This window comes from Osmerus eperlanus, chromosome 23 (genome assembly GCF_963692335.1).
Source record: "Osmerus eperlanus chromosome 23, fOsmEpe2.1, whole genome shotgun sequence".
NCBI lineage: Eukaryota > Metazoa > Chordata > Actinopteri > Osmeriformes > Osmeridae > Osmerus > Osmerus eperlanus.
The window spans coordinates 6,025,208-6,091,723 of record NC_085040.1 but is presented as its reverse complement, the minus strand read 5'-3'; the positions used below and the strand labels follow the sequence as shown (position 1 = coordinate 6,091,723).

Below are 66,516 nucleotides of genomic sequence, written 5' to 3'. Positions count from 1 at the left end.
GATGAGCAAAAGGGCTGTTTTGAAATCGGCAGGATGTTTCGTTCTCCTTTAGATCCTTTATGGATCAAGCTATCCTCTTTCATTCTAGTATTAAAACAAGCTTCAAAGTTAGTTTGGGCTGGTTGGTGACCTTGGTGACAGTTTGCAGATCAGCAATTGAAGCCACATATTTTGCGCTGCATCAGCATGACTGCTTCGCGACACTGAGCCTGTCTGAAAATGGTTGTATAGTTGCAGCGTGTGCATGCATAGGTCATTGTCCGGTTGGAAAGGGCTGTAAATGACTTGAAGGGAATAATGGCTCATTGGTTTTCCATTGTCCAGTTTTGGATCATTGGCCTTTGCAGGACATGGCCAAGCCTATAAGCATGCGTGCCCTTACCGCAGTGTAAGAACTTTAGACCATTTGAGCTAGTCCTCGGTGGAGGTATTTGAGAATTTCAAGTTTGAGAATTGAGACTTTCAGTGATTCGACATTTTGAATATATACCTTACTTTTTTTGAAACTGGGCAACAGTTGTAATGTATATATTAATAGTAGTTGTTCCATTATAAAACTCGTAAAAGGCCCAGAAGTGTTAATAGAAGGCCTCTACAATATACAAGTTGTTGATTTATGAGGTCAAGTTGCTAAGCTTGTGTTCCTGCGTTTCTGGTATGACAACTCACTCCGCCCTGGCAGCCTTCAGTATAATCAGTACTAAAGTAGGTGAACACTTGGAAGGCTCACTGAAAACATGCATCCATCGTTATTAATGACACCTTTGCAGTGTAGAACAAGTATTACAGCAGACCAGTGTTTTTCTCAAACCAGGAAGGATAGACTTAGATTTATGTATGACTTTCAAGAGTTGTGCACTATGTGTATCGATTCAGTCAAAGTCGTTAAGTACCCAATACCCTCTGCAAACACTGCAAAGTGGAGCTTTAACGAATGGCAGACCAAATCGTTCTTGAACACAAATCTAACAGCATAGCCAACCAGTGATCCTCTGCCACGGCAGAGTTGTGAAGGACATTTTAATTAAAGATTAATTAGCTAGACTTTGCCAGCTCTGCAAGGAGACACTGCACACAGTAAACACCCCTCTGAGAATTGGTACCATTGGCCTGGGTTCTCACCTTGAGAGAAACCCTGGTGAACAGTCAACGCTTGCTGCTCAAACGTCAAACCCATGTTGCTTGGCGGCATTCCAATCCATTTTTCACAATTCCCACTAGTCTACAAAGTATATAGAAATACAGATAAAAATAAAAGCTGTAGTTTTGAATTATATAGGGTTAAAAGCAGGAACTCTGTCTCTGTGATTGTCACTTTTGTCTGAGTAATGAGTCATTCAGTTTAGTAATTTTTTTTTATTAACTTTTAATATAGAGGAATGATCAGTCAAATTGACCAACCACACTGCTGGCAGAAATCAGTTCATGTTTACATTAGACCGACAGCTTTGATTCGCTGGTGACCTTGATTGACTCACCAGACATCTAAATGTTTTTTCACCCTAAATGTAGAGTACCATTTGAAGGACAGCGGGATATTTTGAGCTTCGCTGTCTGGCTTTCCAATCCATATTCATTCTATTATTGGCAATGGTTGGAAATGGGGACAGACTCTGCTGCGATCCAGACACATCGCTGGGGCCAGCAGTCTTGCTGAAGGCTTGCCCATTGTGACATTCTGAGATAAAGTGCACTTAGGCCTGCATGGCAATCAGTGTACTATAAAGTGCCCTCTGACTCACTTTCATAAAATAACAGAATACTTGATTTCAAATGTTCAAATTACTGACAGTTCTGTATATTGACTTTTGCTTTCTTCCACCAAAAATTCAGGACACTTTATAGAAAAAGCAAACCTAAACCAATGCAGAAGCAAAATTAAACTTATTAGAATTTGGTACTGAGATATAAAGGGGAGTTTACAGTGTACATACATCAAGTGTTCATAAACCTATGATAACACACTGAGGTGACCTTAATGAGTGACTTCATTGTAAATGCAAATGTTGCAAATTAAACCTATTGTACTAACTGTGAGCAATATTCATGAGAACATCTTTGCATACATTGCCAAGAACACTTATGATCTCACCAAATTGTGCATGCATGTGTGTTTCCTGTGTACAAAACCGACTCTAGCCCCACCCTTCTCAAGTGACAATCCAGACATGTTGCCCTTTGTAAATCGTAATCACACACAAGCAGCAATGACATCGGCAGTAATGACAGGTCACTCTTTATTGGCAGTCTACCAACCAGTCTACCAACCAGTCTATCAACAGTCTAAAACAGAGCACCTGGTTGGAGCGTTTCTCTAAAACACTGTAGGTTCGGTTGTTATTGAGTTACCACTAATGAGCAGCTACATAGGATGTGAGTATCCCAGGGTTATGTAAGAGATTAGACACGCTGCATTGCCACAATACGGGCCATGGAAGGCCACAATAGAAGACAAGGGAGGTGCTTCTCAAATACAACTCCCAGCATTTGTTAACTAGGAATTATAATCCCCTAATCATGGTATGTCAGAAAAAATTTTCATGGGGTTTTTCCCCCTCTGAGAGACAAGAACACTTGAGACTAAAACATTGTGTACTCACCACAAACAAACATTGTGTACTATTACGTAACCACATACGAAACCAAGTGAACTAGTCGTGGTGGAATCTGTCGGTTGTGATGGAGAGGGTGTAAGATAAAAACAACTTTGTTTCACCGCGCGGTCGTACAGCTCCTATTCACCGTGACTTAGCATGAGGTCAGAGTGAAGTCACAGTGTGACATGATTTCACAACAAACCCTGACAGATTTGGAGGAATGAGTCACAACAAGCCCTGACAAAAGCAGGATTGTGCTGGACCGGTGGAGATGCCACTGTAATGTGGTGCTTCTGTGTCCTCGGACCCATTCATTGATCTGACGTGCTGTGTCTAAGTACGGAAAGTAGTGCGATCAAAGTAATCTGCCTGCCTTCTGAGCCACGAGCAGACGTGCGCTACCTCTCCTGCAGCAGAGAGAGCCGAAAAAGGTGATGACATAAGCATCGCTTTTTTGGCAATCGTCCATGTTACATTAACGTTGGCCCGCGGCCAAGGGGGCGATTGGGATGTATTTTGCTGCTGTGTTTGCCGTATCCGTGGTAGCCTCGGCAGGCACTCGCTGGTGGGAGCGATGCTATCATCCCGGCACTGTCCGTAACAGGAAGGAATGGTCTCTCAGCATCTGGGGGATAAGACACATTTATTGTTCTTTCCACTGCGACATCACAAAACGAGTGGGTGGTGGCGGTGTGTGTGTTGGTGGGGGGGGGGGGGGGGGGGGCTTGAGGAAGGGGGGGGATCCCTATCTCCTCATTCACCTCCCCCCAATGTTTCTTTCCAGATTGCTTTGTATGCCCGCAAGCGGGCCGGAGTCCCTCCTCTTTGTCACCCGTTGAACCGGGGAGAGGAGGCACTGTGTCGACCCCATGGGACGGTGGCCCTATGGATCTCTCGTAGTCTTCCCGGCTTATTTAACTCCAGAGCATGTCACGCCTTATGAGTTCACTAGCCCTGCACGATCACGGACCAGTGAGTAGAGGTTAATGGGTGGGAGGACCGTTCAGCTGGGAGGCCTGTGGATCTGCTCCCTGTGGTGGAGGTCAGAGACTGACTGTGGAAGTACACCAGTTTAATTGGTCTCTTGAGGACCCGGCTTTGCATGTAAACAGGAACTAGGGTACGTTGTATGGGAGTGTTTCGTCATCCTCGCTGTGTGCACTTATTCAAATCAAACCACCTGGGGCACCCCCGGGGGCTCACCGGTTAAATGCGCATGTCAAATAGACCGATGCCTTACCGCAGGAGCCTGGGTTTGAATCCGACTCCATTCTCTGCATGTCCTCCCCTCGCTAGCTCTCTCTCTCTCCCTACATCTCCTGTCATTCCTCACTGCCTGTCCAATTAAAGCAGCCCTAAAAACATATCTAAATTCAAACTGCCTGTCATTGGAGACCACTTCAGTGTCGTGTCTTTTGCTCGCGTCACATGAACACAGAGCTTGACATACGAGCTCAGTGTATTCTTCTGCTGAAATCCGCTCGAGTACAGTACAAACGAGGCAGTCGGAATGTGGCGGCAAGCCGGTAATTAGTAGTGATGGAGAGTGTGAGCCGTGGGGCATGTCACATGGCTGAGCTGTCTGTCGTAGACCGGGAGCAACAGTCACACCCTGGGACCTCCTCCTGATGAGCTCTGTTGAGGCCTGTGCTCAGCCTGACTGATTGAGAGGTTAAAGAGTCAAACTCAGAAACAGCCTTTCACAACGTTGGGCCTGGCGTGACCTTTCACCTCTACCGTCTCCTACCACCCCTGACTGTAACCCGACACCAACTCACAGACTCTTCCGACAAGTTTTTCTTCTCATGGGTGTGTTCCACTGGGCTGTCAGTGAGCTCATTCACCTGCTATGTTCCATTTAGTTATCGATCAGTTTTCCATTGACTCTGGTCTTTTGTCCGTGAGTGAAATGTAATGTGGGAGAAACTAACCTTCAGGTTGTTGACACCCCAACATCCATCCTACTGTTATAAATTATTTATGAACTCTCGTGGAGGTCAAATGTCACAAAACAGTGTCACTCAAGACCGTCGTTACAGTGACACGGGGCTCCAAGTTGACACATTTAAAGCCTGTTGCGCATATGCAGTTCGAAAACAGTGCCGCTTGCACTGTTTGCCCCCAGACAAACAGTATCCTGCATAATGACCTTCTGCAGAGGCACTTCCTCAAAGACACACGCTGATGAGCCCTTGTTGGCCTTCAGAACACCACCCTCTATCTGCTCCTCCAGGTGCCTACAGCTTGTCCTTCAAGGCAAAGCGTCAACAGGACCAGGGAAAAATGCCTGAGGGACACCCCAGAGGGGACATAAATAAGCCTGAGCGTGTTTTGTGGTCAACGTTTTGACGTGTCAGCTGGACATTGTCATTGCTGTGAGGGCAGTTTGAAACCCAGGAGGCTGTGGCGCACGGTCATGACTTGGAAATCAGCAACTCCAGCAGCCAATTAGTTGGCTGTGCGAGATGTCGTGTGGGCACTTTCCCAGACGGATCCTAGATCTGGAATGAAAATGGCAATGACTTTCCTAATTTCTCTTTGGAAATGGAATTTACCACTGGGCATGTCTTGTTCTAGATCTGTGCGGTCGGTCCGTACTGTGGAAGCTTAGAAACCCTACTGGCACCCTGCTGTTTTCACAGTATTCTGGATTAAACTGAATTAAGCACTTAGCTTTGGAAGAAACAAGGTGTTCATGATACTATACACAATCACAAAGCCTGCCTCATATCCCTGCATTGTTAACAGGACTTTATCACATGAAATAAAACAGCCTTGCCCTGCAACGCCCCATAAAATAAGAACAAAAGAAAAGGAAATGACATTGGTATGTTGTCCATGCACAATCTGAGATGTGTATCTGGTGTTTGTGTGGCTTTTCTCCAACACCATAGTTTGTTCAGGAGTTGCGGTACAGGACGTTTTGACCCTTCCTGAGACTTCCCTATGACACAACCCCGCGGCCTGCCAAGCGCCACGCAGGGCCCTCTCACGCTAAGACACACACCCAGGAGGGAACAGCAGGTGGAGATAAAAGACAGAACGACCAAAGTACCGCTCATCCACTCCACCAATAATATTTCCCCTTCCTGCTTTTTGATACCGGGCGCAAAACGAGTTCAAAGAGAGTTCAGGCAACGTTTGATAAACAGGACTGGATAGAACCAGAGACTTGGCAGCATCTTGGATGCAAGTGGTGTGGGGTGTGGGGGGGTGGGGGTGGTGCTGTATGGTCCACTACACGTCCAGGCTAATGGAGAGGAATTCAATAGTACAGCCAAGGGGAGGGGTTGCTGAGGCTGGCACACCACACGGCTAAGGAGCTATGAGCTGGACACGGTGAAGTGACCAACAGTAACCATGACAAGCATTTCCTGTCTCTTGAGGAGCACGAGAGGAATTGCGGCACATTTCTGGAATTCCGTGTATTATTTTAAGTAAAAAAAAAACGGCATAAAACCCAATTGACTAGTTTTGTGGATTTCCTAAATGAGCTGTTGATAGACAGGCTGCTAATTTAGCAGTTCTTTTTCCCGACATGTCTGTGTGGGTTTCTTTTCATGATGTGTAATAAGTACACAACAGGGAGGAGGAGCAGCCAGAGGAATCTGACACGTGAAGCTCTGTTCCACTCACTCACCCGCCAGCCAGTCCACATCAGCTGACCAGCAATCCTCAAGTCCAGTAAATCCAGCTCACGTCAAAGCCCCGTTGTATTTTACGCTTGGCATCGGACCTTCAACACTCCGCAAGCTGCTGTGGTGACTGACAGGTCAGGCAGAACTTCTTGTTCTCTTCATCTGGCCTTTGTGGTCGTATTTCTCGCGTGGGCAGACTCGCTCGCATGTTCATGCCCACTCGCGAAGTTATTTCACACTTTAAGCTGCAATTGTGCAATGTTTGTTACACACAGACAAGCAGGCTAGACTCACTTGATAGCCTGTTACTGACTCAACTCATATTATTCACTCCCCTCTCAGCAGTGTCCCGCGGATCTTCCGCAGTACCTTAAAACCAGGCTCCGTGGCAGAGCCACACAGACGCGCAACGCTCGAACTCTTCCGCGTGACATCCCGTAGACACGACGGTAGACACATCAGTCATGTGGCCGGTGTCAGTGAAGCGGATATGATTTGTCAGCCTGGGCGGCACAACCTTGAGGCGTGTCACGTGTGTGGGGCTCTCTGAAAGGGCCCAGGCAGTGATGGGTTCACGTACTGCGCCACGGTAAAACACAGGTGTGCTGCCCCTCAGCTCTCCGGGGGCAGACGGAGCAGGGACACTCTGAACGTCACGGCGCGTTCAGCCGGCGCTCAGTCATAGGGGAACATGTTAACCAGATTCATGCCGCCATCAATCATGGGAACCACTGTAGGCGGCGCGTCAAGGCCTTTCTTTGACGCACAATAGAACATCTATCCGCAGTCAGTCTCACTCTGAAAACTGAAGGAAGAGATTGGTGTTTTACACTGTTTTATTTAGCTTATAAATGATTAGTACAAACAAAGACGTTTAAGGCAAATATCATCCCTCCTATACGCAACTTTTTACAGGATACAGTGCTACTTTATACTGTATTTGTGAGTACATAGTGTTCGCTAGCTGGTGCATATGTTTTGACTGCAGTGGAAGATCTCAGAGTCTTCGACAGATAAGCGAGAAAACACTGTGCACAGTGGGCGTCTAACTAATATTCTCTCTCTTCTATCTCAGTCCATCACTGTCTCCCGCCCCCTTTATCTCTCTGTCCCTTTTTTCTCTTTTTCTCTGTCTCTCCCTCTCTCTGTCTCTTTCTCTTTCTCTGTGTCTCTCTCGATCTCACCCTGCACTTACACAAGGATCTCTGGCTCTAAAACCGGCAGCACGTGAATGCACACACAAGTTCAAAGGTCATCCGACTCTGGGATGAACATGGGGTCCAGGGCCGCCGTGGGGAACAGGAGGGGGGCTCCTGTCCCCGCCCAGCCCAGGGCCGTCCTGTTGAAGGTGGGCCGAAGGTGGGCGCTTCCCCCAGCGTCTCCCAGAAGCTCTGCGCACTCCGGGAAGGCTTCTGCAGGGCTGCTATCCACCTCAGGTGCCCTGACGGGGGCAGGTTTGGGGGTCTTGTTGAAGCCACCGAAGGGGGTAGCTACCCTGGAGGTATTGGATTGACAGAGCTAGCATTAGCCGCCAAGCATTCATGAACTCTGCTTTGTTGGAGAAAAAAATTGGATACTGACAAGCATTTTGACTTGGAGAAAAGAAAGTCCTTGCTGTGAGTGTGTGTGTGTGTGTGTGTATGTGTGTGTAGAAGTCTCTCTCTCGCTCTATTTTACCTATTAAAGCTCTTGTAGCCCGGAGCCTCTGGCTGGGGCTTAGGCTCTGGCATGCCTGTGATGAGGGTGTCTGCCAGGGCAGGGTCACTGATGATGGCTTGGTTCCAGGGGGAGTGGTAGGACTTGGGGACCGCCGTGCTGTTGAACTTCTCTGGGGCAACATCTTTCAGAGGACCCCCGTAGCCTGTTGGAGGGACCAATAAGGGAAGTCAGGGAAATGCCTGGACAGTTTTGGTGTGCGTCGCTGTCACCAAAAGCATCTGCTAACTGAAATTCAGACATTTCAACCCATAGACTTCCAGGAATCTAGAAGCACTGGTATTAGGACAGAGGGATATAGAAGTACAGAGAATGTTTTTATAATAATAAATAACACGTTTCCTGTGTAAAAGTGTTAGGGGGGAAGGAGGAGCGGGCGGGGGGGTTAGGGTGCCAACCAATGGACTAGCCTTCAAAACCAGCACGCTTTGCCTGTGGGAGGGGGGCTGGCCAACACACAGCATTATGTAACAGCCAGCGTGTCACATCTAAGCCTTTGACAATGAACAATCCTCCCGAGTCTGTGTTTTGCCTCACAGAGGACATGTGGAAAGAACAAAATGCTGGCCCCCGGGTGGAAACAGGGTGGGGGGGTGTTGTGTCATTATTTATTATAATTTGTTCCCCATGTACAAGATCATTGTAGAACATGGAATACTTCAAATCCAATTCAAATGCTCAAAATGCAGAGAATGTGTTGTGACAGCCACACAGTCAGAGTTTGATAAATAAAGGACAATTCTGGTGGCATGTGTGGTACCCCAGGCAGAAAAAGGATGAGTGAGAGAGAGTGAGAGAGAGAGAGAGAGAGAGAGAGAGAGAGAGAGAGAGAGAGAGAGAGAGGAGTGAGAGAGAGAGGAGTGAGAGAGAGAGAGAGAGAGAGAGAGAAACAGAGAGAGAGAGAAACAGAGAGAGAGAGAAACAGAGAGAGAGAGAAACAGAGAGAGAAACAGAGAGAAAGAGACAGACAGAGATCTGGGAGAGAGAGAGAGTCCCAATCCATTCTAGCTGAGACATTTTACAATTGGGTGTTTAGTTCAGATCAATCAGGTGGCTGAACTGCACAAACCCTCGCTTACAGGAAACCAAACTGTTGGGAAACAAAAGACTCACTCCAACCCTAACACCTGGGGGCCTTTCCTGAGCTATTCCAAGAGCCATTACACATTTGATACCCAATACCCCCTGCCCCAATTTTTTACTGCATCTTGCCGTCTCCACTGACTCCCTCTCAAGGTCTGGGGTAGTCCCAGGAATAGCAAGGCACGCTGCTTCCATGCGCTCATTGTGTAATAAGGGCTCCATGATTCTGCCGACTGGGCAGTATTGAGGCAGAGTGTGATCTGGGTTTCTAAGCTGGTCTCGATGGTATCAGAGACTGTAGGGCACACAGGAAATACTAGTCCTGCTTCCTGTGGGCACACCTCAGCATTTACAACATGATAAACTGTAGCTACCAAACAACAAACTTTAACTGGAGGAGAGAGACGGGGAGGGAGGGAGAGCGAGGAAGATTACGAGTGAGAAAGTGAGACAAATTCCTCCCAGGGCCAGGAGATTCCGCACAAGGATAACATGTTTCCCCACATGAAATGAATTTGCCCCTCTGTGCAGAACATGTGGGAGAATTTCAAAAATGTCAAAACAATGAAGACACAATCTCTCTGACTGAGCAAAAGCCTTCCCTTATTACATCCACCAGGACCAGGATCCAGGATCAAACCACCCATTCACTGGGTCCGTCATTAGACTGGCTGTAAATGGTTTCTTCTGGATTCCAGAGTTGTTGGGGTTTCAGTGAAAAATGGGCATCAGAAATATATTGGTTGACTTGGCTGATGCATTGATTCTTTATGTTACTGGCTAAATGGTTTATTGCCTGCCATTAATATGGAGTGTTTCTTCTGAGTTCGGACTAGATGTTTTTACTGCCGTTACTGTTTTGGGTATTTGTCCTTATCTGTCCGTATTTTTTACAAACTGGTAGTTTTATGCCTACCACGTGGCTCTAGCCCTGTCACCCACACACCCGGCCACACACCCTCCCACGCTACTCACCAGGGGCGATGCTGTCTGGGTTCGCCTGGGTTCTCTGGTCAGGCGTGTTTGGAGGTGTCGTCGGCAGCTTGACCTCCAGGTGATCTTCTCCACCTGTGTTTCCAGTCGCTTCCTGACTTTCGACCTGCAAAGTAACTCCATTCTGACGGTGAAACAGAAAACGAAGGGAGAGAAAGAAAGTGTGGTTATCTCCATCCATCTGCTCTCATATAATCTTTATGTTTGTGAAGCTCAAACAACAAATATCTATGGATATTGCGTTCATACAATGAAATCTGATAGGGTAGTCCAGAAATATCATGAACCATGGTGTTGGTTCAAAGGCCAAAATAATAATTGGGAAACCTTGAGAATTCTGTAAGAGCAGCCTCTCTTATCAGGAACTTCAACATGACTAGCCTGGCTTCTTCTGGCCTTCTGGCCCTGTGTTGAATCTGTCCACAATGGGAACCTTTCATCTCCCCAGTGATATTTGAAATGATTTACTCCTCGACTTCCTCAGGAAATGTTGTCAACTTGAAACGACATTCCCCATTTGCCCCGAAGGGTAAAGAAAGGGACCCGCTGTGCCGAGGGAAAGCGTTTCCCATCAACACAATAAGATTAAGGGTTGTAAATGAACCACATCAACGTATTGATTAGGCTTGAGAAAGCAGGGAGTTCATGACATCACTGCCACTAAGTCCTTTTCAATTAGAGCAAATCCCCTTCATGACAGGGCCCATGTGTGGCCATGCTCCCAGGCCTCCAGAGTCAAGTGGAATTACAAAAGAGTTCCCCACAGGAACGTTGTTCCACTGCCATAGGATGAGAGGCTTTTGCCCTCGTACGCAAGGCTTCTTGGAACTCATCATACAACATACCGCACCTGCCCAAGCCCCCTCCCCCCCCTTCCCCTTCACAGGAAACACTTTTAGTTTCCATTTAATCAGGAAGCGTTTTGTATAAATTGAGTGCCTTGCGGGAAATATTGTGTCAGATCTTCCACACGCAGTGGAACAACGCGCTAAGCTAGGTCTTAGGAGCATCGTGCTGCTGCAGGCTGTCTGGAGCAGGGCCCTCATTCGGAGGAACAGGTTATGAACTCTACAGACTCACATTGGCGAGCTGATTGATGATACTGGATGTCTGTGCACCAGATGCCAGAAACCAATGTAAAAAGTATCCATTTGTTCATGAGAGGATGTGTGTGTAGGTTGGCAAATGGCGGGTCTCCGGATTTAACCTGACTCGCCAGATGGTTTGTTACACATATCCATCTGGAAAGTCGTCCTTGGAAAACGGTTTTAAAAAGCGCAGGCACAAATGGATAACTTGGAAAAATAGATTCTCGCGTGGATCGTGATCTCGCGAATCCAGATGTCTCTTAAGGCTACATCGGATTCTCCTCAAAATGAAATACGAAATTGATTAACTCCAAGGGATCGATAAAGCCCTACTCTACTCCCCGCCCCATTCCTTTATATGCCACTCTGTGACTCTGTGGGGGGGGAAGAAAAGAAAAGGCTCGGTTCGATCAAAGGCCCTGAGTTTGAACAGCAGCCTGGTACGCTGAAAGCCGAGCTGTCTGCTCACATTGATGTGTGTGTTGGTCTGGTTCTGGACGCTCTCGAAGGTGTACTTCTCCGAGCGCCTCTGGCGCATCTTGAAGAGGCGAGAGCCCCGGTTGGAGGACAGCGACAGCTCCTCCAGCATGATTTCTTTGGGGGCGCTCACTTTCTTCCCGAGATCCATCTCTGCATCTGGGAAACACACACACACCAGCTGTGAGGACACTGTGTGTGTGTGTGTGTGTGTGTGTGTCTGTTGTTTGTGTGAGCTCACTTGTGCATGTTGCAGCACATATTGTCAATACCTATTTGTTGTGTTGACAGTTTTCTGAGCTATGAGCACATCATCTCCTGTAGTTACATATATATATATAATTATTATATAATATATAATTATATAATTTGATTACTCAAACAAAATATTCCCATTGTGTTGACAATGTTTGTACATACAGGCCTATGGCACACACAGGCTAATTACGTTTCACCAATAATCTATTGGTAAACCACAGGCCCGAATAGCTCCTGTCTTGCTGACTCCGTCTTGCTGTCAATATGATAAATGATAAGTAGTCTCTTCATGTCAACCTTTCATGTTGGGCCCCTGTCTGTGGTTAGCGCTGCATGCTAGCTAATGCATGCCGATTGTGGAGATTTCTTTACCACTATCAAAGAGAGAGAAGTGGGCCTGCCAGAGAATCCTACAGCTGTCGCTGGCCCTCAGACGTCCCTGACGGTGCCAGCCCTGCAGTTGTCTGCACGCCCCGAAATAGCGCGTTCAAAGGACAACGACAAAGGGATTAGTTACTGGCTACTGGGAAGCTGTTGGTGAGACGATAGCTTCTCTACAAAGTCATTTGTAATTGGTGTGTGTGTGCCGGTATGTGGACACCTGTTTCGGAATGTAGAAACTGATGATTAAGCATGTGTCTACATTTGTGCTGTAGTTCAGGATACTTCACGTGCCATACTCTACTGTAGTACACTGTAAGGTGTGTTCACATGAATGAGCATAGACTTTAACGTTAGAAATCAGACCAGATAGAGCAGCGAGAGAGAGTAGAGTGACAGAGCAGAGTGAGAGAGAGAGCAGTGAGAGAGAGAAGAGAGAGCGAGAGAGAGATCAGGAGGAGCGAGAGCCGAACTAGATAGAAAGAGAGACAGCAGAAAGAGTAAAGAGAAAGAGTGTATGGAGGAATATGAGGACTTAAGAGAAAAAGAGGAATGCAGATAGTGAGCTGATGTGCAGAAGATGCGATGAAGAGTCCGCCAGAGAGAGAGAGAGAGGGGAAGAGAGCGGGTTGGACAAGAGAGGAAACAAGGAAGTGAGAGGGTATCATGGGATACCTTCGGAGCCCTGGATCTCCCTGCAGATCGCCGCCGCCTGCATCTGCCTCTCTCTCGTCGTCATGGTAGAGAACTGGGACATGGCTGCCGCTGGGGAACAGAGCCACAGCATGCCAGAGTCACAGGTTACCGGTACAACAGCGCACCAATCAAACTCCACACCTACTGTGTCATGGCTGCCTCTGGGGATCAGAGAGTCACAGCACGATGAACGGTCGAGTCAGGGGCCACGACAGCACACCTATCAAACGCCATGCCACAGCAGACAACACGAGCTGTTTGTAGGGCCATCGATCGGTCCAACATTACACTAGCTTGCCACGCGCACAAGGGCAGTTCGAATTTATTAGGGCAGTGAAAAGGGCAAAGTTAGCACATCCCTTTAAATAACCCGGGGCCGTTAAACGCCAAGCGCGTGCTCTTCAGACATGGCATCTCGCTCGCCTGAGAGGACGCAGGGATCAATACCGCTGAAATGACCCTGGAGGTCTACTAGAACAGGAGTTCAGAACAGGTTACAGGATGTCACGAGGAGCAGGTGTGGCAGTTTCGAAGATGAGTTGAGCCGTAGTACACAACCATACAGTACTGTACATGCTGCCTGGCCAAAATGTACAGTACCCTCACATTTTCCTCTTTTAACATATAAATGAATAGATAGATGAGTAATAAGTAACACCAAAACACTTTAGCATTAGTAAGGTGGATGTGAGGTGGCTAAATCCATGAGGAATTCATCTTAGTTGTCTGACGAGCAGATCTAAGCTGTACTGTAAATAACTATTATTAGGTCTCACGTCTCCATAGATTGAAAATAGATGGAGGAAAGACCAAACAAGTCATCTGTCGTGGAAACACAAAGTTCTTAGGCGTTAACGTAATCGACAAGAAATACGTAAACACACATTTAGAAGGGTGCAACAACAGGCAAACTGTAGGACCGAGAGGAACACAGTGAGGAGCTGCTCCATCGCATTCACAGGAGCACTGACGACCTCCAGGACAGGTTACTTTGGGTTTCCCACCACGAAGGTGGAGTGGCCCCCTTACCTGTGTCAGGTCCCTCCAAGGGGGGGGGGGGTTCTCAGGTTGTTGTGTTTGGGTCCCCAACGGAAGCAAGGCCTGAGGCACGGAGAACGACCTGCACAGGTCAATGCACACTGCCCAGCTCTGGTGTTGGCAATGGGTGGGTGGGGCAAGGTGGTTGTGGTGGGTGGGTGGTGGTGAGGGGGGGGGACTTACTGTCTGGCTGGCTGGTTTGGAGAGAGAGGGACTGGATTGTTTGGTTGGGGGTGGGGTGGGAGGTTGGTGACTGGCTGGCTGGTTGGGAGAGAGAGGGACCGGATTGGTGGGGCGGTGTGGGTGTCTGTTTGTTGTCATTGGTTGGTGGTTCACAAGATTTGGGGGTAACTAAATATAGAGGTCAAGCCCGCCCCCCTGACCCCCCCTCCTCAGTTTCTCTCCTCTCTCTTTCTCTCTCCCTTCCTCTCGATATTTTTCCCTTCCCCTTCTCTCTCTCTCTCGTAAAGCCAACTGTGTTGAATAACCGAGGTTAGGCAAGGGCTCAGACAGGGCCGTGCTACAAGACTAGCACCTGCTTCCCAGATCCTTTACTCTACCAGCTGACACGGTTGCCAGAATTTTGATTTTAGTTTCCTGGTTCCCTCTCACATACTAATGGATGTCACACCGTGTTCTCTGTAGTATTGATGTTATCAGACAGCAGGGAAGTGGCCTGCCCTCTTGTTTTGCTACATCCTCCTCCCTGCAGCTAGCAACCCTGGGCCTATTGCAGTTGTGTAACTGTCTGCCATGCCATGGCAACAAGTCCCCACAAACCCCCTACCCTCAACTGGCAACAGAGCATGTGACCCTCGGGGGCGAGACAGCATGCGGGTCCATGGGATGAGAGTGGGAGGGAGGCCGACAGAGAGAGGAGGGTGTAGGGGGGTTGGAGGGGGCGGTGACACATACAGTGACACTCTAAGGACAGACGTACAGTACACCTTCATTCTTTAAAGGCTTTTATTGGATTCTGTTAGGAACGGTTCTAAAGTGTTAAGCAACAACCAACTCAAACGTAAAAATTCAAGTGTTAGTAAATACACATCAAATATCAAATGCTGAACAGTTGGTATGGAATGCAGGCATTTATGAAACTGGAAAAAACAAGCAGGGATAGTTAACTTCCACTACCATAGACTACTGTGTAAAAGTACAATTACAACAGTGTGAATAATTCTCATCAATTATTACAATAAATTGTGTCTTAATGACTGTAGATGATAACAAATCAACTGTTCATCCACAACTATATGCGTACACTTAAAAAAGTACTCTGAATAAAAGCTATAGGAGCCCTTCTCTATCACCTGACACAAGCAAAGACAAGACTCAAGTAATCTATCTAAGTCTACTTCAGTCAAAAACGTACATCCCTCACTCTCTAACATACATTGTGTCAACCGGGTTATGTAAGTGCAGGTCATTTTTCCCAGTGGCTGATATAGTGGCAGGAGACTGTATTTTATGTTGGAGGCCACTACCTTCTATCCGTTAATCTATCACACACCTCTCTCTCTCTGCCACACCTTCACGTGGTGAGTGAAAACACACGCAGGGAAAGAAGGAATCAATCTTTTAAAGTGAAGCTTACAAAACAGCCTGCCTGACCCAAATGAGTAATGGATATCGCCATTTAAGGTTCAGGTCTATTGTGGACCAGTTTGAAGTTTACTTTGGACTTTGGAATTCCTCATGTGCTATTGCCCATCCTCTAACACGATAGTGAGACTACTCACAGTAATGTGTTGGCTTCCAACGTATTATTTTAGTAAAGGAAAGCAATATGAGTCAGATTATTTTTGTTCCATTTTCAGATTTAGGAATTGAAAAAAAATGAAAAGAAAGTTCGGAAACACCAAACAGACAGCATGCTAAATACTTCCACCATGGAGATTGAAAGGAACTGTTAACCATACAAAAATGAATGTTGACCCTTTCACATTGAGCTTCACAATAAGGTGGATATCACCATCTTAATAACACATGCCATAGCCTTCTACATAATTACATAATCCACTTTAGAGTATCAAAGTAAACTGTATAAAGAACAGTAAACATCTTTCCATACACAGAACAAAAATGGACACAAACCCATTTGGACTTCCTTTCGCTAGATACAACCTTTCAGTATATGCACACAATCGACTTCTGTACCATCTTTCAATAACCACAAACACAATTTGCTTCCTATAAAGAAATATTCTCTACCTCACCAACGTTCAAACCTTCTTTTCGACCTTTGTTTCTCTCCGCTGAGTTCTCGGTGTGGGTGGTGGTGTCTTCAACTCCTCCAGGGGTGGCTGGTGGTGTTGTAAGTGGCTTTGTAGCTCACCTGCCCCAGGGGGCTCCTGTACTCCGGCCTGCTCCCTGACGCCCTGATGTTGGCCTCCGTCACTGACCTCTGTGGCAGCCACTGCCTGGGCAGGGATCGGAAGCCAGCAGGGACAGCGGGGGCCGACGCGGTGCTCTTTGTCGGGGACAGGAACGGACACAGCGGGGCTTTGCTCCGGCTCTGGTTCCAGGAGGACTGTGTTTTGGGAACGGCTTGAGAGGACACCCTGGCCTTCCACTCGGCAGGGGGCTCAGGCAGGAGTTTCCGTTGGGCGGCAGAGCGAACGTTGGAGGCTATGGCCTGCTGGAGGTTCTGGAAGGCGAAGGCTTCGTCCACCAGGCCCAGGGGGTGGCGTGAGGCGGCTTCCCATGGGGTGGGGGGCTTGTGGCCCATGGTTAGCCAGGACGTCTGCCTCCCCAGGGCAGCGAGAGGGGCCTGAGATTGGGGTTTGGGCGAGGGGGAGGCAGATCCTGACCGAAGGCCCAGCAGTGGGACTCTGGCGGGTGGCGAGAGAGAGTAGCTCCTGCCAAGACACTGGGGAAAAATAAATACATTTCAGACATGTTTACGTTTGCCTCAGTATCCTTCCAACAGAAGCAAATTACAGAGTGGAACTTGAGTGGATGATTAAAGTTGCTCAAAGCATAAGGAGTCAAATCCACAAGCACCACCAGAGCAAGTATGCTCTTCACCTTCTCCCAGCAACTGCGATTATGTTCAACTGCCGACTCAGTATTAGAAATTGTCCAATAGTGTTGTTTAGGCCTATGGTGTCTTAACAGTATTTTGCGCTGAACAAATCATGCATGCTGCCTTTTAAGAAACACAGCATAAAAGAATTGTGCAGCCTACATGTTTATCTAGAAAAGTTCAAAGCACAAGTGATAAAGAGCCGTGCTCAGAATGCAATATCAAGGGAGAAAGCTCGGCCGTAATCAAATTGCACGACTCGATACATAATGCCCACTCAAGACTACACTTCAACATATGTCCTGACACTGCACTAAACACTCAGCCTGGCCTTCAATTTCTGAGAACAATTGGCTTAGGAGAGTGACTTTCCAAAGTGAGCCACGTTCGGCTCGTTTAAATTGGATCTGGCCTGGCTTTGTGGATTACCAGCAACACTTTCAAGGTATCTCAATGAGTCTGCAAATCTCCCTCAAGAGCCTTTATCTCGTCTCCTCCATGAATCAAAGACCAGGCCATTTTAAGCTCCCATTAGGATGCCTGGAAAGGAGGATGAATCACGCGTGGAGAGGGCCATGTTGGCAGTGTCTCTCATGTCGTTACAGGTGGTTTCTTCAGACAGGAAGGAAGGAAGATGCTGCCATCATCTGTTGCAAAGGTGTAAGGACTACAAATAATGTCAACAAGCATGGAAAGGACAGGACACAAGCATGAAAGTATGAGAAAAGAAATAGGGTTCAATTGGGATGCATCTTTTGCAAACAGTTGTTATTTGTTGTTTGTTTAACTAGACTGGGTTGTTAAGGACATAAGTAGATTAGTGTCTCTATTTCCTTTCATGAGGGATGTTAAATCGGATTTGTCTGTGTGTTTTGATTGCATGCTGCCCTCAACTTCCCTGTTTTGGTCTGTTTGGTAATGGGGAAGCAAATGTATGATTGTCTGAGGGATTTGATTTTACCTTCCCTTAAAAAGGTCATCATTGAGTCCATATTATTGTCTATTATTCCAGATTATCATTTTTCTTTCATTTTTGTCTCTGAAGGATACATTCACAGCAATGCACCTTCAGGAACAGGTGTAAGTAAGATTATTGGAATACCTTGCTGGATTTAAATGTTTGAAGATCAGTTCTAAAAGTAATTGCAAGACCGTAGTGAGGTTTGAACACGGGGATGTGAAAAAGGCCCTAAACAGCCGTTGTATCCCACAAGGCTGTGTGACTGGCTGCTCCGGATGGCGTATATTTTAGGAGATTTTTCTTGGTGTGAGACAGATGTTTGAGCAAGTCCGCATACGGTGCATCAGTGTTACGGGTAGAGATTATCTAGATTTATACATTTCAATCCCGGAGCATCCTGCTTAAAATAGACCGTTTGGTTTAACAGGGAGGGCAGGAAGCCTAAAGTGTTTATGCCTCAACCATGACATCATAGACGTATGTCTGGAGTCAAAGGTCAAATTTAAATTGTGACCATATAATCTGGCTCGACTATATCACTGGTGCAGAATCATAGACACCACTGCCACCTAGCCTTTCCATAATGCCACGGCCAAATTTTTGGGGTGGAGAATTCCACAAATGGATTTGTATCTTGGACCTTGATCTCTGTGACAGCCTGGCTTGAAAGCACAACCCGCGTGTCACGTCTGCTGCTGCGATGGGCTCATGAAAAGTGGAGATAAGGGATGGCGTTGACATGACAACGGAACATGCGTGAGTTACAAATGTGGTCTTCCCTCTTCCATTTTTTCCAAATGTATCTTTAACCTTTCCAAGACTTTTTGGAATATAAATTAGCGCATCAATAAAACTCAATATTTTCGAAAATGTCAAAATCCTGTCAGTCTCGGCATTCATAATTCCAGTTCTGACAGCATTTTTGTCTCTGTCGCTCATGGAAAGAGATTTATGCGCATATAAATAAAGTAGCCTTAACATGCATCAACATATAAATAAATCTACATGAGATTATAGAGCAGGTGTGACCAACAGGACAGCGCCACTCTGGTCAGGTCATTGAACAGATCACATTTCTCCCAATATAGATTACTGCTCCTGCCCACTGTGGGCACCTAATGGTATCAAAAACTGCCAGACTCTATAAAAAGTCTCTCATGCCACATGGAACATTGATGGGTTGGGTCAGCCTTCAGTCACCCTCCCTACTTATCCAAGTTCCAATTCATTGTTGACTACTTTTAAGGTTTACTGTACAAGTTTGTCTATTATAGTATAATAAACTGTCCTCAGCTGTTTCGGGATGGGTGATACTCAAGCTAGATCAGTACTCTACAGTAAATATACAATTCTGCAAAGTAGTTATTTTTGGAAGTTGATGTCACCTGTAGATTAGAGTGTAAGTGTTGAAAACTCCATGTTCAAAGTGTGTTGTACTGTACTGTGAGGATACCGTGAACTAGAAAGAATGGATGAAGAAGAAGCAGTGAAAGCTCTAGAAATGTGCTGCCAGAAATGAAGGAAAAAATCAGGGAAGATAGAAAAGTAAAAGAGAGAAAATCCATTCAAAGAGCATGCGGAAGTGAACCAAGGAAGGCCAGAGATAAAATACATTTTAATGGCACTGAGGCGAAACATACTGAAAGTGCACTAGGAAGAGAAACACCCAAAAGAAAATGAAAAAAGGTAACATGAGAAGGAAAGCACGCCAATAACTATACACCTAAACAGAACAGCCGATTCCTCTTCATTAACTTCACTGAATCGTAGTACTGAATATTTTTGTTTGAAACTTATTTTTGTAACATGTAAAATTAAAGCAGAATGAAAGAAACCTAAAGATAGAGATGTGGAGATGAAACCAGGAAAGTGAGCAAAAGGATTATTCAGAGAAAAGAGAAATTGGCCTTTGCCAGTGAGCAGGAACATACAGCAGGCAGTACAAGCCTATGGATACTTGCACTACTCTAGCGCTCTCTAACACGCATACAATCTGTGACATCGGAAGGTTTATATTTAGGGACTGAACATGATGCAACAGCTGGTAAAAAGTTTTAAAATAAACCAAACCATTCAAGTAGGGTCATTGGAAGACACTGACGGAAATCGGACAGGATCTACAGTCTAAAAGATTACATGTGTCCAAGTACATTCCCATCTCTAAGATATAGGACCCTAACAAAACATATACTCATTATGTGCACTTACATAAAAAAAATACATTACAAATATTTATTTATGCTGTAATGTCTAAATATCATAATGATGTGATTCATGATTCCTCAATATTTATCAGTGTATCATCTGCCATTATAGGCAATTTCCATCCAATTTCAATATACATAAAAACATAAATATATCAAAACATAAATAATAAAATAATATTGACTGGCAGAGTTGTAAAACCTGCCCTTTAATGTACAGTTTTTCAACTGAATTCCTCTAGCAATCATACAAACTGCTAATCTTTTTAAAATGTTGTCTTTTCTCTTTACTTGTTGCACACTAATATTCAAGATCTGACATATTAGTGTTTCCTTTTAATCTCTTCCTATCACATATATTCACTTTCTCTTCCTTGCTTTGATTTCTACCTGGCTTTTCTCTGCCCCACATTCTGATGTTCTTTCACTGATGCACACTGATGTACAAGTCCATGTCATTTCAGAGTTGAACAAAAATATTGTCTGATATTTTGGCTCAGTTATAACTGGTATTTAAAAAAATATAGATCATATATATTATTATTATTATTATTATATTTTAATAATATACGGTTTATTATGCCTTGATGGTATCAAGAGTAAGTGCACAGCAGATGGAATTTTTTTATAGAACTTGGATTTTCAACTCCTATACTCCTAGAGGTTTTTTTTAATGATTTCATAAATTTAAATATGTATACAATCTAAAAATTTGCAAGATTTCGAAAAGGTGAAGTTCAAAAATAAATAGTGCACGTCTTGTTTTACAAACATCTCGATTCATGTTGTTTCAAGCAGAGAGAAGGCACTCAGTGATACTGTGTCCAAATCATTCTGTCTGGACAGGCGCTCCAGGCTTCCACACTTGGGCGGAGCATTTTTTAGCAGTGAATCTGGGTTTTGGAGCCGCTGCAGAACTGCTCCCAGAGACAGAATCAGGCCTTGCAGCTACGGGGAAACTAGGAACCACATAGGTGCTGGGAGGAGGTCCCTTATAGGGTGCTGTGGGAGGTACCTGGTAAGTGGGGCTGTTAGCAGATTGGTAGGGAGGGTTTTGGGGAGATTGGTAGGGGGGGCTATGGGTAGGTTGGTAAGGAGCTTGTGGGAGCTGCTGGTAGGGGGAGTTTGGACCTTGGGCTTGGAAAGCGGCCGGAGGACCTTGCTGATAATGGGGGTTATAGGCTTGCTGGTATGGGTTACCGACTGCTTGCTGATAGGGATTATTAGAAACTGGTGGGTAGGCGTTAGGAAGGGCTTGGTGAAACTGGCCACCTAACATGGGAGGTTGAGGGGCCATGCCATAGGGCTGCTGAGGGGGCTGGGGCTGCTGGGGATAAGGGGCATTTATTGGTCCAGCCGGCTGGACAGGGACAGCTTGCTCATATCTGATTTGCTGGTTTTGGACTGGAGGAGCAGGAGCAGGGGGAGGTTTGGGCACAGGGGGCTTGGCCTCCACTGCTGGACCATAGGTAAACAGGGAGGAATCAAGCTGATAGGGCTTATGCTTCATGACATCTATGACAGCAAGAGGTTTGGGGGCAGGTTTATCCTTCCCCTTTCCCTTCTTGGCTTTGGCTGAGGGGCTTGCTGGAGGTGGTTGCTTCATTGCGCCTGGTGGATACGAAGGGGACTGGATGGGGTTGTACGACAATGGAGGAGGTGCTCGGATATTGGGGGAGTATTTCCATGAACTTGGTGTGGATGAAGCTGGAGAAGCTGGCCTTGCCTTGTTTGCTTGCACCGTCTCACTGTCCACGACAAACTTCTCCATACGAGACTGCCTCTTGGCGAACAATTCGGCTCCTTTTCCCTTGACGGCTGGCATCTCGAAAGACGAGCCTCCTCTTATCGGTGTTAAGACGCTGGCCATTGGGTTGATGGGCGAAGACGACCTTTCCGAGTTTGTTCGCAGTGGGGGAGGGGTAATTTGACGTGGAGCGCTCTGTGGCGAACTCCATGGTTTGGGAGATGGTTGAGCAACTCTTTGGTTAACCATTGGCACCTGGGTATTTACTGGTGGTTGTTGGGGTTGTGGGGTCCAGCCGGGTGTCTGAGGTTGTGCCTGAGCAGGGCCCCATGCATTCATAGGTGGCTGTTGAGGAGCCTGTTGCCAGATGGGCTGTGGTGGGGACTGAGTTTGAGTTGGTTGAGACCAAGATGGCTGAGGCTGGGCTTGATTCTGATTGGGGGCCCAGGCATTAACTGCGGCTTGTGGTTGTTCTGGTGGTTGCTGAACCCAGGGTGGCTGTGGCTGGGCCTGGGTTGGTGCTGGAGCCCATGCATTCATTGGGGAATGCTGAGTTGGAGGTTGGATTTGGGCTGGTTGAACCCAAGGAGGCTGTGGTTGGGCCGGGTTCTGTGGCTGTGTCCAGGCATTCATTTGAGGCTGAGGAGATGACACCCAAGGTGGCTGGGGTTGGGGCTGGGCCTGGGCCTGGTTCCAGGCCTGTGGTGGAGCCTGGTTTTGTGGTGGCTGAGCCCAGGGGGGTTGTGGCTGGGGCTCTGTTTGAGGTTGCTGAACCCAAGGTGGTTGGGGCTGGGGCTGTGCTTGTTCTTGTGGCTGGGCCCATGGTGGTTGGGGCTGGGGCTGTGCTTGTTCTTGTGGCTGGGCCCATGGTGGTTGGGGCTGGGGCTGTGCTTGTTCTTGTGGCTGTGCCCAGGGTGGTTGGGGTTGGGGCTGTGCTTGTTCTCGTGGCTGGGCCCAGGGTGGTTGGGGCTGGGGCTGTGCTTGATCTTGTGGCTGTGCCCAGGGTGGTTGGGGTTGGGGCTGTGCTTGTTCTTGTGGCTGTGCCCAGGGTGGTTGGGGTTGGGGCTGTGCTTGTTCTTGTGGCTGGGCCCAGGGTGGTTGGGGTTGGGGCTGTGCTTGTTCTTGTGGCTGGGCCCATGGTTGCTGTGGCAGGGGCTTTGGTTGTTCTTGAGGTTGGGCCCAAGATTGCTGAACTTGTTGCTGTGCTAGAGTTGTTGGAGCTGGAGGTACTGGGGCTGGTGTCCAAGCATTCATGGTTGACTGAGGCTGAGATTGTGGCTGCAGAGGTTGAGGTGTCACCCAGGGGAGCTGTGACAAGGACTGACTTGGAGCTGAGACCTGAGGCTTCACTTCAACAGGCTTCCATGAAGTCTCAGGTGGCTGACTCTGTACAAGCTGTGTTTGGGCCGGAGCCCAGGAACTCCCTTGAAGAGGCTCGGGCTGGGAAAGACGCTGAGCCTGAAAAGTGGAGCCGTTTCCTTCCCATGTTGATACCTGCTGGGGCTGCTGCTGGTCCTGAGGTTCAGGGGGACTTGCTGTGTGTTCTTCCTGGGAGGGGAGATCAGGAGGAACCTCCTGTGGGGCAGGAGGGGAGGAAGACTCTGGGGCAGGTGCTAGAACTGGTTTGAGATCCGAGGCAGGAGCAGGAGCTGCGATGAAGCCTACGACCGGTACGGGCATGGTATTTTCAGCATTCTGAGGAAAGACCTGGTTGGCTTCTTCGAGCTGTGGAGACCAAGGTGGTGAATTGGGGTTAATAACTGGCTTGGGAGCCACTGGCGGAGGAGTCTTGTGTTTGACTCTTGGGGACTGGAGGAAGTTGCATGCCTCTGCTCCCAAACTAAGGTAGTCCTCCTCAGGGCCTGACTCGAAACCCAACTTCTTATCACTCCTGTTCAGGAGGTTCAAGAGCTCAGGGTTTGGGGACATCTTGGGAGCGTCTTTGAACGAGAACATAGGCTTGACTGTATTCCTCCGCCTTGGTTCCTGCAGGATCCCAGTCTTAATGGCTGGCACTGAAATGCGCTCGTCACGCGAAGCAATCTGCTCTCCCTGGCCCTCTTGGTTTGTCATTGTGGGGGAATACTGAGCAGGTGCCAGATGTTGGGCCGAGAAGGGTTTGGCAGTGCGATTGCTGAGGGAGTTCAGCACATCGTTGGCCTGCTGGTGGCCCACACCGTTCGTGGTGGCCGAGTAGTGCTGCATTTGGTGCTGCTGCTGCTGCTGCTGCTGACACTCCAGCTGCTGTTGGTACATGTGAGTCTGCTGATATTGTTGCTGCTGCTGTTCGTACTGCAGTTGCTGCTGTTCGTACTGCTGCTGCTGTTCGTACTGCTGTTGCTGCTGTTCGTACTGCTGCTGCTGCTGCTGCTGTTGCTGCTGGTACTGTTGCTGCTGCTGGTACTGTTGCTGCTGCTGGTACTGTTGCTGCTGCTCGTAGTACTGCTGGTACTGCTGCTGGCTTTGCTGGTGCATGTTCACGTCCATGTAGGCCTGGCTTTCCGTGTTGGACTGCATGTAGGACCGTTCCTCCAGCTGCTGGTAGGAGGCCTGCTTCTGCACCTGGATGCCCTCCACAGGCATGCCCTGGCGTCTCATCTCCTCGTGCTCGGCGGTTATCTCGTCCATCCTCACGCGGCGCTGGGCGAACATCACGGCGCCCTTCCCCTTGGTCTCGGGCAGACGCTCCATCTCCTCCGGGTCGTTGAGCTTGCGCTCGATGCCGAGCAGTCCCTTGTCCCAGTCAAAGGTCAGCACCCTCCCGCCACTCTGGGCATCGGTGAAGAAGTCCTCGTCTAGTTCGGACTCGCTGGTGGCCACGAGGGTAAACTCGACGGTGTGGGTGTCCTCTTCGTCGTCTTCGTACTCGGGCTCGCTCTCGCCGGTGCCGTAACTGACCAGTGTGTATTTCTTGGCCCTCTGCCGATGCCTTTTGAACATCAACACCCCCTTGTTGTTGGGGTTGGGCGCGGCAGCATTCAGAAGAAGAGCAATGCGCTTACATTTAGACTTGGCTTCCTTTACCTGCTTGTCAGACAGGCTCTCACTGCGCCTAAACCCTGGAGAGAGAACAGACAGAGAGACAGATGCAAGTAGGCAAGTTAAGGAGTGGAACTAGAGGAGGGATATTTCAAATTGTTGCTTCTTGTGGCATACATCGCACTACATGTGAAGTTATGAGTATTAATAGCCTGAGGAGAACTGAGACCCCCACAAATCATCACATTTGGATGAACATGCATTGGAAAATAACATGGATTCTTGACATTTCGGATCTACAAAATACATATCTATTCATGTTGATATTTGCAGTTTGAATTATTTTGATTTATTACTTTGCTATGCTTATATAACCTTGGGGTTACTATGCTAAAGTACAGTTACAGTTACAATAACTTTTATTTACTGTATACTGCAGCCATATAATTGTATTGATACATTGTCTGATCAACAAAAAATATCAAGTTTGCATGCTTTACTGCAATGTAGGATTGATAAATAGATATTTGAAGGATTTAAAAATCAGCAAATGAGTACAACATAATGTAGCCTGACATCAATGTTATTTTACAATTGACTATAAAAAGTACTTAATATAAAATACTGTTTGGAAAGCTGACTAGAAAATGCCTATTAAACAAACACTCAAAAACTCTTTTTAAAATGATTGATCCATTCATTTGTTCATTCATTGTCCCATTCGTGACTATTAATCAGGATCCTTTTAACTCACTGACAAACCTATAACAGATTTATTTATTCAATTAAATATGCTGCGACAACAATCCATGAGGCAATTACCTAATTCCCTGACCCATGTCTAATATCCCTGACATTTGTTCACTTATAGTACATGAAATTACCACAGCTGTGGAAGCCTGTTCACATAGAGCCCCCACCAGTAAAGCCAATAGCTAATAGTTTAAAAATAGCCTCACATGCAGCACATTTACCAGAACTCAAAGCACCTCAACCAGTCCTTATCTGAATGTCCACAAGCTGTCCACTTAAAACCCATTTGTCCAATCGGATATGTCACATTCGCCAACACCTTAACCAAAGCTAACAACAGATACCACATAGCACTCTCTCCAGTGGCCTGGCCCAGCCCACACAGCACAACAAAGTCTCATTAAAAGACAACCATCCTTGCATTTCTATATTGCCGTATTACTAACCTCAAGGTGGCAGAGACAGGAGGAGTGAGCAGGGGGCTGGCTTTTTTAGCGCGGTTAAGATGCGCAGTTATAAAGGATCAGGTAACAGGCCAGCACATGCTGGTGTCTGTCAAAGGGCCACTTCTGCAGGCATCATCAGCGTGGCTTTATTTATGTCTCATGCAGCTCAGAGCAATGCCCCTACCAACCAGGAGTCTATTCTAATCTCTGCTCTACATTCAGACATATCAAACAGCCTGGTATAATTATTGAGCATGAATGACAGTTTATATTGAGCCCCTGAATAAACACGAATGATTCCATCTGTGCTTGCACACAGCAAGATTGTCTCTACTATGATTCATCTACAACTGGACATGTCTTCTCATTTCCAAACTAACAAATGAAGCCCCTCCCACAGCAGAAGATAGCTTCTACTATTTTAAGGTTGCATTTTAGTGCACACTACCCATGGCTGAGGAGTCACTTGGATGAGGAATGCCCCGCAGGCTGCTATTTGCTATTCCTTTTTAGCACTTAATAAGCGTATAACGCGCACACACACACACACAGAATTCTAGCAGTGTTGTGTCTGAAGAACAAACACGTAGGTACTTACGAGCGTGCTTGGCTCGATGCTTGCTGGGTTTGCTGAGCTCCGAGTCCGAGTCCCACTCCTCTGCCGGTGTTCCCCCCTCTGATGGGATTCCGAAGGAGACGCAGAAGGAGGCGGGAGCTTCCTCGCTGTGCCCTCCTCCTTCTTCCCCTTCCCCCCCAGATCCCACACTTCCCCCGGCCCCCAGGTCACCCGCTCCCCCCCGCGTTGCTGGGCAGCCCCTACCGGGTGCTGGGTGCTGCAGGATGACCTCCACCTGGCCCAGCAGGGCGGGGTGGCTGAGTACCACCCCATGCTGACCGAGGGGCTCCCTGGCTGGGCAGGGGATGTAGAGAGAGTGGGTTGCGGTGTGGAGGGCCTCGGACTCTCTGGTCTGAATGGCCCCTTCCACGCCGCGAGCGCTCCCCAGCGAGGAGCAGACCGGGTCCTCCAGGCTTTGCTCGGAAAGGGACAACTGGAGCTCCACCATTTCCCCTGGACAGAAGCCCCCCAAGGAGGCTGGTTGTCCCTTGCTCTCCAGGGACTCTAACCTGCTTCTCTCCCCTGAGGAAGGCAGGCATAGCTGGGAGCGGACCAGTGGGGTCCCCTCTGTGAGCTCTGTGTCACTCTCTGCCCCTCCATGGTAGGCCTCATCCTGGGACTCAGTTACGTAGAGCTCCCTGGGGGTGTGGACCCGTCCAGGTGACAGGATGTGGAGGGTGGTGCTTTCTGACGTGTCCCTGGAGGGGCCCGTCTCTCTGAAATACGTCTCCTCTGACTGTAACTCTTGGTTGGTGGGGGAGCAGCATCTGTGTCGAGGTGAGAGACGTGGAATTTAATTATTTGATTCCATTTTCGTCATTGTACATTTTTCTTATATGTATTCATAAATACCCTGCTCACGTTTTTTTAAATGTGTACAGGGTTCAATTTAAAAACGTAAAAACTTCAGAGACAGAAGTAAGGTATTTCAACCAAACCCAGCTCAACCTTCAGTTGTGGTCTGTCCAATCAAGCAAATGAATTCTCTGTCTCTTCCTCCTCATCTAATTACACAACGTAAATGATTACAGAGAAGCACTGAAGCAAAAAGCAATCGCATTTCAATGGGGGCCCACTTAATTACCTCACTGTATGTCATAGAGAAATTAAAACACAGTATGTCGTCTTTATTGAGTGATATTATTGACAGAGACTTAATTAGACCTTAATGGACTGTCCTTTTCTCCCAAGAGAAGATGATGAGAGCCTCTAGTTAATAACAGCAACATGGCGGAAGATCTCCACAAGGGCAGCCAGACAGCCTGCTGTCACATTGCATCGTGAGGCTCTATTTAATTCCTATTACCTATCAGTTCCAGCAACACCACAAACCAACTGACTGACATTGAACTGAAACCAACTAACTTACTATCGAACTGAAACCAACTAACTTACCATCTAACTAAAAACAACAAAAGGAGCTATTGGATTGTGCACGACGACAGTAAGGCGATCCTCCTCCTTAAAAAAAAGATGTGCCCCGATGCCCTAAATATCTCCCCTGGCGCTGGCATCAAGAGGTTATCTGCATCCGTATCTACCGAGGTGCCTCCTTCCTACGGGCCGTGATCTTTGATGCTGGCTGAGTAACGACTGAACAGCTGCATGCTGGTCAGACACACAAATCTGCACCAGATGGTTAGTCATGAGCCCAGCCCTCTCAAAGGTCAGTGTGATTGCCAATGAAGCCACTCGGCTTCATTTGAGAACAATTCTGCCGTGCTAAAGTGCAGACCACAGACCGAGATCTGTCGACATGCAAATGCAGCCCTGGGGATTGTGCACAGACCCTACTGGACAAAGGCCGGGGCAAGTGTAATAAGTCAGATGACAGCTTTAGACTGAGCAAGATTTGATTCAATCTGTCTGAATGTGAGTGAATGGTGATAAAAAAAAAGGAATCAAAGAAAACAAAATGTGCATTACGAACAAATAGATACCATTTCCAGCAGCCTGACATGCTCTGATGTTGCGTCAGAGCTGCTGGTTTGATTCTACCTTTTGACCAGGAGCTGCAGACAGTCAGTGGAGGCGTCGAGAAGAGCAGTGGCTTCTGGGAGTGTGAGGTCAGCGCAGGGCTCTCCATTTAGCGACACCACCTCATCCCCTTCGCTCACGCCAGCTAGGCATGCTCGCCCGCCCTCTTCTACCTAGAGACCAACAGCAAGGGAGAGGGAGGAGACACTGTTTCTGAAGAAGTGGGTCAATCTGTTGCTGGTCATTAGCATGCAGAAGCCCTGAGCTTCAGTTCAAATCTGCACAGTATGTCTCAGATAAGATTATTCATCAAGACAGCATAGCTCGGCCAACTTCCCCCTCCTTACTGTACAAGTTGGTAGTGAACTGACTGTGTTGACCTGAGAGCCCATAAGTCAAACTGTTCTTTTTATTAATTTTTGGATGAATATGACATTTTTATGCAAAACAAACAGCCAGATTTACACGCTGTCTCTGAGGATTCACAGCACTGTCCACTGTGACCTTCACAGAGGAGGTCAGTGCAGGCAGGTGGTATAAAAAGCTCAGAGCACAGACAACGTCACACCCACAGGGTCCTGTCCGACACAGCAACAGGCTTTCGGACATAGGTCAAACACAGTGCGCATGTACTGCCAAGTACTTTGGGTGAGCGTCGTTTTTAGCTTACTCACTAAATTGCAAACATTGTGACAATCCCAAACGTTTATCATGTGATATAATTAAAAGCACCTCGAGTATAACTTCTATATATTTCACTCAAGATTTTGGCATGCTGGGATAGGTATCCAAGTGCAGGATTCATCCCGGATGTTTGCTGGCAGTCCATCTCTGATGGTAAACCGGTGCAGGAAATAACACACAACATAATAAGTCAGCTCTGAAAGTTGGCCAGCTGCTAAAACAGGTCAGCGTATTGCGGTCAGGCACTTGACCCACGAGCAGAATAAACACAAGACAAACACATTCAAGAGGGGATTGATATCTTCCAAAAACAACACAGCAGCCAAAGTGTGATCCTGTTGTTACGAATGAGAAAACTGATAAACAGTCCTGTGAAATGAAAAGCATCACGCCAAGAACAAAAATCATTTAGATTTTCCATAACAGACTCCCCTCCCTTTTGGTTCTGTTTAGTAGTCTACAGTATGGTCAGCTCTACTTGGGTGGTCTGTGTGACCCAAGGGCATCTGACAGTAATGTGTGTGTATGTTTGTGTGTGTGTGTCAATGTTTTGGTGTGTACAGACATGACTCAGACTCTTTGTAAATGCGTGTGTGTGTGTACAAATACGACCATTTACATCAATGCCTGTGTACTTCACCATTCATTTCCAGTCTTCAATCTCACTCGATTTCAGTCTGAGGAAGTTCTTGCAAAGTATTACCATAGGCACTAAATAGTTTTCACATCGTATGTGTACTGGAATCCTTGCGTGGAATCACTGACAGTTCCCTCACAAGGAGCACGTGTCCACAGCAGGCCATGTTTGTGAGGGGCCCCTAGTTGAAGCAAGTCAGGGGGGCAGATTTTGATTATGACAGCGTTATCAAAAATAAAACTGCCACGCCAGCTTGTTGATTTGGTAGTATTTATACTGTGGCAGCCCAAGGTGACCCCCAGGGAGAGCGAGACACAAACATCATGTTCAGACCAGTTTCCATTCAAGGAAAAACATTCAAGTACAAATACACATGGAAATCACTGGGACAGTCCCACGAGTCCTCTTGAGGCTGTTTAGGCACAGCAGAACACAGCTGTTTGGGAAAAACTGTAAATAACACTTTCCCATACCTCCTCTCAAAACAGATTATCTTCTTACAACTGATTCAAACTATTGAAAACGATTGAAAATGCAATGCCACCAATTACAAATGTTTGATAAGATTGCTACAATATTTTTATGAACCTCTACATAGACACATGCAGAAGCATGTCCAGGTGTTGGCTTCACAAGCTAGTGATGGATTGCTACAGACTCACTACAAACTAGGATCACAGGATCAATTTCTGATTTGGAGATTGTCTCAGTGAATTACTTGACTGTGAACCTTTGAATATGAATAACAATCAGTCATGTACAAAAGCATATTGTATATGAGTAAACAGAACAAACCCCAAAATTGGTATGTTTAATTTCATGACCGTGTCAACAAAACAACAGAATCTTGAATAAACTCGATCGAAGCCAATCAATGATCAGTACAGTCCCAGTACTTCTTTTCTTTGTCCACTAGGTGTCAGTGTTGAGTCAGTGTTGAGTCAGTGTATGGGAACTAATATGCTAGGTCTATGGTGGGAACACAGCAAGGTTTATACAACAGGACTATGTTGCAAAGGAGGCCAAAGTCATTTTCTCATTATATATTATGGGGTTCAGCCTTGATCATAAACAGCCATCTGATAGCATCACTTTGTAATGTTTTATAGTAAATATTATGGGAAGTCATTGCTTGTCTGCAAAGCTCCACAGCATGTTATGTGTTTAGGAACAAGCCTTAGAAGTGGGTAGAATGTCTCTGAGGCATTATCTCGAGTACTCAAACAAGTTCTCTTTCATCTTTATACAAATACATGTTTTATAGGTTCACTTTATAAGCTGATGACAACCCTCAGATAAGTACATCTCTGGGCAAGGGGTGGTTTGGAGAAATGTTGTACCAAACAGACCATTTACAGTATGGAGCCTGGGACTGGGGCTGGGGCTGTGTCTAGACCTGAGACTGGGACTGCGACTGTTTTTAGACCTGGGGCTGGGACTGGGCCTGGGACTAGGCCTGGGCCTGGGACTAGGCCTGGGCCTGGGACTAGGCCTGGGCCTGGGATCTGGACCTGGGACTAGGCCTGGGATCTGGGACTGTGCCTGGGACTGTGCCTGGGACTAGGACTAGGCCTGGGACTGTGCCTGGGACTAGCCCTGGGACTGGGCCTGGGACTAGGCCTGGGACTGGGCCTGGGATCTGGGCCTGGGACTAGGCCTGGGACTGGGCCTGGGATCTGGACCTGGATCTAGGACGTGGACTGGGATCTGGAGACAGCTGTATTGGAGGAGCCGGGTTCTCTGTGCCACACCAGCCACCACTCCTCCCCCTTAAAACGGAGAGAGCACCCTTCCTTCCACCTCCCCCCTCTGAACCATAGATACAGCGATATACAGATACAGTGATGCATTGATGGATAAGTTCTTTAACTTTAGCATGAATAATGCCTCCTAAATGTGTATTATTGCCACGTTTGAAAAAATATTGACCCGTAACTTGTCAATATGCGCATAAGCATAACCACGTCTTGAGTAGGAAGGAAATAAACGTCAACTTTAGCCTCCTTTGGACAGAACAGTCATTTATGTGGTAATTAACACACTGACAGACTGTTAAGACTGAAAACTGTAAGACCCAAATGAGACCATTTATGTTCACGACATGCTTGACAGCCCATTCCCCAATTTTCCAACTTTTTATGGTCCTAAGCACAACATTGAACCTTAGGAAATGCAGGACTGTGCACAACCAGGGGCAGTTCCTACTACTTACAGCTTAAAGCAATTATGTTTTCAGATCTCAGAGAAACGTTTTCCAGCTGTCTCACAGGTAGTTAAGGATTCTGGTCCGATGGATGATGATTGTAGCTACCTCAACATCGCCCACCGTTAGTCAGCCTGGTTTTCACATAAAGACCACAATATGCTAGGGGGGACCATTCATGGTCTTGGCAGAGGCAAGGGGACATCCTATTATAGGTGCTGGATGTCATCCTCAGTCTAAGAGAGGCCTCCTGTCATTCTTGGCTGATGGGAAAAGCTGTTTTGCCACAAGGCGGTGCAGGCTTAAGCACGGCTGCTTTTTATTACCAACACAAGCAAAGGTTGATTTAGTGAAGTTAAATAGCTGTACAGATACACTGTCAACTACACTGCAGTATACTGTGCACTAGAGTAATATAAAAGACGGGTGGTCTTTTCACAGTCATGCGTTTGGCCTCCATTTTTACTCTTTGCTATAACACAGGACACCTGAGAAGTTTCTAGTTCTCTTCTAGTGGCCTTGTGGATAACACGTTAGTTCTGAAGCACTTGCAGCAAGAAGTCTCTCTACTTTGTAACCAGTTACGTGAAGGCAGCACTTTCCAAAATTGAATCATTCAATACCCCTTCATTTCTCATGATGGTGGACATAAGTGGCACAGACAGTGCAGAGGTGTCATTGTGTGTGTGTGTGTGTGTGTGTGTGTGTGTGTGTGTGTGTGTGTGTGTGTGTGTGTGTGTGTGTGTGTGTGTGCATGTGAGACCAAGACAGTGAGACATACAAAGAAACAAGAGAGAAAAAGAGCGAGAAAGAAACAGAGGAACTTTATTAAAGCTGCGTGAGGTGTGTTGATCTCTTCAAATGGTAAGCAATACAAAAGAAAGATATTACTTGGACATATTTCACAGGGACATCTACTTCATGTACAAAAAGAATGATTGCACTACCAACTTGGAATAGTCAGTCTACAGTTTTACATGGAATAAATAACCTCACTATTACTGAATCAGTAAAAACGTTTCTGCACCTTTAAAAAAGATGAAGTGGGTCATGACTTCACCATCTTTGTTCTCAAGCCAGGACTCCCAAAAAGTCGGAATAAGAAAACAACTTGCCATATATGGCAACCAGCTTGTGAGTGGAGACCCCTTTACTCTGTAGCAGCAACCTGTCAGTACACAGACACTTTCTCTCTGGAAAGGAAGGCCAGACCTCTACGTAATTCAACAGAAGCTTCAAATAACCACAGATTATCAGACGTGAGAGCACCTCTGACAGTCCAGAATTTCTCACAATCTCGGTATGTTCGCTTTTTCAACTTTTAACTGACAGTTCGACTTTTCTCCACCTCTCACAAAATACAGACTGGTTGAGGCAATGTTTTCCAGATGAGTGTATGTAGAGGGTCAGCATTCAGATCACCCAAACTGAAGGAACACACATTTGTCTATTTCACCTTGGCAGAGGCAAACATTTAAAAGGTAAACTAAAGACTATATTGACATGAGGCTTGCACACTATCAATGTGGACTAACTCAAGAGAGGAACCTTTTGAAACATGAAACACACTGTACAAAACCCCAAATGCATTCAATGAATCAATGTCTGACAAATGAATTATGTGTTCAGTAAGGACAACATGCACCGAGCTCTGGGGGAAATGGTAAGGAAATTAGATTTGTTGATAATTACATTTGACCCGTTCCCTTGAAAATATTGTTCACAGCTGCCCTGCCTTAAAATAGGCAAAGCTGATTTGGTATAGAAAATATACAACAAACAGCCATGTGTATATGGCTGACCTACTTGTCAACATATGTTTCCTAAATTGTTACAAGTTGCAGTCCAAGACCCAATCTGAGTGGAAAATGTTAGGCATCACTTTCGATTTATGTTATCGTACTTGTTGGTGACCTACATTATTTGTGCTGTTTATGTGTTGTTTATGACCCTGATCTTGAACTTTGTAACCATACAGTTAATATTACCAAAACAATTGATTCAATTACTTGTAATTAAATTAGTTAATTAATTCCTGAAGTATTTGAATTATTATAAAGTTTTGTCACTTATCAAAAGTTGACTGAGCTGAAAGCATATTCAGGCAGACCATAACCAAAGTTTTAAGAACAAAACTCGAACGTTAGAATAATAAAACACTTTTATCATAAGAGTCATTAGTTTCAGTAGTGTGGTAATATTGAATATTTTCCCAGAAAACCTGAGATATGCATTTGATCATGCTTAATGCCAAGCACTTAAACGTCAGTGATGAATTCCAAACTGACTTTTACGAGAACGTTGTGACTTTACTGCTTGTTTACTGAAATACTGTTTCCTTCAAAGACCACCAAAAATCAAGTGGAATAATATTAATAATTTATCTCAAGCGGTGGATGCTTGTAACTCTAAGAGGAATTGGGCCATCAAAATGTCACTTGGCCCAGTTTTAAAATTGAGTTTTTTGTCCTGTGAGTTTTTTCCTGACGCGAGCTTTGATGTCACAAGAATGCAGTGAGGGAGAAAAACGTTTATCCTCACCCTCTCCAGGGTGACAAGTTGATGACAGATCTGTTCACTCATCCCTAGTCCATTTTGTTGATCACATTTACATTTACATTTATGCATTTAGCAGACGCTTTTATCCAAAGCGACTTCCAAGCGACTTCCATGAGATCACCCAACACTTGCAGCCCTGAAACTACACCGTACCATGTTCTCAGGTGTAACTGTGTACACTCTTAAGCATTCGTACGGTCATTTATGCTCAAGGAAGCAGAGTATTCAAAGGCACAATTTGTTGAATATACTTAACAAACCTATTTAATGGTCTTTTTGTGTTTATTCTTTTCAAACAAATCAGGATGTTAAAAGGAAAAGGATTTGGAGGAACACCACAGTAAGCTCATTTAGGAAATAAACACATTAATGTTAATGTTACAGTGTAGGCATAGATCCTCAGAGAATAAACAGTGCCTTGTGTGCTGTGTCATCAATATGAGATGCACAAAATATGATACAGTGAGATGTATAGTGAGAGCTCAACATCTTTATATGTGTTGTATGTGGGCATGGTTTCAGAAATAACTGTTATCATCACTCAATATTATTAACCATATGACAAAGAACAGCAAAGGTCTCAACATGGCCACCCCAAAGTCAATACCTCCTCAACCCTGTGCTGGTGATGGAACATGCAATAATGACTGGAAATATGAGTTGTGACAATGACCTGCTGTGTGGACCATTCAAGTGTTACAAATATAAATAGGCCTACATGTCCTAAAATGTCACTGCGTGTATCTAAAAGTGGTTGGTCAATAGTCTAATAGCCATGTATGACATCCTTCTAATATGAGTGCATGTCAAATGTAATTAGAGAGAATGTGTCATGGGTCGTTTCCTTTCCAACAAAGTTGCCCCCATCCTCTTTGTTTCGTTTTTTTAATTGCTCTCGACCTCTGAAGGCACTCTCTGAGTGCATGGAATCGTTCCCTCCCGTCAGCAGCTCGCCTGTGTGTTTAGATTATTGCTGAAATCTTCACAAGTGATAACGGATCCCTCGCACTCTGGCTCAAACAAACTCTTCTTACCCTGACCATATAAGGGTCCTTTGGAATCCTCCGTACAAAACATCGCCGACGCGCAGAAAAATGGGGAACACTTGCCAGTAGCAAATAATATTTCTCATTCGTCTACTTATTTTCAATGTGTCCTTCCAAGCACCTCCTTCCCAACAATTCCATCAATATGTTTCCTTATCTGCCACAGAAATACATGACATGTTATACAGCTTCCCAAATGCACATACACTACCTTATTGAAAAATGCCCAGCACTTCTCAACAAAAAACAACACGATACCATTGGGAGACGCACCTTTTCTCCTCTGGCTACACTTCACTTATTTAATTTCTAACGTGCAGGGTCTGTCTGCAGCAAAGATTTCGAGTTTAGAAAGGTAGCCGATGCTTTTTCAGACGCGCATATTATTTCAAACTTCAGAGACCACGCTGGCAAAATCCTTCGGAACTCATACTTATTTTTAAAAGCGTATTTTAGACACTAAAGTATAAATGCACTTTTTGATTGGAAAGTCCACCATTAAACGAGGACAAACAAAATGGCATATAGGATGGAGTTGCATAGACTAGTTTCAGTACTAAAACTTGAATTTTAGTCTAAATAATGTGCCAATTAAAGGTTTTCCTTAAAAAGGAACCTACCTGAAAGACCTGCAGGTATCGGTAGCTATCCCCATCTCCGTCCCGTAGACTGAAGCCCCAGGGAGCCCCACCGCGCACGGTAATACAGATGTAATCCCCAGTGCCCATGCCAAACGCAGCTCCTCAGCGAGCTCTCACCAAAACAGCTCTCATCAAGTTGCCCGGAGTTGGACCAACAGGGTTCTAGAAAACCAAAAGCAGCACAGTGCAGTATGATTCCCATCATCTGAAAAGTATTTTGAGTCCAGCCCGCTTTGAAACGTCACTGCGCATGGACCCGCCTGCATGGATCAACTGGTGAAAAGTAGGCTGCAGTGCATGTCAATAATGGTACCGTCTTTATGGTTCTGTTTTGTGTCTATGTCTTTGATTTGAAACTAGGTAAATGCATTAAAACAAACTCGTGTTTATGTTTATAATCAATTAAATCATTTCAGTTGTCAGATTCCATAGCGTTTTTCTTTTTTACCTGATAAAAAAAAGTATAGTCATTAGCCTACTTGTGAATCTTTCCGTGTGGCCTGATGTTGTAACGTTATACTTTATACTAACCAACTGTGGACAAGCTCCTACCTATATAAACGCTCAGAATAATATTCACCCTCAGGCTAGATCTCTACAATAACTGTAGATCTAAATAAAGTAGGATGTAATTTGTTGTAGACTAGAAAGTATTCGACACCGTGAATGAATTAACATTTAATTGATATATGGTGGACGTAATTGGTATATGTTAATACGTACACCAAAAAATAAAATATAGACATGAACATTTTTATTTCTTTGCTACGCAGTAGGCTAAGCGTAGCCTGTGCTGACGTGTTGGGTTTCCCACCGTACTGCACATGCGTACAATCAGTGCGTCGCAAAGGCACCGGTGATGTGTTGGAGTTTGACGTGGCACTCTGCTTTTCCTATCTGTATTTCACAGTGAAGGGGACCTTTGAGATACTGCTCATAATTCAGGTAAATACATGAATTTCTCATAACAGTGTGCTGCTATTATCTGCGCGAAAATCCAGTGTTGCTATTGTAAATGGCGTGTTGACACGTAGCTTCTTTTGTTACCCGTATTTGCGTGTCGTTTGTGGAAAGTTTGTATTTTAATGCTGGCGATTTCCGTGTTAGTGAGTAGAATTGCATGCAACCTTAGAGTGTATATTCAAGCTTGATACATTTAAGGCACTCGCTTGTTGTATTAGTTTCATAGATGGAATGGCGTTGGACGTCAACAGTTCTTATTTTCATTCAGTAAATATTGGCGTCGGTCTTACGGAGTTCATGGAAGCCTACTTGGGATGATGATGCTGAAGGCTTCTATAACGGTCTTTGACGTGGCATTTCTGGGTAGTGGCTGAACCACATACTAACATGCATACATAGAGGTATTTGTAGACATAATTTGTCGAAGAGTGCTTTGACTTAATGCGTCAGTTATATAGTTGAAGCAAAACTCGTTTGTCATGGAGCTCATTTGGAATTTTAACTGATCAAGTTGTAACAGCTGTGTAGGTATTCACCAATAGGGTTGCGGAATCATTTAGGCCTTAACACTACTTTGTAATCATTCCATACTTGCGAAGAAAACACGACCATTGTAACCTAGGTCAAACTTTTAATTGCAAAAATGTGATAAGGATATAGAGGCCTTCTTTAACTGGGTCAATGATTTCCTTATTTAGATAAGTTAAAACTTTGTATACAAACATTTTGTAAGTAACTTCAGATGCGGCCAAAATGTAGCCGTAGCTTCTTATACGTTTTTATTCAGATATTGAGCAAACTCAGGCCTAGGCTACATAAGCAACAAGGATAGGCCTAGGTTGTGTCACTGAGATTATCAGTGATACACCTCTTATCTCTATAGTGCAATGTCAAAGGTTCTTCTTACACGTGAATATTTCATTTGTACACTACCTGTTGGTAGTTCTTTCTGGAGTCAAAAAGGGCAAGTCAACAGTGTGCATATTGTGAGATGTGAATCTGACAAAGGTACCCTCATTCGAGTCTGTGAAGCATCTGCCTTAATGAGACACTTTTTAGCATAAGATTCAAGTCGAGTGACCGTTGCATGCCCTCAGTGTAGTGTTACATGGCACAACATGAATGTATTTACGTTCAGTAGACAGCTCTATTACATGACATGACATTAACCTTTTATCTGTCTCAAACCTTACAGCGTCTAAATCCCTCCATTTTGGAATGAGAAGACCTTAACGGTGGATCCAGTGAGATGAGTCAACAGGGTTATGTTGCCACGCCCCAGTACTCTCAGGCCCAGCCGGGGATGCCCGGCTACCCAGCATCCTTTGGGAGCCCACCTGGCCAGCCCCTCTACGGACACTATGGGGGCCAACCTCAGGCCTTCTCCCCCCCACCAGCAGGTAGAGAGCCAGGACTCGCACTGTGTTTACTGTGAACTGTCTGACTGCACAGTCCAAAGCCTCCTCTAACATGCCTGGTCATGTTGACTTGCAACGGGTGCCATTTTTTGATGTGGTCGAAGGGGGTTTAGTTCATTACTGTACTGTTTGGAATGTGTGCGGCTGTTTACCTTAATGTCAACCCGATTAGAAATGGCAACACTCGGAAATGATCGGTTCCGTTTCTGGGTTAACGGTGGAAGGTCTATGACAGAGGCGAGGCTCTGCACTAGACCTGCATGTCATGATGATGGAGTATTGATGGTGAACATTTTGGCCTCCAGGTATGATGAAGTCTCCTGTGTCTGCTCCCACGGGCATGGCCCCTCCCCCAGCCTCAGCCCCATATGGCTCAGGCCAGCAGAATGGAGCCCACTCGCAAAGGTAACGTCATGCTCTATTATATACTGGATTGTTGATAAGTATAGTCGCCCATACAGGTTAGGGGGACAGGTTATTTAGTGTACGTTTAGATTTTTTTTGTTGATAGATTTCGATTGGCTGCTTGGGATTGTCAAGAGGAGCAGGACCAGAGAATTCCAATGTTCCTGTACTTTGCAAATGAGCTTGATGTCCACTGAGCAGCAATCTCTTAGTATTGTTAAGCATGGGTGGTGTTCTAAGGGAAATTCTGACCAGAAAGTACAGCTTATGAACGCCTGTGATCTCTGCATGTGGGTTTGAGATGTTTTCACCCAGATGGAAATGCGGAAGTTAGACATAGGCACACTCGCACGTCAAGAGTGACCTGTTGGCTTGGTGACAACTTTTTAAATTTTTAAATTTTTTTAATTTTTTTTTACTGTAAAAACTGTAGTTTTGTCTTCAGAACTCCCCTTTTGTTAACTCTCCAGGTACGCGGCTCCTCCCTCAGCCGTCTCTGGCCCGGCTTCCTACGGCCAGCCCCCCTACCACAGCATGGCCCCTCAAGCCCCGCCCCCGGCACAGCTGGCCAATCAGATGAGTGGCATGAACCTGGGTGGTTATGGTAAGAACCCCACATGGCTGTTGTTGCTGTTTTGACTGCTTGGTTCTGTAGTGAGGCGTGACCACCTTTTTAGCTGCGACCAGCAGCTCTGTAGCTCGGTCAGTCGGCTAGTTGGTCCACAGAAATTGCAGGCGCGTACATGGTCAAAGCTTTTGCAAGTTTGCGCCTGCTGAACAGTGAACTTGGCAAAAGTAAACATCATTATGCCAAATATAGACAGACAAATGTTGGTGTATGAGAGCTGCTGTCTTACTGCATTGCCAAATGATTTATTTTAATAACCTGCTAGTCCTTCTGTGCCATGAGATATGCTTTGATTGATAACATGGTTTACAAAAGAGTTGATCCTGGATTATAAGGGAAAAACACATATAATCCAACACACTTTAACGATCACAAATCATGTTGTCATTCCTGTTCTCCCTCATGGTGTGTAGGCCCAGGACCCATGCAGACCCCACAGCCTCACCCTAACTCCCTGGTCCAGCAGCCCTACCCCACCTCTCCTCCCCCAGCCATGGGCCAGCCACAGCTCCCCCCGGGCCCCCAGTCTCCCCAGATGTCCCCCACCCAGCCACTCCCTGGAGCCATGGCCATGGGAGGGCCCCCCATGGGAGGGCCCCCCATGGGAGGGCCCCCCATGGGAGGCATGGGCAGGCCCTTCCCTGGCCCCCCTCCTGGACCTGGTGGGTTCCAGCAACCTGGGGCTGGCCCGGCTGGACAACCAGGGTACCCTCAACAAGGTATGCGTATGGAACAAACAAAAAAAACAAAGCCTCCTTTTGTTGTTCAGTAAGTTTGAGGAAAAAAAACGCCTAGACGTTCAGATAGTTAAAACAATTGAGTGCCTTAGTATGTTTAAGTAGCAGACAATTTCGTTGTCATTTTATTTGATCAAAATGGAACATTTCTGGTACACACTATGGAGGGCCTCTGTGTGTGGGTGTGGCGTACACCATAACCAACACTCTGTAGACTGAGCCTCTGTCGCTGCTTTGCAGGTCAGTTTGGGGGCCAGATGCCGGGGCCACAGCCTGGCTTTCCAGGGGCCTTCCCCTCAGGTCCGGCTCCTATGGCCGCACCCCCCCAGAAGAAGCTGGACCCAGACTCAATCCCCAGCACAGTGAGTACAGACCTAATCCCCGTGGGAGCGCATACCAACACTGTGCATGTCATGTAAAGTACTTTCCACCTGACAGGAATTCTTTTATCCCCACTCCTCCACTTAGGGAAGTTCAGGGATTTCCAATTGATTCATACCCACATGTTTAGATTGATGAAACTGTTTGTTGTTGGTAGACAACCAATGAAATATAAAGGTAAGTCAAGACATAAGGCGATTTAAGGCAGGTTTTATTGTGTGACGAGTAACTAACATATTCCCCCTCTGTCCTTGTTGGGAGAACAGAGGAGGGAATGGTCATAGGAGGGGCCTAACTGAGCTAATTAAGACCAACTGATTGCAGCCGACCATGCGTCTACCTAGCAACATGAAGAACATGGCTGCCCACACTGTGGATGGCCTTAGTTCTAGTCATTTGTTGTTTTTGCGCACTGAATTGACTGCCTGTCCAACCTCTTGTTGAGAAGAGGGCAAAAGGTTAACTTTGCTCCCTACAAGGCAGTAAGTAATAAGAAAAATCAACCCCCCCCTCCCCTCATAAAAAAATGCTCAGCCTGAATTTATGTAGGAATTTACAGTCTACTTCTGCACCCCATTTTGGTTCATAAAAGTGGTATGTTTTTCCCAATTAATTAGTTGCTGTTGGTCTCATTTTTGGATATGGGAGAGTGCCTTTATTTTTGGAATATTCTCCCAATATAAACAATAACAAAAAGCAATCCCAATCAGCTGGCAGACTGAAGGCTGTCATCTAGCCTCAGTTCTCATACAGGAAAGTGACTGGAGAACACAGAGTTTAACGTGTGCTCTCCATGTCTGGCTCAGACCCAGGTCATAGAAGATGACCAGGCCAAACGAGGAGGCCAGCTGTACACCACCAACGTCAGGGGCCAGGTGCCACCTCTGGTCACCACCAACTTCACTGTGCAGGACCAAGGTAAGACACACACACACACACACACTCCCATAGCATTACTTGTATAAATACACACAATGCATTTTAAAATGTAATTCTGACATTGTCATAATAATGTCATAAAATGATAGAAGACATGACGACAATCCCTGTGCCATTTCACCACTCACTGTGTTACAATAACTGTAAACGTGTTGAGTTTTCACAGTGTATAGTCTGGGAAACCTCAAGCGTCGCCCTGCTTATGGACATACTCTACATTTGAGACCTCTCTCCTCCCCTCCCCAGGCAATGCCAGTCCCAGGTTCATGCGCTGCACCACCTACACCTTCCCCTCCACCGCAGACCTGGCCAAGCAGTGCCAAGTGCCCCTGGCCACCATCATCAAACCCTTCGCCACAGTGCCAAAGAATGAGGTATGTGATGCCTGTGTGTGTGTAGAGATTTCCTCTGCCATTTCCAATGCCCAGAGGTTGCCATCTTTTCCAAACTCCAAATAGTCTATCCCTCGTTGTGGAACCCAGGCTTTTAAACGCAGCGAGACAGACTTTGAAGTCCCGGTGGATGACTTTTGATACTGTACAGTTCAATACCAGAAATATGCATTGTGCATAAGAATACGAGATTGAAATACTGCCCATATCAGTTCTTATGGGCTAGCCTATAACTCAGCAGTTTCTTCACTTTCTCCCTCATAAAGTGTGTCCAACTGCTGCAGGCCAACAATAATATGTTCCAAATGGTCCCAGAGAGGACCTTTTATCTGGATCCTGTGTGGTCCAGAAATCTTGAGCCTTAGATGTTCTCCCCCTCGCCTCATGTCGGGCGCCAAGAGCCTTTTTAGGCAATGTTAGCTCCCTCTGTCTCACTTGAGGGCTAATTAGCAAAAGGCAGATTGGGATAAGACAACTGAAAATGTACGAGTTTATAGCAAGCAGTGGAGAACATTGTTTTCCCTGGTAAATGCTCTCCCATTAGGTAACCGAATAGATGCTAAGGCCTACATGCCTTGCATGCGACACATCATGCTAGCAACTATTAGCATAGCATGCCATCATTGTTTGGAGTGGATGATCTCAGTACCAAGACTCTCATTCCCAATAGCACTCAGTTTATTATAAACACTTTTACAGTTAAACTTCAGGTCCCATTTTGGGTGACCTGTTCTAACAATAAACTATTGGCCTCATTCGACATCTGTCTTTATGCAGAAGTTTATGGTCATACTGGCCAAATGAAACACATATCTTTCAAATTATACTGTCGTGTAAAAGTGTATTGAACAGAAGTTAGGCACCAAAGAGAGGCAAAACAAAAACAGTTGGTTAACCTGTCTAATTAGGATGATCAAATAACGTAATTCATTCTCTAATCAGTTTGAGTCTAGCATATCTAAATTGAGAGTGATGTTTCAGTTTTGTTTTGAGTTGCCATTAAAGTATCCTTTGGCCTTCTTATGCCCAACCAGGAAGCACATGTTCAACGGGTTAGTTAACCCTTGTGTTATCTTCGGGTCATTCGGACCCATCAGTCATTGTGACCCACCGTCGTATTGCGACAACTTTACCGCATACAAAAACACAGTGAAGCATTTTTTTTTAACCGTTGGGCTGTCTCAGACCCCCAACATTGCGAAGGTTAAAAGAAAAATATTTGTATTTGCTTTTGTATTGGGTAAAATTGGGTAAACACAACGATGGTTCGTTATGAACCTTTGGGTCATGTGACCCGAAGGCAGCACAAGGGTTAACCATTATTATTTGCTGCTGGGGCACATTGTCATCTATATAAATATAGTATATAACATAGCATACAGTTTGATTTAGCAAACGCAGCACAATCTCTTATAAGGCATGGCAAGAATAATGATCAGAAATGCAGACCATATTCAAGATGTGTGTCTGTAACTAGCCTACAGATATTCTTCCACCATCTGTGTTCCTGCAGCCTCACTCCACAGGCAAAATCTCTACATTAAACAGAGATCGCAGCCACGCACAAACACCCTGCCACAGACAGATGAACTGTGTATGAGCAGACCGGCCAAGTATTTACATGGGGTATGGACTTATTGATACACAGTGAGGGAAGACCAGTTCTGTTCTCTGGATGGTGACGAATGCTGAACTGCATTAAAATAATATACGCTTTGGAAGAATGAATGAATGCTTGGTTACCCACACAACATGGAAACTAAATATAGAAGTAACGGTATAGAACAGTTTAAAGTGTGTGGTAGACTGGGTTTGCATTGCAAAGCGTCTAGTATACCGCCCAATGTTTCATTAGCTCAACCCACATATCTTCATCCCATGAACACACAACACTACTTTTACAGAAACTATGCTTCTTTAATTATGATTTAAATTAAATTAAATATATGTCTGCATTGTTTCAGTAGGTTAGGCAGTCTCTTCTTTTAGCCCACAAAAGCAGCTGTTATGCATTTCAACACTTTTCACATTCACAATTCATGTTGTAAATATTTGTTATGCAGAATTGGGTCCACCAATCCAACAACTCAACACGTGTTTTAACCTTCAGTAGCCAACACACCTACGTCAACTGTAGTCATCAGTGATTAGCTGTAGGTTCGTCCATCAGGACTCCAAAACCCTTTTTAAAGATGGAGACCTCCCTCAGGACTTCCTGACAGCCCCGTGTGCTCTGCTGTGCTTCCCCCAGGCTCCTCTGTTGGTGGTGAACCATGGAGAGACCGGCCCCATCCGCTGCAACCGCTGCAAGGCCTACATGTGTCCCTACATGCAGTTCATCGACGGCGGCCGGCGCTTCCAGTGCGGCTTCTGCACCTGCGTCAACGAAGGTATTTATCCATGCCAGGTCACACGGGTAGAAGGTTGGCTTGAGGTCTTTGGTCCTACACCGGCCCTGAGGCCAGACCGAGATTTCACACAGATCAGTTGGTCTCCACATACTTTGACAGTTGTCTGCAATTTACAATTATTAAATGCAATATTTTTGTTGTTGAAATTCTTCATTAGTCATGCTGGTGTAAGTTCAAATACAAGTCCAGTACAGCTAAGCTACAACTAGCCAAAACCCTTCGAGTGACTGTGGGGATTCCCGTTTGAGGATTGACTGTTAGCAGAGACCCTAGTCACGTGACCCTGTCTGACTGGGTTTGTGTTGTGTTCCAGTGCCAGTGTTTTACTTCCAGCACCTGGACCACATGGGGCGCAGGGTGGACTTTTACGAGAAGCCCGAGCTGTCGCTGGGCTCCTACGAGTTCGCCGCCACCATGGACTACTGCAAGGTATCACACAGGCTCCTCCCACATCCACAGCACACACACACCTCAAGCAGGTATGCTCAGTCAAAATGATGATAGCACAACGTGGCAAACTACGAGGTGTTTGGGAACATTCACTTAATCAGATAGAAAAGATGTAAACACTGATATTTTTGACAGGAAGTTCGGTGCGTATCCGCTCTCTAGGGTTTGATTTGCCTACAGTACGAATCCTGCATTCCCTTACATACAAGATAGGCTTTTACACAATAAACAGCACAATGAAAATCTTAAACATGCGGGAATAATTCCAGTGTGAGCGATTAGCACAGTCTCCCAGTGCCTCTTTAGCTGGGGGTGTGAGGTGGTCCTATCAGGCTGGGTGTGCTCGAGGGGGGGGGGGGGGGGGGGGTTAACCTCCTGGCAGACAACATGCATTCTCTCCAGTACCAGATTAGATCTCAGTGCAGACAGAGCATGAGTAGAACCGCATTGGGCTGCAGCCCAGTCGAGCCCAGACCTCCGCCATGTTCTCCGGGATGTTCTCTTTGGCTTCTCCCCCGTGTGGGATGAGGCTATGAGCCTTCTCACAGACTGAAGCACCGTTACAAGGCCTGCTAGCCAGTGCTGCTGCTCAGGCCAAGTCGTGACTCTTGTCTGTTTATTAATATTTTAATAACCTGGGTCGCCGTCCAGAGTTTAAACAAAAGCCCCCTCTCCCTACCTCCTCCCCCCCCCCCCCTCCAGGTGATTCCTTCCCAACGGCCGTAACCGTGGAAACAAAACATGGCCCCCGCTCCAACTGGCTCTCGCTGCTGCCCTCCATTTGTCAGGAATGTGTGGCTGTCACTAACAGTCTTCCCTCCTAACTGCTCGGAGGTCCAGGCGAGTTAGGGTAGGAAAACCAGTGAGGACCTGAGACCAAGACATGGCTTAACTTTAGAGGGAGAGGAAAATTGATTTGACCCCAGAATGGGGCCCGTTGGCCGATTTTGTATTTGTATTCAAGGATACAGTTTCAAAGGACATGGGTGTAGTTACTTCAAACAGGAAGTCTTAGCATTTTGGCTTCGGGTTTGACCCCTTTACCTGATACTATAAGTCAGTTCTGCTTTGGGTTTCATTGGTAATTGTGTTCAGACCTTATGTTTATTTGTTTTGTTCTCCAGTGTGTTGAACAAGGTGAATGTGCAGCTAAGCATTTGTATCCTTTCTCTCTCTCAGAACAACAAACCCACTAGCCCTCCTGCCTACATCTTCATGATCGATGTGTCTTACGCCAACATCAAGAGCGGACTGGTCAGACTGGTGTGTGACGAGCTGAAGACACTCCTGGACAGACTCCCCAAGTACGTGTACACACACACACACACACAAACAAAACACATACACGTGACTTATCAAAACCAAGGAGGCTTGGAACTGGGAACTTCATTAGGGGAACTAGCGAAGTGTTTCGAGATGGTGACTGGGTTTATGATTTTCTGCATGCGCCCAAAGTGTCTTAAATGTCGACACCAACTCTGGGACACGGGTACCTCGGAGGCCCTAGCCTGTAGTGAAAGCTGTAGTGAAAGGACATGAGTGCACCGTCCGATATCCAAATGCTTCATCCAGCATCACACACTATGAACAGGAGTGAGGAATACAGTATGAATACTCAGTAAAGTTGTCAACTGAGCCTCTGAAGTGAACCATGGATTTATGGAGGGGTTACTTGTCAACACCCAGGTCCTGATGCAGTGTAGGGTCCCCCCCTCTCTGGGGGCCGGGCTGCTGGGTGGGTTTAACACCCCTGTAGAACAGCTCACCATCACTCCACACACCCTGTCCAGCTGTCAGCAGCCTTTCAGCTTGACCACATGTTCTCCCGACTAGTTATTGCGCCTGTAACGGCTGAATACCCCTGAAAAGCATCCATACCTTGCCAAATATGGCAGTGTGACAAGTATGAAATCAAATAAAACGAGGTATTCAAGTGTCGTCTTGGTCTTGCCTAGAGGTTGCTGAGGGTGGGTGGGTTGGTGAAAGTGGAGAATGTTCCGGTCAAACCCTGAGTGGAGTCCAAAACTACAAGAAGTCAACGGCACAGCTGGCTCGAATTTAGCTGTTTTATTCAGCGGACCCTTTCCCAGGGGCCGGCAGTTTGATTTACCATAGAGGAGTGGATGATATACTTCACCTGGATGCTCCTAAAATAACTTCTTTGGAAACTTTTTCTCCACCCCCCTTCTCCGCCTTCGCTCCCAGCCCGCGGCGCTAAATGTCCATATTTGTCCGAAGCATGACTTCATCCTCCAAACAGTTAGCTTGCGCCCTCCAAATAAACCCCCAGCATTCTAAATCACTTTTCTTCTTCTGTAGGCCTTTTGGTGTAGGTTAACTAATGAGAAACACGTTTTGACACTGTGGGTCAAGCTATGCTATGGAGAATATTTTCTCTGTAGCTTATTTTATTTACATTTACATTTAGTCATTTAGCAGACGCTCTTATCCAGAGCGACTTACAGTAAGTACAGGGACATTCCCCCTGAGGCAAGTAGGGAGAAGTGCCTTGCCCAAGGACACAACTTCATCTGGCACGGCCGGGAATCGAACTGGCAACCTTCTGATTACTAACCCGCTTCCCTAACCGCTCAGCCACCTGACTCCCCTTATTGACTCCTTATTTATATATTTGTACTTTTATGGAAAGCTAAGGTATCGAAGAAGCAAAAACAGGTGTAGGCTTTGACCCCTGTGGCACTGTGTGTATCATTGTACCAGTTTTTGAACGTTGCTGGCTGCCATGCAATAAAACAACCACTAGCTTAGCTTGTCTTCTCTTCATATCTGCTGTGCTGGTCAAGGCAGCGCTCTGAAAAGGCAGTATATTATATAACGGTTTACTGTAAGGAATAAATCTGAGGGAGCCGTTGGTGACAAAGCCCAGTTGCTGGTGTCAGTAGGGAATGCTTTTACATCGTCGTACAGTCGTAACGGTGAGCGCCTTTTAGTAGCAGGCCCTGCTGGAAGGTAGCTAGCGATCCCAGGGTCCAGCGCTCCTGGTGCTCTGGTGAATGTCAGTCGTTCTCCCAATCGCTCAGGAGACCAGCCACTACTGGAGACACTTACCCTGCCTGTCCTGTCAAAATGAGAGTATATTAAATGTTCTGGCCTCGTGTCTTATGAGTTCAGGGAAATCAAGGCAATAACCTACTGAGGCTGAAACTGAAGGTGTGTGCGAATGAGTCACAAGATAGTGGAGATTGCGGTTATTTAATTAAAAGCACATGGGCTTCCTTGATACACATCCCCCCCTTCTGCTCCTGCAGTGAACTCCTTAACCTCCCACCTTCCCTAAATCTCACTCCTTCCAAAGTGGGCTCCAAAGACATGCCGTGACCCTCTGAAGTTTATGCATCATGCCCCCCTTTACCTCCTCCCTACCAACAGTAGACAATCCCATATTCTGTTATTCCACTCTCCTGTGGATATCTGTGATAGTCAGCTTACGGGCCTTTTAAATGGGCCCAGTAGGGGTGTGGAAGAAGTGCCCATCCCAGCAGTAGACTCCCCTGCCCCCCCCCCCTCCCAACAAAACAGCCTTTTTGCCTCATTGAATGTTTTCAGAGCTACGGATGCTTACGCTACACTTCACATTGATTTATGGATATGGGAAGTTGTCCTGCGAGTGCAAATATACAAAAAGGTCCCCGGAGTGTGGGCGTGAGATGGGCTCTCTGCTTGGAGGTAGCTACCCCCAGATGGGCGTCGTTGTAAGGTGAAGGCCTTCAACCTAACCCAGTGACCAATATGAAGGAACCAAATATCAACCGTCTTATTGTCATATCGGTAAACACGTATGAAATGGTGAAAGGAAGAATGAAACCAAAGTGGGATGAAGCCCAAATGATGATTGACAGTTGGTTGAGGTGTGGGTCTCTCACGCTGTCTTCTCCCCCCCGACCCCCCCCTACCCCAGAGAGGAAGGGGACAACTCAGTGGTGAAGGTGGGCTTCGTCACCTACAACAAGATCCTGCACTTCTACAACGTGAAGAGCACGCTGGCTCAGCCCCAGATGATGGTGGTGTCCGACACGGCCGAGGTGTTCCTGCCTCTGCTCGACGGCTTCCTCGTCAACTTCCACGAGTCCAGAGCCGTCATCTGCAAGTAAGCACTTCTAAAACCCTTCAACCCACCTGGGAGGAGCGCTATCCGCCTTGATTTGTCGTACAGTAGGAATAGTTTGCTGACTATCTTCTGAAGGTCTTTAAGGTCTCTGGGAATTTATTTTTAACATCAATTTAACAGCATACATTATGATTATGTACTCCAAAAATTGAAAAATTCCCAGCTGTAGTAATATTAACTAATTAGATATAATTTAAATCAGGAGTCAGGAGTTGAAGTGATTTTTTATTTAAAAAAAACATGTATGATTAATGTACAACATGGTTTTATCAAGATGATTGCACATGGACGAGCACCAATTTGTTTGTGATGTATAGCCATGTGGGTCATGTGTATGGAGTGCTCCAGCGCATGGCACAAGTCCATGTCAAACATGGAGGTTTGGCCAAAACCTCTGACTCGAGGTTTGTTTTTACTTATGAACTCGGTGTAATGTTTATCGACTCGTTCCAATACAGTCGCGGAATTTGACTGGCCCTTAAACATATCTAAACAACTGCAGCAACTGCCGTATGCTCTCTAACAACTTGGGAGATGACTTAGCATGCTGGCCTCCCTGTGATCTCAGCGAGCTGCTTGTGTAGACAAGTGGCCATGCAGAGTCAACACTTCTGAGAGGTCCTGGCTCTCACACCCCTCAAGATTTCTCAGATGAGCTGTGGAGAGACGAGGGTTGAGAGTATTGGGACCACTGACCTACAGCAGGGTAATAATGTTCTCCTCTCCTCCTCCTCTCTCCTCCTCCTCTCTCATCCTCTCCTAGCCTCCTGGAGCAGATCCCTGACATGTTTGCCGACACCAACGAGAGCGAGACGGTCTTCGCCCCCGTCATCCAGGCTGGAGTAGAGGCCCTGAAGGTGAGAGGCTCCCCTCCATCATGGTGCTACCAGCCCCAGTCCCCACTCACACACAGGGAGACCCCAGTCCCCACTCACACACAGGGAGACCCCAGTCCCCACTCACACACAGGGAGACCCCAGTCCCCACTCACACACAGGGAGACCCCAGTCCCCACTCACACACAGGGAGACCCCAGTCCCCACTCACACACAGGGAGACCCCAGTCCCCACTCACACACAGGGAGACCCCAGTCCCCACTCACACACAGGGAGACCCCAGTCCCCACTCACACACAGGGAGACCCCAGTCCCCACTCACACACAGGGAGACCCCAGTCCCCACTCACACACAGGGAGACCCCAGTCCCCACTCACACACAGGGAGACCCCAGTCCCCACTCACACACAGGGAGACCCCAGTCCCCACTCACACACACGGAGACCCCAGTCCCCACTCACACACAGGGAGACCCCAGTCCCCACTCACACACAGGGAGACCCCAGTCCCCACTCACACACAGGGAGACCCCAGTCCCCACTCACACACAGGGAGACCCCAGTCCCCACTCACACACAGGGAGACCCCAGTCCCCACTCACACACAGGGAGACCCCAGTCCCCACTCACACACAGGGAGACCCCAGTCCCCACTCACACACAGGGAGACCCCAGTCCCCACTCACACACAGGGAGACCCCAGTCCCCACTCACACACAGGGAGACCCCAGTCCCCACTCACACACAGGGAGACCCCAGTCCCCACTCACACACAGGGAGACCCCAGTCCCCACTCACACACACGGAGACCCCAGTCCCCACTCACACACAGGGAGACCCCAGTCCCCACTCACACACAGGGAGACCCCAGTCCCCACTCACACACAGGGAGACCCCAGTCCCCACTCACACACACGGAGACCCCAGTCCCCACTCACACACAGGGAGACCCCAGTCCCCACTCACACACAGGGAGACCCCAGTCCCCACTCACACACAGGGAGACCCCAGTCCCCACTCACACACAGGGAGACCCCAGTCCCCACTCACACACACGGAGACCCCAGTCCCCACTCACACACACGGAGACCCCAGTCCCCACTCACACACAGGGAGACCCCAGTCCCCACTCACACACAGGGAGACCCCAGTCCCCACTCACACACAGGGAGACCCCAGTCCCCACTCACACACAGGGAGACCCCAGTCCCCACTCACACACAGGGAGACCCCAGTCCCCACTCACACACAGGGAGACCCCAGTCCCCACTCACACACAGGGAGACCCCAGTCCCCACTCACACACAGGGAGACCCCAGTCCCCACTCACACACAGGGAGACCCCAGTCCCCACTCACACACAGGGAGACCCCAGTCCCCACTCACACACACGGAGACCCCAGTCCCCACTCACACACAGGGAGACCCCAGTCCCCACTCACACACAGGGAGACCCCAGTCCCCACTCACACACAGGGAGACCCCAGTCCCCACTCACACACAGGGAGACCCCAGTCCCCACTCACACACAGGGAGACCCCAGTCCCCACTCACACACAGGGAGACCCCAGTCCCCACTCACACACAGGGAGACCCCAGTCCCCACTCACACACAGGGAGACCCCAGTCCCCACTCACACACAGGGAGACCCCAGTCCCCACTCACACACAGGGAGACCCCAGTCCCCACTCACACACAGGGAGACCCCAGTCCCCACTCACACACAGGGAGACCCCAGTCCCCACTCACACACAGGGAGACCCCAGTCCCCACTCACACACAGGGAGACCCCAGTCCCCACTCACACACAGGGAGACCCCAGTCCCCACTCACACACACACAGAGACCCCAGTCCCCACTCACACACACACAGAGACCCCAGTCCCCACTCACACACAGGGAGCCTACCGAAGGGTAAAGTCCAGGCATATTGATTACACCAGATAACGTGTATCAATCACTGTTTGGTTCTGCGTTGAGAAACCCTCCTGAAAGACCCTGCCAGAAACAGGAAGTAGACCAGCCCAAACAAACATTGCTAGCTGCAGGGAGACTAGATCTTTACTGGGGATTAACAGTTGTTTTTCATACATGAATGTACTGCCCCTTACGTCCCCATCCCCAAAAAAGGCATTGTTTTCCTTGGTCGACAGTGTCCCGACTTGGTGTTGCGCCCATAGCAGTCACTTCATCAGCTCAGTGACTCAGCAACTTTCCTTTATCCCTGCTGTTTCTAATGACACTGTTTACTTAATCAGCTCCAACTGAATCTGTCCCAACAATGTGAAGTCAGTGAGTGAATCTGGGTCAGTGTTTGCACGCAACTTTGTCGAGCGAATGAGCAGTGTTACTGAGCTATAGGGTACAGGATATGAGCTGAAGTAACTTACTGATTGTGCTTTAAAAACGTTAGGCACCAGCTAAATGCATCCGCTGCACTCGGATGACCAAACAAAATCCGCTCAGATTTTTCACATAAAAAATGTTTATTGTTTGGGAATACTTGACTTCTCAAACACAGATTAGCAAAGGATGGCATAGCTGTAATGGCAAAGGTTGTTGTGCCTGTGTGCTCCAGGCGACCTCTCTCTTCCTCATCCTCGTCTTTCTTCCTCATCCCCCTCTCCTCGTTCCTAGGCAGCAGAGTGCAGCGGTAAGCTCTTTATCTTCCACTCCTCCATCCCTACCGCTGAGGCTCCTGGGAAACTGAAGAACAGGGACGACAAGAAGCTGGTGGGCACAGACAAGGAGAAGGTACGCCTTGTGAACAGCTCTCAGGGAGGGTGCTGGGGGTCGGGTTCACGTGTATCAACAAGCAGAGCATCTGTTATTTGGCTTATTCCCAGCTCTGTGGTCTAAACCTTGTGGTTTAGGTACAGTTATATGGGCATATGTGCAGTCCTCTGTGACATTGCTTGTAAAAGGGGCTATACAAATACAATTTTATTTTAAATTACCGGTATATTAAAACACAAACTACTGTGTGTGCCACATTACGAGTGTGTGCAGTCCTCAAGTTACATGTAATGTGTGCGTGTGTGTGGTGTCCAGACTCTGTTCCAGCCCCAGAGAGGTGTGTTTGAGCAGCTGTCTAAGGACTGCGTGGCCAGCGGCTGCAGCGTGGACGTGTTCCTGTTCCCCAGCCAGTACGTGGACGTAGCCACCATGGGGGACGCGCCCTCGCACACCGGAGGCTCCGTCTACAAGTACAACAACTTCAGGGTATGTAGACACACACACACCATAGCAATAGTAGTATTACATTACTTTATATTATATTTACATAATATTCATACAGTATCTGAACTCAATAATTAGTGGGAGCGTATATATATATATATATATATATATATATATATAGTAGCCTTTATGGATCAACATCACTATCTAGGCTGGTGACACAACCTTAAGAACTGTGTGTCCTTTTGGGTATGATATAAAATATATACATAGATACATGGAATATTTAACATAGGGCAACACTATAGTATTATTATACACATTCGGCATGTTGTACGCATCCAGGTGCCACAAGGAACACTGTGCTTATGAGGTACAGACCCAGGCTGAGGTACAGACCCAGGCTGAAGTACAGACCCAGGCTGACCTTCTTTCTTCATTGAGCTTCACAGCAGAATGTTTTTTTTTTAATTCTTTTTTGCTAGAAAAAGCTGTAGACAATATCTTCAGAGTCAAGCCTGGCATAAAACCATACAATTTATCCACGTCAGTGCTTTCCAAGTACCACAAAGATAATTTCCCTTTATCCTGACCACCATTAGACTATATCAATCCCTCTGGCATTCAATGCCAAGATTAAATGACTTGCATCAAGGTAAATACAGCAGAGTCCAAATCTCATTCCCCCACTGGCTCCGCTCCTGCCTGGAGCCACACTGCCCCCCGGTGGTTGAAACAAGAACCCCCTCTGTGTGTGCCAGGTGGAAACGGATGCAGAACACTTCTTAAGCGACCTGAGGAAAGACGTGGAGAAACCGATCGGCTTCGACGCCATAATGCGAGTGCGCACCAGCACAGGTACTGAAGCCATCTGCTCATGTCTTCATAACATCTGTGCCCTTATCAACTACCACTTAGTACTTATGGTTCAATATTTTGTGAGTTTCTCAATGTAGTTGACCTAATAGTGTGCTAGTAATATATAAGGCCCTACTGGTTTGATTCCCAGATGCTAACGGTGTGTGTGTGTGTTCATTCAGGTTTCCGAGCGACAGACTTCTTCGGCGCCATCCACATGAACAACACCACTGACGTAGAGATGGCAGCCGTGGACTGTGACAAGGCCGTCACCGTGGAGTTCAAGCACGACGACACCCTCAGCGAGGAGAACGGAGCCCTCATGCAGGTAGAGAACACACACACACCTGACGCTGTCCAATCCTAACACCAGTCATGTTCATTTCAACCTGGTGTGGAGGACCAAGTCTAGTTAAAACCCCCTATTGTATGGCTTGTAGTCATGAACAGCATCTGTACTCCATTTCCCAGTGTGCCCTGCTGTACACGACTGTCGGGGGCCAGAGGCGTCTGAGGATCCACAACTTGAGTCTGAACTGCTCCGCTCAGCTGTCGGACCTCTACAAGAGCTGCGAGACCGACGCTCTCATCAACTTCTTTGCCAAGTCAGGTAAGAGGAACACCAAGCACTGACTGTATTTATTAGAACATGCAGAACAGTTACAATTGGTGAAGGTAGAAAGCTAAGGTTGCTTAATATTTAATATGATAAATTGGATGGCATTCACATTTTTATTTTTTAAGAAAAGCTTCAAAGGCTGACAGTCTATCACATATAGGTTACATTTAAGACAATGACAGAAGGATAAAGGTTTCCTATGAGTTAGTGAGTGGGAAATTCATCCTTAGGTTCTGATTTAAACCTTCTGTCTGACTACAGTCTACTTTTTCTTAGCTCAGACCGTTACTGGGGTATGTTACTCTGCATGTCAACCGATGGAGAGGGATCTTGTAGAAAATCAGGTCCATGTGTCTGCTATAAAGCGCTCGACACACAGCCTCATCAGTAACAGACGTCGACATCTTTAGTACGCCTTCAATTACAGCTGACCCTGACTTGACTTTCTCTCTCCTCCCCGTTTCATCCTGGATCTTTCCCCTCCTCCTCCCTCCTCCAGCGTACCGCTCCATGTTGGCCCAGCCTCTGAAGGCGGTCCGGGAGGTCCTGGTCCACCAGACGGCCCACATGCTGGCCGGCTACAGGAAGAACTGTGCCAGCCCCTCTGCTGCCAGCCAGGTCTGTACCACAGGAGGGGCTCTCGTGGGAGGGGGCTGTTTTAACTCGGCTGCGGGCCCCGGATTTCACTGTAGTCATGCACTAGAATGATATTTTGCCACCTTATTACATCTCTTTATTAATTCTAAACAGTGAAATGACAGTTAAGTTAGCAGGTCCCACACAGGGCTACATGTAGCAAGGTTGTGGACAGTGAGGTTGGACAGTACATATATCCTGGTGTGACAGAGACATCGCTATCCTTTCAAAATGTATTTGATTTATTGATTGCATGAGAACCAGACAACTGTTAACCCCAAATCTGTGTGTGTTTGCGTAGCTCATCCTTCCTGACGCCATGAAGGTGTTCCCGGTGTACATGAACAGCCTGATGAAGACTGCAGTCCTGGTGGGCAGCGCTGAGCTCTCCACAGACGAACGCGCTCACCAGAGGCTCTCCATCATGTCCATGGGGGTGGAGGATCTGCAGCTGCTGCTCTACCCTCGACTCATCCCTCTGGTGAGACACCCCACATGTACAGTTAGTGCTCATGTTTAACAAGTGTCTTGCCATCCATGTACACCATGTAGAGTGACTGACTGTAGCCCACCAGCACCACACCTTGTAGTGACAGACTGTACCTCCTCAGCACACCATGGACGTGTCCAGTGATGGTCTTCCCGCCCCGCTGCGCTGCTCTGAGGAGCGTCTGACGGATTCCGGCATGTTCCTTCTGGAGAACGGCCAGGTCCTCTTCATGTGGCTGGGCCAGGCCTGCCCCCCTGACCTGATGCAGAACATCTTCAACGTGCCCTCGCTGGCACACCTGCCCGCCGACCTGGTGAGGCCACCATCGCCACCACACACACACACATCACTGTCGGCCTATGCTAATAGATGATGATCCCCTCTATATAACAGGCTAATTGTGTTTTTGTGGTTGCCAGAACTCCCTCCCAGAGCTGGATAACCCCCATTCTCAGAAGCTACGTGCAATGATCAGCTCACTGCTCCAACAGAGGCCCACCTCCATGAAGGTACACACTTCTACATTACAGTGATAGTTATACATAGCTTTGTGTACGATTGGTATCATCCAGATGTTTGCTTGAGTCTGTGACCTTGCCTAAAAACAAGTTGAACTATCCCTTTAACCAATCTGCGGGCCACAAGCTACATCACCTCATTAAATCAGTGCTCCACTTCAATACTACCAGTAGCTGTGAAACATCAGTCAAATCAAATCAAATTTATTTGTATAGCCCTTTTTACACGCAAGCATGTCACAGAGGGCTTACAGATCAGTGGATGTGAGCAGAGCTCCAACAGTATCCCTGTCTGCCCCCAGCTCCAGATCGTCAGGCAGAAAGACCGGTCGGAGCTGCCCTTCCGCCAGCACCTGGTGGAGGACAAGGGTCTGCACGGGGGCGCCTCCTACATGGACTTCCTGTGCTACGTACACCGTGAGATCAGACAGCTGCTCACCTAACTAGCGCTACCGCCCAGGGGAACACAAGTCTTCACTGACTAACACAGCTGCCTTTCCAACACCACCATCCCCTCCCTCTCTCTCTACACAGGCCTGTAGAAGCTGATCTGTAAGAGTTAAGTCACTCGGAGGCAGCTTGGCAATGGTTTAACAAGGTGGAATGTGAGTTTCTTAAACCTATCCAATTCTTTATAGATCTGCATGTGTTGTATGTTAATGGTCTATACGAGATGCTGCTCTACAATCAGAAAAGTACATTTGGTAACATTTTACATTAAATGTAACTACATAACGAGTTCTTATTAAAAACATTGTAGGCCCATTGAAACTGCGATATGGGATTACAGATTAGCCTCTAGGCGTGGTTTTGAGGAGAATTTCCAGACGTTGTACAAAAACAAATCGACTTACCCCTGGAAATGCTCCCCTCCCAACACTGAAGTGCAGGTAAACATCTACACAGTGTTAGCAGTGTTTAGCCTTCAGTAATTAAACATTTCAGGTCAATCATAGAAAAGTTGGAGGGTTGAGGTCATTTTTGCCATTTGGGACCAAAGTGTAACTCACCTGCAACTGTTGACATCTGTCACACTTTACGATGATACTTCCTCAAAAAATACAGCACATTTTATCTAAAATCCAAACTTGCTATTTAAATACCGTCTATGTAATGCCATGCCGATGTCTTGTTATCAACCTCCAGAGTTCTTATAAAGGGGACAAATTAAATGTTATTTATCCGTAAAAATTAGATTAAACATTCCATTTGTTAGTAATTAATTCTAGGTATTTACTTTTGCCTTTTCTAAAGTGCTTATAGATCAAATGTCAAATTTAAGTATTGTATCTTGTTATACATTAGTGCCCTGCAAACCAGTTGTCTGTTTATATACGTAAGACAGATGTTCAGGGGAAATTTATTTGGTTAACTGATTACCGCCTGCCTTAAGTTGTTATTGCTAGAGGCCATTATTCTAGTATGATGTGATAAGACACCAATTTCTATGGTTTGTATGCAAACGTATCTCAGGTAATTGGTGTACCTAACGACAGTGCCGCCACCTAGTGGCGCGAGGGCGACTGGAGCAAAGGTCTGAGTGACCGGAAGTCGTTTTAGGTGTAGGAGTGGCGTACCGTGTACATTGGAATCCAAAAGCCTATATCTGAATCTCTTGTTTTTGATTAAAATTCCTGACTATACCTGTGTGTTGTTTTCTGTCTTTACTTCCAACACCCTGAGGTGTATGTGACAGAACACTGAGCTGCTGGTCTCTAAACCCCACATCTCTGCACCAGTAGTGCTATCAGCAGGTGTAAGCATTGGTTACCTCCATTGATTACATCTGTCTGACTGATCTCCCTAAGAGCCTGGTGGAGGTGGGGGCTGACTACAAGGCCAGAAGAAGTTTAACACCTCTGGGGGATCATCTTCTGATGCACACATCTGCAACGATAAACACAAACCATTCAACACACAGACGAGAACATTCGGAGCGGTTTATTGTGTCCCTGTTTATAAAATGCACTCGCCTAAATTACACTAAGACATCATGACTATACATTTCAAATGCCCTGTGAGCTCTAACCTGGTGCTACCTGGAGGGGCCTGGCTGTTTCTAGTCTGTAGAAGCCCAGAGCTACTATACCACGAGCAGCACCACCCAGAACTTACACACTTCATGTTCCCATCAACACTCTCCGAAGATCACTCCACAGTAGAGTCCAATGTGCTGAGAAGTGACTGAGATTTGATCTCGTCAACATTTATATTATCATGTAAGTGGTGGCTAAACTCCATCAAATGATTGGTAGAAGAAAAATAATGGAATAAAATTTCACAATCACATAGTTTTTGTTTTGAATTGACATGTACACATATCTTGCATTTCTACTTATGCACATTTCTCTTAAATGATCTACATGGTGTTAAAGGTTATCCTTAGGCTCTAGCCATAAGAAGAAGAAAATAAAAAAACATATCAATTTCTGTTTTTGGATGATAATTTAAATTCACTAGGTGGCGCCATTGTCACATTTTTCATTTGACAAAGTCACACATTGGTTCTGCGGTTTTCAAGTTTCTCCTGGACATTATATTAAGAATCCACAAAATAAATAACGTTGCATGTCCTGTGCATATGCAAGTCACAGTGCCAATAGTAAAGGTATTGATGGGTACAGTCCAGCAGGAAAACAACACAAACAGAACATCTCAGGCTTTAAGAAATGCCAATCTGCAGGATGCAGTGTGAGTGCAAGATCAGAGAATCGGTAAAAATAGCGTCATGCACATCATGCTATCAAAGGTCTATCTAAACAATGAGAAGACGTTTGGATGATAGAAAGAAAAGACGAGGCTTTAAATGAATGTTCTCACCCTCACCCCCACCCCTAGTCTCACATGGTGAAATAATTGGCCTAATTGAATCAAGGGATACACATTTCCACAGATAATTAAACTGTGCCAATCTCACCCAATCAGGGTAGAGAAGATGAGGGGCCAAGCCAAACTACCTTCTGCCTCAGCTCTTACCAGCCAAGTCGAGTCGAGGGGGTGAGGGGGGCTGCAGCGCTAGGAACAAAGGCGTCCCTCCCACACACTCATCCATGGTTAGATTGGGAGGGAGGGACTGCATGCAGTGTGCCTGCTCACATTGAGAGCCAATCAGTAAATTGGACACAAGTCCAAAAACCAGAGGAGAACACGTGTGAACTGAAAACCCAGTGACAGAGCAGGTACATTTAGCTAAGAACTACACCTCGTGACCTCCTTCAAGGACAGTGATCTGAAGACCATAGTTCACCCAGGAGAGATAATAGCCATAATACTGTACACTCGAATATCTTTGTACAATGACTGCCATATCATATAAATCAATCAAACATATACTTTCATACCAGTGTAAACGGCAAAATAGTGCTTCAAAACATGAACGGAAACATATCCACGGATAGAATACAGGATCTCTTTACAGGGAACATACACATAATAAGATTTTAATGAAATACACTAAAAGCAGCATTATGTTGTGACAAAGACACCTTATTAGTAGTACAGATACCTGTGTGCTTCTGATGTTTCTCAACACCCAACCAGACATCAAAATCCCAGAATGCATCGTCTTACTCTAGTTGGCAAGGTAACATAAACAGAGTTGAAAATGTCCTCATAGATCTCTTATCTATAGTATATACATGTTTAAAAAGGGTACAATGCAAATCTATGTTGTATAGGTTTTCCTCAGAGAGCAACGGACAGACCTTGTGTTTGTAGGAACATTCTGGAACGCTTAGCAGTATGTAGTGCGGAGCGTCTGAAACCCAGATTAACCCAAATACTACGTCCCTGTTGGTAGACCGTACAGTATTTCACATACTGAGGTGACACTGCTGTCCCTTAAATGGGAGCTCACAGATCACAGTGTCTCTTCCCACTGAGAGGAAGAGAGCTGGGTCATGGTTACAGCGCAGGGGATAGAAACCAGCTGTGTTCAGCCAGTTCATGTGGATGTGAGCCCAGTTGAAACCTTCACCACCAAACGTGTGACTCGCTAGTGACAGATCCCACACACAGAACTCACCCTTCCAAGCACAATTTAGCGTTTGTTCGAAGGCTGAGGCAGATGCCAATAAAGGCTCTAGGACTTTTCACTGTAAATGGGGAATGAACTACAGCCATGGTGTTAAAATGCTTCTTTAGCAAATGGGTTTGATTAAGACAGTGTCAAATGGAACAATTGTAGATCTAATCAATCATAACTGTACTATTTACAAATGTCAAGGATCAATTGTGTTTGAGTAAAATTATGTTTGGTTTGTTTATCTCCTACTACAGGTGACAGCGATTCCAGGATGTTACATACATGTGGACAATAGTAATGTACAGTCCACCCTCGTATGGTCAAGGTTATTAGTATGCATAGCGCACCATCCCACAGTGTATGATGTTATAGGTCTGTAGTTGAAGGTCTTATCCAAAGCTCTCCAGGTTGTCTATGAGTTAAATGACGTTCTCAAAGAGCTGCATGGATCTCATGATGTTCTCATCCTGTGGACAAGCAGATAAATTACTTCTTAGAACATACTTAGAAAATGCCACATACCTTAGCCTAAATAGTTTTTCATGAGGGAACTGTTAGGGGGCAACACTTACATTTTGGCAGCAGTCTATAAACTCGTCTATGGTAACTACCCCATCCTTGTTCTTATCCATCTTCTGTTGTTGGAGAAGTGGGGGGGAGCAACCACAAAAATAGGGTTAAACAGTGTACCGTTTGTGCAATTGAGCTTCCTAACTCACGAGATGAAGGCTCTCCAGGGGGAAAGACAGCTGACCTGAAAGAATATCTCCACATGTTGCCGTGGCGCCTCATCCTTCAAGATGGGATATGTGCACTTCCCCATCATATCATAGATGGCCTTCATGATGTCCAACATCTCCTGAAGGAGAGAGAGAGCACAGGGTGGAGAGTTGAGGACACTTATGAAGGATGGTTTCTCATCTTTATTTAACCTTTTCATGTTCCTGTTAAATTTGCCTGAAAACGCCTAAACAGCATACCCAAAGTAAATTGGAAGCTGTTCTTGAACCATTTGGAGTACATGCATGTAAATGATCTCTTTTGAAAGCTGACACTCTGAAGTTATGTCCCCTGTTGTCAGGACCCCTGTCAGTCCTTCTAGTGTTGAGTAATAGAAGCTTGAACACAAGGAAAGTGAAAATTTCTATTTCCGCCTAGATTTTGTTTTGAAAACAGAGGCCTGAAGAGGCCTAGAGGTGGTAGGTATTATCTGGAAGACTAAATTGGACCACAGGTTGAAGCCTTACCCAATTCAAATCAAAAGTCAAACATAATACCACAATATATTCATATTTGACACATGTTTTTATAAGAGTACATCCAGGAATTTTCTAAAAGGGTCTTTTGGAGACTCCAAAATGACCCTTTGTAACCAAGGTCAAGGTCAAATAAAAAGGTATTATTTTTCATAATTGTTATCTCTGGCCCATCTCTGGTACTTAGAAATATCATATATAATAGCTAAATCCCTAATTAGTAATACTGAAACACAAAAACTGAAGCATGAACACATTGGAGTGCTTTATCTGATTCCAAGGATTGGCGCACAAAGAACACTGATTCTGTCAACCATATTGCGCAATCGACTGTTATTTTGAAGGCTCCACAGACGCATACAAATGAGGTATTGGCATTTTCAGCTAGCTGTCAGCTACAAGGCTAACGAGCTAATTTCAGAGCCAGTCGAAGCCAGTTCGAGAAATTTGTTTAGAACGAGTGTGGGGGGGGGGGGCGGGGGGGGGCAGGACGCACAGACCTAGTTGGCTTTAGAGGGCTGTCAACGGGGCATGGAAGCTCCTATTGGGTCGAACAAGGTGTCAATCAAAAGGGGAGGGTTCAACGGACATTTTGAGACCTTCATTTTGTAAATACTCCGTTGATAAATCGGAGAAAATAACACTTTTATGTGAACAAGTTGTTTCTTCCTTCGGCTAACTTGCATAATGAAACAAAGGATAATGGCTATTCATGAACGTAAAACATTGTATTTGGACGAATTACTTTACATGGTTAGATACTTTGAACCCTTGGGACTTACGCAGATCAAGTTTTGATGGCATGATTTGCACACCTGGACCTATTTGAACAACTTAGGGTGAGTACAACTTTTTTCTTTGGCATTGTTGAAGGAATGTTCACCGGAAAAAGACGTTGACTTTGCTTGCTATTGCGACTTGATCTTGAATTGGTTTATTTCAATGGAAGCACAAGAATCGTAGCTTTCCAACGATGTATAACATGTGTAGCGTCTAAAAAATATATTTTTTAGAATTTAGTGCGTCGTAACTGAGGAAGGGGGAGGCAGCATTTTTGTCTCGCGGGCGAAACAGGAGCGTAAACAGGTTAAACTAACTCCAGAGAACCTTTAACATGATCCGATTTCTACAACCCTCCATCATATTACAGACAAATTTTAATACTAAAAAAGACACGGTATGATTTAATTTCATTACCTCTTTCGTAATGTATCCATCCTTATTGATGTCGTAAAGATTAAACGCCCAGTTGAGTTTTTCCTGGACAGTGCCTCGGAGCAGGATAGAGAGGCCCATCACAAAGTCCTGCAGTGACAACCAGATTTAGACGAGGCCTCTGCTCTCAATCCATAAATATGACACGCATTCAGCAACGTGACGTAATGTTCCCCCGAAACTCCTGCCAAGGATCATGCTTTCAAGTAATGTAATTAACGATCATTCTTCCAAATATCATAACTTGTCCCATCCCTGTGGATTATTGAGGATGTGAAACTGTGTCCCAGGGTACAGAAGACTGTAACTGGACTTAAACAAAATTGTCAGTTTTATTCGCTTCTGATGGAAGGTCCTCTAGAATCGATATAACAAAAAACAAGAATTGGGGTTAGGCTGTCTTCTGGGCTTTCCAAGAACCTGGTGTAATGTAGCATCCTTGTTCAGATGTCTTCGTTCCATCACAGATGGAGCCATGCCCTCCATCACACATCAAGCCTGCTTCTGAAACAGAGGCCCCCCTGACCTGAAGCCCTGTCATATCCTAACTGCTCATGTGTGTGCTGGACTGGTGCTGGAGGTGACTGCTACAGTATGTGCTTCAGCGCTGCAACCGTTTCAGTCCTTCGAGGACAGCTCCTTGGAACCGAAACTCTTTACAGAAACATAAAATGCAAATGTACGTTGCGAGGAAATTGCATGTCCAAGACGATTCATCCTGACAAGTGTCACTTACCTCGAAACTCACAGATCCGTTGTGGTCCGTGTCGAACGCGTTGAAGAGGAAATGTGCGTACGTCGAGGCATCTGGGGAGGGGAAATAAAATAAATGAGGAATGCAGACAGACACAGTCATTCCTCTCAGTGTCACGACCTCCATTTACACAGACAACACAACCGACACATGCTTCTGAAGTCTGCTCTTCAATCAGAATGTATCAGAGACTTGGTTCGACGTGATGAAAGTCCCTGGAAGCACGTTTTCACGTTTGGAAGCCGAGAGTTAACAGAGAATAAAAGAGAAGGGTGTTGTTTACATTTTATCTTTGTTTTCAAACAAGGGGAGTGTGTTTGTGTGTAATGTCAAAAGACTGGCGGAGGAGGAAGTACATTTAAATGAGCGTTTTTTCACTGAATGATCTGCTGTGTAAAACAATCCACCATATACAGTACGCAAAACCCTAGAAAAGACAGCGAACATTAAACCCAATTATCTCTTTGGAATGCCGCCTTCAGCTGGAGTGTCACTACAACCAAGTCAACACAGAGGAGAGAGATTCAATATCATAAAAAAAGGGGTAACAATTATATTTATTTATAATGAGCTTGGTTGATAACTCACTACAGTATGTTAATGAGAATGAGCAGAAGGGCGACAATAGTTCCATGAACGTGTTTAGTCATAGAGGTTTCTTCACAGGTCTTATACACTGTATCTACCTTCTCAACTCTCACATTACAGTACCTTGACATTTACAGAAGGGTCAGGAGTGTGTTGTCTCAGACTAGTCCAAACAAAGCAGACATTTTCTAAAGCTGAATGTAGAAAGATGTTCTCCAGTCCACTAGAGAGCTGGGAAAATCTGTGAGAAATAATTAATCTTATGAAGCGGGAGCAGGGGGTATCTTAAGGTGACACCACTTATGAAGCCCCCTGCAGCATCTGTATAGTACAATATGTGTATTCAGACTAGAGAAGCAGAGCTCTGTAGAACCCAGGAGTGAAATGAACTCAGAGTGACCTGAACATGTGCCACAGCAGGTTCAGATGCATGTTTTTGAATCTCTATCCTCCTCTTTTCCAATGGAATTATTTCATAAAAGAAAAAGAATCAAATCAGCAACCGTAAAAGCCTTAACGTGAGCACTGTCAAGGCTATACAGGTCTCTGCTCCACCCTGTCGTACAGCATCCATTATGAATAGAGCTGTGAGGAACGAAAGATCATAGGGTTGTGTAAACTGAGTTCTCATCCAGTGCACTCTAGTCTTCACAAAGACGCACGCACAGCCAAGAGATCAATATTCACGTACCTCCCTGTGGAAAGAACTGCGAATAGATGTCCTTAAAGGTGTCTTCATTGACCACACCGCTGGGACATTCCTGCAGAAGGAGACAGATATTTAGAGACGTCTGCATCATTAAAGAGGTCTCTAAGTAGGTTTAATGTCTTGGTGCTTTTGACTGGAGGCCAGTGAGGGAGTCCGTCGAGTCATATCACACTACAAGACAACAGAGGAGACATCCTGGTGTTACCCCTAACAAAGATTCATATTCACACAGTTTACTCAGCTTCAAACATAAGACTTCTATTTCATTTATTTAGACCGTATTTACAGACTGAAATATGCCTCGTTCAGTTTTGCCTTGTTACAAAGGAACAATGACACGGCAATCATACAAAAGGAACAATGAAATGCAGGCTGTGCCAATAATCTTCTTGGTTGTCTAGCCACATTGCACTGCAAAACATATGGCCTACTTTTAGGAAACAAAACAAAACGCACACTGAATTCTTTTGAAAGAAGCACAGCAAAGAGATTTCGCCTGAACTGCACAGGCTGTGGTATTTTGACACGCAGGACAGACATCCTTGCTGAAGACCTAATTCAATATCTGCCTGCTGCCAGCCGGCATTCACCCTGGCAGTCTATTCAATTCGGGGAGTGCATTTTTCACTACAGGCTAAGATGGTTCACCCACGCCAATATTCTCTGAACCGAAAGTAACTTCAATATGTGGAGTTGACCTTGGGCCAAGGCTGGGTAATTTCAGAGACATGAGAAGAGTGATGTTGAAAACATTCCGTTGACATTGACAGTTTCGGAAAGTACAAATGAGTGTCTTTTAGAAAATCAATATAATGTACACCTAAAGGAATCTAACCATAAGGTTGTTTGTTTGACTAAGACCAAGGATAAGCAAGGTCAACGAATGACACTGCATCAAGTGTTTCCAAAACTCAATCTACAGGATGACAACAAAGTTTGTGCTGATGCAGGTTCTCTCAGCTAGTCCCTGACCTTGCACTGAAGCAGTGCTTACATCATGCTAGTGTGACTCCTCATTCAACCACCCACGACTTGACTTCAGATGTTTTAGCGAAAGGCTGGAACAACATTCTGAACAACATTCTATGCTCTTAAGAACCTCAAAGAGCATAGTTGAGCAACACAGCTGGTTAAAAAAAGAAAAAAGAACTTTTTTTTTTCTTTTTTTAACTCCAAGACACCTGTAAAATATATATGTGAGAGAACAAAGGTTGTGCTCTCGCCGAAGGCTTGAGCACACCCAATAAAAGGACACAAAAAACAAACAACCTAAACATCGTACCAAAGTTAAGTGACTGATAACCCTCAGTAATCCACACAGTACATAATGAAACTAGGGATAACAATTGTATGCATCGTGAAACCCATCAGAAATACGTTTGGGGAAATGATGTGGCCATCAACAGGGAGCAGGATTTTAGCAGATAGGAACATAACTAGCATGACTTATTGTGTGCATAGCGGGCACATTTGATGATTTGATTTGATTACAAAGCCTGACTCAGGAGAGAGAGAATGCATCACCCATTATC

General features: G+C 46.1%; 4 protein-coding genes across 13 annotated transcripts in view; 1 reads left to right on the top strand and 3 right to left on the bottom strand.

Moving 5' to 3' along the window:
• Positions 1–7,053: 7,053 nt before the first annotated feature.
• Positions 7,054–14,096, bottom strand: LOC134009983 (myozenin-2-like). 3 transcript variants are annotated; one of them, XM_062449791.1, is made up of 6 exons: positions 13,957–14,096; positions 12,907–12,996; positions 11,585–11,751; positions 10,010–10,151; positions 7,913–8,096; positions 7,054–7,730 (listed from the first exon to the last, which is right to left on the bottom strand). In XM_062449791.1, exons 2-6 carry the CDS (start codon positions 12,986–12,988, stop codon positions 7,481–7,483), a joined length of 825 nt encoding a protein of 274 aa, XP_062305775.1. In that variant the 5' UTR covers positions 12,989–12,996; positions 13,957–14,096; the 3' UTR covers positions 7,054–7,480. The 3 variants fall into 3 exon arrangements, with proteins under 3 accessions (XP_062305775.1, XP_062305776.1, XP_062305777.1); XM_062449792.1 differs by having other exon boundaries at positions 12,907–12,990; positions 13,957–14,069; XM_062449793.1 differs by lacking the exons at positions 12,907–12,996; positions 13,957–14,096 and adding an exon at positions 12,223–12,289.
• An 821-nt stretch (positions 14,097–14,917) lies between these two features.
• On the bottom strand, positions 14,918–36,597 carry LOC134009524 (synaptopodin-2). Of its 5 annotated transcripts, XM_062449023.1 has the most exons (5): positions 36,426–36,597; positions 28,698–28,849; positions 26,682–27,466; positions 21,885–24,964; positions 14,918–16,837 (listed from the first exon to the last, which is right to left on the bottom strand). In XM_062449023.1, the coding sequence occupies exons 1-5, from the start codon at positions 36,531–36,533 to the stop codon at positions 16,253–16,255; spliced, it is 4,710 nt and encodes a 1,569-aa protein (XP_062305007.1). In that variant the 5' UTR covers positions 36,534–36,597; the 3' UTR covers positions 14,918–16,252. The 5 variants fall into 5 exon arrangements, with proteins under 5 accessions (XP_062305007.1, XP_062305006.1, XP_062305008.1 ...); XM_062449022.1 differs by lacking the exon at positions 14,918–16,837 and having other exon boundaries at positions 19,553–24,964; positions 36,426–36,592; XM_062449024.1 differs by lacking the exons at positions 14,918–16,837; positions 26,682–27,466; positions 28,698–28,849; positions 36,426–36,597 and adding an exon at positions 26,084–26,208 and having other exon boundaries at positions 19,553–24,964.
• A 641-nt stretch (positions 36,598–37,238) lies between these two features.
• Positions 37,239–58,081, top strand: sec24d (SEC24 homolog D, COPII coat complex component). Its single transcript, XM_062449730.1, has 23 exons — positions 37,239–37,391; positions 38,605–38,809; positions 39,133–39,232; positions 39,703–39,836; positions 40,274–40,579; positions 40,838–40,959; positions 41,785–41,896; positions 42,164–42,291; positions 44,561–44,699; positions 45,034–45,149; positions 46,350–46,474; positions 49,090–49,278; positions 50,063–50,156; positions 52,775–52,891; positions 53,189–53,359; positions 54,079–54,175; positions 54,358–54,503; positions 54,647–54,785; positions 55,294–55,412; positions 55,732–55,911; positions 56,042–56,233; positions 56,340–56,429; positions 56,741–58,081. The coding sequence occupies exons 2-23, from the start codon at positions 38,659–38,661 to the stop codon at positions 56,879–56,881; spliced, it is 3,108 nt and encodes a 1,035-aa protein (XP_062305714.1). The 5' UTR covers positions 37,239–37,391; positions 38,605–38,658; the 3' UTR covers positions 56,882–58,081.
• Positions 58,082–58,364: 283 nt separating this feature from the next.
• Positions 58,365–66,516, bottom strand: part of kcnip4a (potassium voltage-gated channel interacting protein 4a) — a 108,411-nt gene continuing 100,259 nt past the window's right edge. For all 4 annotated transcript variants that reach the window (XM_062449733.1, XM_062449732.1, XM_062449734.1 and 1 more), the window contains exons 3-9: positions 64,967–65,036; positions 63,670–63,740; positions 62,916–63,023; positions 61,217–61,321; positions 61,035–61,097; positions 60,268–60,929; positions 58,365–60,227 (exon numbers count right to left, since the gene is read on the bottom strand). In XM_062449733.1, coding sequence (XP_062305717.1) covers positions 60,882–60,929; positions 61,035–61,097; positions 61,217–61,321; positions 62,916–63,023; positions 63,670–63,740; positions 64,967–65,036 — 465 coding nt within the window. In that variant the 3' untranslated portion in view covers positions 58,365–60,227; positions 60,268–60,881. The remainder of the gene's footprint in view (positions 60,228–60,267; positions 60,930–61,034; positions 61,098–61,216; positions 61,322–62,915; positions 63,024–63,669; positions 63,741–64,966; positions 65,037–66,516) is intronic.

Coding starts and splice junctions, on each gene's coding strand:
- LOC134009983 (XM_062449791.1), bottom strand. CDS start 12,988: ATGTCCCAGTTCTCTACCATGACGACGAGAGAGAGGCAGATGCAGGCG. Junction 10,152..11,584: donor AGACCAACACACACATCAAT/GTGAGCAGACAG, acceptor TTTCACCGTCAG/AATGGAGTTACTTTGCAGGT. Junction 8,097..10,009: donor CCCAGACAGCATCGCCCCTG/GTGAGTAGCGTG, acceptor TCCCTCCAACAG/GCTACGGGGGTCCTCTGAAA.
- LOC134009524 (XM_062449022.1), bottom strand. CDS start 36,533: ATGGGCACTGGGGATTACATCTGTATTACCGTGCGCGGTGGGGCTCCC. Junction 28,850..36,425: donor GATACCTGCAGGTCTTTCAG/GTAGGTTCCTTT, acceptor GTTGGTCTCTAG/GTAGAAGAGGGCGGGCGAGC. Junction 24,965..26,681: donor GCATCGAGCCAAGCACGCTC/GTAAGTACCTAC, acceptor TTCTCTCTCCAG/GGTTTAGGCGCAGTGAGAGC.
- sec24d (XM_062449730.1), top strand. CDS start 38,659: ATGAGTCAACAGGGTTATGTTGCCACGCCCCAGTACTCTCAGGCCCAG. Junction 40,960..41,784: donor CAGACTCAATCCCCAGCACA/GTGAGTACAGAC, acceptor TGTCTGGCTCAG/ACCCAGGTCATAGAAGATGA. Junction 45,150..46,349: donor CCACCATGGACTACTGCAAG/GTATCACACAGG, acceptor TCTCTCTCTCAG/AACAACAAACCCACTAGCCC.